The sequence below is a fragment of the Salmo salar genome, chromosome 23, assembly GCF_965601325.2.
Source record: "Salmo salar chromosome 23, fSalSal1, whole genome shotgun sequence".
Taxonomy (NCBI): domain Eukaryota; kingdom Metazoa; phylum Chordata; class Actinopteri; order Salmoniformes; family Salmonidae; genus Salmo; species Salmo salar.
Window position 1 is genome coordinate 36,948,464 of NC_138313.1, and position 71,635 is coordinate 37,020,098.

At 43.4% G+C, this 71,635-nt stretch overlaps 3 protein-coding genes and 2 non-coding genes across 12 annotated transcripts; 4 read left to right on the top strand and 1 right to left on the bottom strand.

The window, feature by feature from the left end:
• The first annotated feature begins 1,872 nt into the window (after positions 1–1,872).
• slc41a2a (solute carrier family 41 member 2a) lies at positions 1,873–14,435 on the top strand. The gene is made up of 11 exons (XM_014169897.3): positions 1,873–2,150; positions 2,888–3,361; positions 3,595–3,702; positions 6,353–6,424; positions 6,647–6,791; positions 12,098–12,244; positions 12,401–12,548; positions 12,633–12,712; positions 12,827–12,958; positions 13,091–13,236; positions 13,654–14,435. Exons 2-11 carry the CDS (start codon positions 2,960–2,962, stop codon positions 13,834–13,836), a joined length of 1,563 nt encoding a protein of 520 aa, XP_014025372.1. The 5' UTR covers positions 1,873–2,150; positions 2,888–2,959; the 3' UTR covers positions 13,837–14,435.
• On the bottom strand, positions 3,834–3,913 carry trnav-uac (transfer RNA valine (anticodon UAC)). The gene has a single exon. It is a non-coding gene; the product is annotated as a tRNA-Val (tRNA).
• Positions 14,436–15,398: 963 nt separating the features above from the next.
• Positions 15,399–58,358, top strand: nfybb (nuclear transcription factor Y, beta b). 8 transcript variants are annotated; one of them, XR_014382330.1, is made up of 11 exons: positions 15,399–15,538; positions 17,614–17,707; positions 26,201–26,334; positions 32,384–32,581; positions 32,806–32,884; positions 35,542–35,576; positions 46,139–46,218; positions 46,751–46,920; positions 51,767–51,970; positions 52,134–52,740; positions 53,718–58,358. XR_014382330.1 is itself a non-coding variant. In XM_045706177.2 (8 exons), exons 2-7 carry the CDS (start codon positions 17,614–17,616, stop codon positions 46,170–46,172), a joined length of 597 nt encoding a protein of 198 aa, XP_045562133.1. In that variant the 5' UTR covers positions 15,399–15,538; the 3' UTR covers positions 46,173–46,218; positions 46,751–48,219. The 8 variants fall into 8 exon arrangements, 3 of the variants coding, with proteins under 3 accessions (XP_045562133.1, XP_014025375.1, XP_014025376.1); XR_014382329.1 differs by lacking the exon at positions 35,542–35,576 and adding an exon at positions 45,666–45,723; XR_006761489.2 differs by lacking the exon at positions 35,542–35,576.
• LOC123729983 (small nucleolar RNA SNORD67) lies at positions 46,275–46,387 on the top strand. The gene has a single exon (XR_006761677.1). It is a non-coding gene; the product is annotated as a small nucleolar RNA SNORD67 (small nucleolar RNA).
• On the top strand, positions 52,702–58,358 carry LOC145863050 (uncharacterized). Its single transcript, XM_082968250.1, has 3 exons — positions 52,702–52,740; positions 53,623–54,223; positions 55,336–58,358. The coding sequence occupies exons 1-3, from the start codon at positions 52,702–52,704 to the stop codon at positions 55,929–55,931; spliced, it is 1,236 nt and encodes a 411-aa protein (XP_082824376.1). The 3' UTR covers positions 55,932–58,358.
• Positions 58,359–71,635: the final 13,277 nt, after the last annotated feature.

Genomic DNA, 71,635 nt, shown 5'->3' on the forward strand with positions numbered 1-71,635 from the left:
ACCTGTGGTGTTCCCGGTCAAAAATGACCGGTCATTAGAAATAAATGGTTGAGACTACAATTAGTGTATACAATTTACACGTGCATGTGTTTGAGCACACACACACACCTCACTCCCCTTCTTGGCTTCCATGGCAACCCCCACGGGAACATTTCCCCAATAGAATCTTTCCCCCACGGGAACCACACCTGTTGGCATTCTCACAAACAATCACAACATTGTTTCAATACTATATAGAACTTTTCTCACAGCTCTGGTAAATTAAGCTTTTTTGAGGCCTTGCTCACAATTCATTCTGTGGCAGCACAATGACCAAACGATATACTGTATGTGAGGCTCTTGATCATATCTTTGATCATGACACTGGTGAGGAGGAGAGAGGCCAGGAACCTGACAGTGAAGATGCTTTTCTCGCAGCTCTGGTATCCTCAAAAACAAGATGTATGAGCTCAGGTGAATGAGTCCTACAGGCCATAAATAGCAAATAGAAGTTCAAAACTTGTAATGTTCACAAGAACTTAAGTTGATAAAAAGATCTAACACAACATTAGGTGATAATATATGTATTATTTTGGATTTATAATCAGCTATAATGGGGCGGTCATTTTGGACCAGGAACACAGAATTAATTAGCATGAAACGAACACAACAGGAGAGTTAAACCCTTATTTTGGCACTAAACTATCTCCATATACACTTCCATTCATTTTTTAAACTGGTATAGGGGAACCTTCAGACGTCTTCTGGGGCATCCTAGAGCAAAACAACCGACACGTAGATGTTCGTGAGAGACTCATCTTTCCAGAGACACGTACAAACTAATAGTTTGTAGGCCAATCTGTTGGGATACTTCAGACGTTTTAGTGAGAAGACCGATTTGATTTTCGGGATGGCTCAAGGTCTGACACTGCTCTAGCTCTGCCACCTTTCACCCCAGGTGTGGAAGTGCAATATCGGCGGATGCGATGGATTGAGACGCATCAATCTCTATTTTAAATTGATGGATTCTGATGTGGATTGTTTTATTATGCTAATTACATTTCTAAGGGGCTGCGGAAATTGACTCTAGGGGGATTTATTATTAACTACCGGTAACTCCTCTCATTACTTTGTCTGTCATAACAGTATTGACCTCACCAGGTGGCATACATTTATTTTGGAACAACATCACCATGTGGAAAGAGAACGTGTGTGTGTGTGTGTGTGTGTGTGTGTGTGTGTGTGTGTGTGTGTGTGTGTGTGTGTGTGTGTGTGTGTGTGTGTCTGTGTGCAAGAATACCCCCTCCTGGACATTATGGGCATGTGCATCTTGGTTGTTTATTTGTTTGGTGGCTCCGAGACGCCTAGCCCTCACCCATCCTCACCTCTCTCCCCCCTCACATCAGAGACCGATAGATTGTGGCCTTAGCCAATAATTTAGTAGCCATGCACCTCACCCTTGTGTGTGCCCTAAGTTCTGTTTCTAGATTCCTATTGGTCAGTTAGCCCGATCCATGCTCTAACGAGGGTATAAATATAGGCCTCAGTTCTCGACATATTTTTGTTTCCTCCTGGTGTTGTACTTGTGATTATTGTCTGCTATAATTAGTCACACTTTTCTAATGCTTATTAATCATCTATTGCGTTCCTAATACCGTCATTTTCTCTCATGTATTACTGTGTTATACAGTCCTATTACTGCGTAATAGTCCACTATTTTCTATACAGTGCTTTACTCCTGCTATTTTTGTTATTGTTGCTTATTATCATTAATCCATTCATACTGTTCTATTCAGTGGTACTCTTCTCTGCTATTAGGTTTGTGATCACATATTCATTCCTATTTCTATTCCTGTGTAGATCATTCCAATCCGCATTATATCAATAAAGTCCCCTGTTTGGAATACTCTGGAGGTTGCATCATCCCTCTGATAGGCGATTGCTGTCAGTGAACCACAGACCAGCTCAATCAGGAGGGATTTCCTCACAGTGTGTCTGTGTGAGTGAGTGAAAGAGAGAGAGCAATGAAATAGCTATGAAGGAGCTTCAGCCATTCAGGGAGGAGGAAAAGAACTCATGGACAGAATAAGCAGAGTGAAGGAGTATCTACTTCTCCAAAATCTATTTCTTCATCTCTCATATCTCTAATATGCTATGGTTTCACACTTTAGGTAAGTCACCTGTTTCTCTTAACGTACTGCCACTTGGAACTTGTGTTTTTCTCTCTACAGTTGGTGTGTTTACATGTTTTCATCTTCAGACCAAATGTGTGGATAACTGCTAATTACTTACAGAATAACAAGCCATTGATTTGGTCAATCTCACTCAATTCCAGATAGACGCAGTCACTTTGAATACTTCCTGGTGAATTGTCTGCGGTTTTCAGATGTACAGTGCTGGATACGACGAGATATTTCTATGCAATTTGGACTTACCAGATAATGAATTAAATGTCTCCCTTAAGTTGTTTGGTAATTGTGTGACTGCTAGCACCATGAGGCCTCACATTGTTTCCATGTCTGACAAGGGGCGGCTTTGTGATGGCATGGAAAACCCCTGAGTATGTGGGAGAATACCTAATGAATTAAACCATACAAGCATCAGATGTTACGCATTTGCCGTGCTATAGCCATGACTCTCTTGTATGCTTGTCTGTCTTATATGCTCACGTGTAGAGATGGCATGTATCTTAGTCATTTATCTGTGTCTGTACGTCACAGGTTTGTTAAATTACACACTAAGCCTACCTTTGCCACACCTCTTACACAGCAACAAGTTAATTTATTATTTTTATTTTTTTGCCAGTAGTTCATGACTAGTACCATGAGTGTTCAGTGATAACATCAATATCAAGGATGATATATACTGTAACTGTCTAATTACCTCCTGCTGGTTTTCTTTGACCCAGTCATATCAACTTACCCTTTCTTCGGAGTAGCAGAAGGAGTGTCTAACTCCCTCAGGACACATCATTGTTCTGATGGCCAACACTGGGCCACAGGATGACCAACTGGCCCAGAGTGACAGCGTGGGTGCAGGAAAACACAACAGGCACCACTATGGGTCCTGCACAGCCCCAGATGCACAACATCCAGGGGGTCACCAACGACTCCCAAATAGAGCTCAGTCCCCATCCAACAGCAACACCTTTAATGAACTCTGTCCATACACCGAGACAGACCCACTTTTACCCAATGTACACATGCCTGGCTCCAAGGTCAATGAAGTTATGGAGAAGGACCCAGAGGATTGTAGTGCTCAGGATGGTGTCAGAGAGATGCCCAGTGAGTCTGTCAGGTCAATGGTTCTGCAGATACTGGTGCCCTTCCTACTGGCTGGACTGGGGACAGTGTCAGCTGGGATGTTACTGGACATAGTTCAGGTGAGGTACTGATAAATTGCACGGTCTCTGTATTTGTTTATCTATTCTTGCATTATGTGTTGGTGTGTCTACTGCATGGTATGTTCATGTATTGTATTGTGTCTGTATGTTGATTCTGTTGCATTGTGTGTTGGTCTGTCTAGTTTTTCAGGTGTTGGTGTGTCCACTGCATCATGCGTCAGTCTATTGCATTATATTTTGGTGTATTATTCCACTGTGTGTTGTTGTGGCAGCATTGGGAGGTGTTCCAGAGAGTCACAGAGATCTTCATCCTGGTGCCTGCTCTACTGGGCCTGAAAGGAAACCTGGAGATGACCCTGGCCTCCAGACTTTCAACAGCAGTGAGTACACACATAAACACACACAATTAATCCATACACCAACACATTTACATTTTAGTCATTTAGCAGACGCTCTTATCCAGAGCGACTTACAGTAGTGAATGCATATATTTCATACATTTTTTTTCCTGTGCTGGGCCCCCGTGGGAATTGAACCCACAACCCTGGCGTTGTAAACACCATGCTCTACCAACTGAGCTACAGGGAAGGCTAACACAGTGGGAAGCCCATTCCTTACATTGTTTCTCTCTTGTATTGTGAGTTCTCTGTCCCTGTGTGAAAGTCCTCACCCGCATGTGAAGAAAATAGCACTGCACAACTCCCTGCAGTACAAGACTGGACTAATCTGACTACAACCTATACTGCATATATGACTCTGAATCTACCCTCCCTAACCGTGTATTGTGCATACAGGATGTGTGGTGTGTTATTGGACTTTTGACCACCGACTTAACAATCTGCTGACTGGCATGAGAGCATTTTCTGCTTCTGATTCTAGAATGCCTGTTACACTCTAGTAACTGACGCTCTCCCACTCATCATTCATACAGTATGAATATGGGTGTTAATAAGTTTATGATGAGCGAGAAAGATCAATCACATTTATTTTTAAACCCCTTTTTATATCAGCAGTTTTCACAAAGTGCTTATGCAGAAACCCAGCCTAAAACTCCAAAGAGCAAGCAATGCAGGTGTAGAAGCATGGTGGCTAGGAAAAAATCCCTAGAAAGGCAGGAACCAAGGAAGAAACCTAGAGAGGAACCAGGCTCTGAGTGGTGGCCAGTCCTCTTCTGCCTGTGCTGGGTGGAGATTATAAGAGTACTTGACCATTAAGGCCAGATCATTATTCAAGATGTTCAAACGTTCATAGATGACCAGCAGGGTCAGAAAGAGAGAGAGAGAATTAGAGGGAGCATACCTACGATCACACAGGACACCAGATAAGACAGGAGAATTACACCAGATAGGACAGACTGACCCTAGCCCCCCGGCACATAAACTATTGCAGCATAATACTGGGAACTGAGACGGGGGGGACACTGTGGCCCTGTTCAAAGTTACCCCCAGACAGGGCCAACCAGGCAGGATATAATCCCACCCACTTTGCCAAAGCACAGCAACCAAAGGGATATCAACAGACCACTAACTGACTACCCTTAGATCGATAGATTGTGACCCTGAGGCTGAGTATAGCTCACAAAGATCTCCCCCACCGCAAGAGCCCAAGGGGGGGGGCGCAAATCCGGACAGGAAGGTCACGTCAGGGACAACCCACTCAAGTCAAGTATAGCGAAAAAAGCTTGGCATGATGTGATGCACCCGTCCTAGGGATGGCATTGGAGAGCACAAGCAAGCCAATGATTCAGGCCCTATAACAGGGTCAGAGGCAGAGAATCCCAGTGGAGAGAGGGTAGCCGGCCAGGCAAAGACAGCGAGGCTGGTTCGTCACTCCAGTGCCTTGCCGTTCACCTTCGTGTCCCTGGGCCAGACTACACTCAATCATAGGACCGACTCAAGAGATGAGTCTTCAGTAAAGACTTAAAGGTTGAGACCGAGTCTATGTCTCTCACATGGATCGGCAGACCATTCCAGAAAAATGTAGCTCTATAGGAAAAAGCCTCCAGCTGTTTGCTTAGAAATTCTAGGAACAATAAGGAGGCCTGCGTCTTGTGACCATAGTGTACGTATGAACGGCAGGACCAAATCATAGAAATAGGTAGGAGCAAGTCCATGTAATTGTAACAAGTGCGCTGAGAGTCGGGAAGCAAGTTCAGGGAGTGAGTGGTTTAATAAATAAATGAAATATGTAACACAAACAACGCACCGACATGAAAACAGAGTCAATAATACCTGAGGAAAGAACCAAGGGGAGTGACAGATATAGGGAAGGTAATCAGGGCGGTGATGGAGTCCAGGTGATTCTGAGGATGCACAGGTGCGCGTAACGATGGTGACAGTTGAGCGCCATAACAAGCAGCCTGGTGACCTAGAGGCCAGAGAGGGAGCACACGTGACAGTAATGCTTTGTAGATTAGCAGTAAAACCTTGAAATCAGCCCTAGCCTTAGCACGAAGCTACTGTAGAGAGACTACCACTGGAGTAATATGATCAAATTTGTGATTTTAGTCAAGACTTTAGCAGCCGTATTTAAAACTATCTGAAGTTTAATAGTGCCTGGGAGTAGAGCATTTCAGTAGTCTAATCTTGAAGTGACAAAAGCATGGATTAGCTTTTCTGCATAATTCAGATTTTTGTAATGTTATAAAGATGGAAAAAATCTGCTCTTGAAATATTTTTTATGTTCGTCAAAAGAGAGATCAGGGTCCAGAGTAACGCCGAGGTCCTTTACATTTTTATTTGCGACGACTGCACAACCATTGAGATTCAGCAGATCTCTTTGTTTCTTGGGACCTAGAACTAGCATCTCTGTTTTGCCCGAGTTTAAAAGTAAATATTTTCTGTCATCCGCTTCTTTATGTCTGAAACACAGGCTTCCAGGAAGCCTGCTTTTCAATGGGCCTGTCCTAGCTGTCAGGCCTAATGAATGGTCATAGTCATGACACAGATATGTCGATGCCTTAGTCAAGACTAAGTAGGGGATTTTTACACTGAGAAAAGATAATAACATTTATGATTTTGTCCTTGTCAGGTGAACGTGGGGGAAATGGAGACAGCCAGAGAGAAATGGAGTTTGATTATTGGGAACCTGGCACTAAAACAGGTAATTTACTTTATGGCTTATACTGTCCAGTGTTCCCAGATTTCTATGAAATATGATCTATTATGAATTACAATATGAGTGAAAAGTATTCCTTTCAAAAAATGTTTATTAGTTATGTTAAAAATAAGCTTTTCTTTAAAGATGTTCCCCAAACCTTTATTTGTACCTCTTCGCCTTAACAAATGCCTAGTGTCTGGCCCAAAGAGTGTTTTCTTTCTCCAGATGCAAGCCACAGTGCTGGGTCTACTGGCTGCCCTGGCAGCGGTGTTCTTGGGCTGGGTACTGGAGGGATATATGCTTCTCAACCATGCTGCTCTCCTCTGCTCAGCCAGCGTAACTACTGCCTTCCTTGCTTCCTTGCTGCAGGGTAAGGAGACCAGCTAGCCCTGTCCAAACCCTTAACCCACATCACACCTACAGTACCCATACAATGGGTTTTAAGTCACTGCTCAAACAGCTAGCTAGGTATTGACAGGAACAGACGAGCTATCCGTTCCTGTCTATCCCCACTGCACCTCTCATTCTCCTACACAGGTTCATGCATGCCAATTCCTCCATGCAAAGAAGCCCTCTTCAATAGCATCTTAGTGTGAGGCGACAGTCTCTTCATTATAGGGAAGCCCACATAAATAAATACTACATTTTACTACAGAATACTATAGAATTCTATATAATGTTGTAGTAAATTGTAGTATACTGTGTAGAATCCTAGACTCCATACTGTGTAGACTGTAGTATCCCTTGATCATGTAGTGCTTAATATAGACTTTTGTTGTATACTGTAGAATACTATACTACACACTGTAGAATCGCTCGATCACATAGTGCTTACTTTAGAATTGACTGCTAGCTGCTAGCTTTGTCAATGCGGTTTTGATTTGAACGTCCTGGCCTTAGGGCGTTCATGCCCTCGATCGTGTAGTGCTTTCTATAGAATTGTGTAGTATACTGTAGAATACTATACTCCACAAGGGTATCCCTTGATTGATATATTTTATTTGACTATTTAAAAACAATATAAGCACAAATGTGGATACAATGCATTTAGAAATTTGATGAGAATAATAGAAAAAAAGGGGTCCTAGTTCAAACATATTACACATTTACAGCTATAGTATACTATGGTCTAAATACAGTAGTATTATATTTATATACTATAGTATTCATTTGCAGACATGAGTGTAGTATACCATAGCATTCACTGTAGTGTTTTTGCGGACATGACTGTAGCATATTGTAGTAACACCTGCCGACTAGGGTTAGCTAAAATGGCACAACTACAAGACTACCCCAGTTACTGTTTAATTAGGGGAACACCTCAACCAGAACATAAGACACACAGGTTCATGACCTATTGAGTCGGGGCAACAGTTCTGAGAAATTGTAACATCTAAACCAGGGGCGAAAATCTGATATCAACTTTGGAGGGGACAATTACATGACATTTTCTCAAGAGCAATTCCTGAGGGGGACACCAAAAGTAGTGCTGTAACACATAGCCTACATTGTAATATGGTAAATGTATATTGAGGAACCAAAGAAATAAGGTGTTTGCCGTACTCCTAACTACCGGTACCCAAAACTACACAACAGCAATACCATTGCCTTTAACAAATCTTAGTTCAGTCACCAGTTTAAGTTGAGAGTGGGGGTATCCATGGCATTTTCCAATTATGTTCCTATTTTACAAGTCAAAAAAATGTAGAACCTTTCATAATGTTGCCAAACAAAGACTCAACAAACTTACCTGAGACTCCCTGTCTCTGCCAGTCTGTCCCTGCATATCTGTCCCCAACTCTGCTGTCTGTGTGCCATCTGTTGCCTGCTCTGCCTAATGACATCATTGTGAAACATTTCCATTAGAATTTCATTTCTTTCTTATGAACATTTTATCAACTAGTCTTTGAGATATTAGGCTACTAGGGTTCTTACTATGCGTTTTGGTGTACTGAAAAATACTCTGATGTCCGTCTTTTATTTTTCTGCCATTTTTCTACCTGGCTGGCTGGCTACACACACACACACAGTGTATAGGTTATTTACAGTAGGAGATGGGCTTCTATCATCTTATCTTTTATCATTCTATTTGGGCTTCGATCTAAAAGGTAGCTAGCAAATGTGAAATGGATTAAAATGACAAGAGTTGACAGCTGTATGAGTTCACCATTTACACAACATATGCTGCAACCTTTTGTAATTTTAATAGTTTGTTTCATATTGGCTGGCTTCCAACAATAGCTGAATTTGCAAAGCTAGCGAGCACCAATTCCGTTTCAGTGGTGTTTGCTATAATCTTTGCTACCCGGGTTAAATAAAGGTGAAATTAAATAAATAAAAGTTCACTTGCGACAATTTAGCTTTTGCAACGAGACCATTAAATATATTTAAGACAATGGTAGAAGAGAGTGTATTTCTGTTCAGTTTGGATTTCAGTTTATCGCTAACCTTATCACAGGGACTTTGAAGCACTAACTTACATCATCTGCATGCTGATTCCATCTTTGACGACGCCACATAAATGGAATAGGTACTAGCTAGCTTAATAGTTAATATTTGCGCGCTAGCTCTGCATATTCAGCTAGTGTGTGTGCGCGATTGACTGGATTAACCTCACGCCAGTTACGTGCATTGAGTGCCTTTCAGACAGTAGATACGACCTCTGTTACCTAGCAAGCTAAGGAACTGGCAGTGGATCAAACCATTGTGAGGCAAAGAGTGGGGAGGTTGCAATCTTTTGAAACTTAAAAACGCACTATTAAGTGTCTATAATCAGCACAATTGCTTTCATTGCGTATTATTAATATTATTTAAATTACATAGTTATGTTTCAGTGATATATTGGGGGGGACAAATCATATTTTTCCCAGGATGGGGGGGTCGTGTCCCCCCCGGGATTTCCGCCCCTGATCTAAACGTTAGACACAGGTTCTAGACCCATTAAAGGAAAGCACTACAGAGGCAGTTAAAGAACAAGCAAAGCTTAGTAAAGCGGAGGATTAGGTTTGCTTGTTTGACACAGACAAATAACACACATTAACAAGAGTACACCAACATGACTTCATAGATCTGTTACTTCCACTAGATAGCTTTCTGAAATACAAGAGCGCTTTCACAGAGATTCAATTGACCAAGTTCACAAGATTACCAAAAACAGTGACAAACAATACTGTACTTCTGATGGTACAAAAAAAAAACAGTTAACCACAGAATTTACATAAACAATAGATATTTTAAAAATACAAATGACTTATTGGAGGGACTGCCAATAAACAGCCTGTACCTCAAACCAGCAACGCTGATCCAAACAAAGCGAAATCAAATAAAAGGCCATTATTGCAGTGGCCTTACATAATGAACATCATAAATATTGTCACACAGGAAAAAACTCACTGATGGTCAAAGTCAACATATACCATTCAGAACAATCGACTACGCCACAAACATTTCTTCAAGACAACATAGTCACAAAATGGTTCCTCACAGAAATAAACCACCAGTAACACCATACAACCTGTACACACAAAGGACATTCACAGTAAAAAGCTCTCACCTGAACATGACCAAGGGGTGCTTTTATACATTTCCTACATGTCCTCCCATAATAAGGGTCCCCAAGGGAAACACTGAGGTTTAGGTGAGGGTTATGGTGATGCCCATCTACTGAGCAGGTGGAGGCAGAGATGCACTTCAGTTTAAAAGTCTTTCTAGATTCAGGTAATGGAGATGATACATGGCAGGGAATGATTGACAGTTGTAGACATGAGACGCTTGTCTTGAATTGAGACTTGGTTGGCGTTGTATGGTTTATCGAAAAGGACACAAAGGTGCAAATAATAACAGGCAATAACAGCAATGAACATACGTAATTAATGGCAATCACTAGTAAATACTATAGTTACTACAGTCATGTCTCCAAAAACACGATATAATATATAGTCCTGTTTCAAATCAAATTATATTTGTCACATGAGCAGAATACAGTGAAATGCTTACTTACAAGCCATTAACCAACAATGCAGTTTTAAGAAAATCCCCCCCCCAAAAAGACTAACAAATAATTAAAGAGCAGCAGTAAATAACAATAGCGGGGCTATATACAGAGGGTACCGGTACAGAGTCAATGTGTCAATGTGTGGGGGCACCGGTGTCGAGGTAATTGAGGTATTTATGTACATGTAGGTAAGATTTTTAAAGTGGCTATGCATAGATAATAGAGTAGCAGCAGTGTAGGGGATGGGGCAATGCAAATAGTCTGTGTAGTCATTTGATTAGCTGTTCAGGAGTCTTATGGCTTGGAAATAGAAGCTGTTTAGAAGCCTCTTGGACCTAGACTTGGCACTCCGGTACCGCTTGCCATGCGGTAGCAGAGAGAACAGTCTATGACTAGGGTGGCTGGAGTCTTTGAGAATCTTTAGGGCCTTCCTCTGACACCGCCTGGTATAGAGGTCCTGGATGGCAGGAAGCTTGGCCCCGGTGATGTACTGGTCCGTACACACTACCCTCTGTAGTGCCTTGCGGTCGGAGGCCGAGCAGTTGCCATACCAGGCAGTGATGCAACCCGTCAGGATGCTCTTGATGGTGCAGCTGTAAAACCTTTTGAGGATCTGAGGACCAATGCCAAATCTTTTCAGTCTCCTGAGGGGGAATAGGTTTTGCCGTGCCCTCTTCACTTTTCACTGTATGTATAAGTGGGTAACCTGTACAGATGTGAGGTGTAATATGGAAATGTGTTTGTTTTTTTGCATAACTCACTCCCCCTGAGAGAGTGGGGTCACGGACGATCAGCCATTATTGACGGCGACCCTGGAGAAATTAGGGTTAATTGCCTTTCTCAAGGGCAAGTGGCCCAACACTCCTTACCGCCAGGCTACCTGCTGTCCTACAGTGAACACTACAGTAAAGTCTGCAAAAACCGTACAGTGAATACTATAGTATATAAATATAGTAATATTACAGTATTTAGACCATAGTATACCCTAGTATTTTTTTTCTACATACACTACCATAACCTCTCTCTGAGGCACCTTATCTCTTACTCATCCATTTACATGTACAATTATTCCAACTTAATTGCAATAGTGTACACTTCTGCTGTATTCCTGGAAAAGCCTGAAAGTTCTTTCTATTTGAGACGTACAGAATATAATCATCAGAGACCAGGAAGCTTCGCTACAACTGACATTGTAGGTTTCTTCCGTATCAGACCTTTTTGTTGCAAAACCATTTTGTTATGACTCAAATAAAACCAATGCTTGGGATCTGAAAGGCAGACCTGGCTCTGTAAGGCAGAGCTTGTGATCTAGCTAGGACACCCAAATTAATTATTCATGTGGTTCATTTTCATTGGAATGATGGGTACTGATCAGTCCACAGAATAACATGCTATTTTATCTGCCTTGGAATGTAAATATGTATCAACTAATTCAACTTGACCATCTGTGTTTACAGATACTTGATTTGCATTTACCACTTGATAAAAGCAGAAGTGAATAATACCACTGTAGGCCATTACAGTCCCTTGTCCCTTCCCCCAGTCTGACGCTTCTCCCAGCTGTCACCACATTGCTTTCATCTGTGCAACTCTTGGCTGCTCAATTCATCCACCTTGGTTGGAGAGTTGTGCAACTCTGAACAGTAGCCTGAATCTGACTCGACTGTGTTGTTTTCTCCCAGGGATCATCATGGTGGGAGTGATCATCGGCTCCAAGAGGATTGGCATCAACCCAGACAACGTGGCCACGCCTATCGCTGCCAGCTTCGGTGACCTCATCACCCTGGCCATCCTGGCCTGCCTGAGCCAGGGGCTCTATGAATGCATAGGTATAAATCAAGAGGTTTAGCTTTAGGCCACTAGGGGGCAGTCTGGGCCCATTTACTGGAATGTCATAGCTTGACAGATGAGTCAACTGTAAATGTAGCTATCAACTGTATTTGTTTAGCTAGTGTGTGTCTGCTCCTTTCCCTGTCTCCACACAGAGTTGTATCCCTATGTGTCGTACCTGGTGTGTCTGTTCTTCCTCGGACTGACCCCTCTGTGGGTGGTCGTCTCCTCCAGAAACCCAGCAAGTCGCATTCTACTCTACACAGGCTGGGAACCAATCATCACTGCCATGGTCATCAGCAGGTCTGCTTCCCTGTTCCGTGCCCCTGAAGTCCAGTCACAGCATTCAAATAGAAATACCATCCTTTAATAAGTATTTTTCTCTAGTATCGGAGGACTCATCTTGGACACAACTGTATCAGACCCGAACATGGTGGGAATGATAGTCTACACGCCAGTTATGAATGGTGAGACAAGGATCTGGATTTTTAGAAGCATACATTTAGGAACCTTCAAGAAAATGGTAAGTCACAAGATCTCTCCAAATGTATGATCATTGTGTATTCTTCATCTCAATCTAGGTATTGGGGGGAACCTGGCTGCCATCCAGTCCAGTCGTATAGCCACTGATCTGTACCACCACTGCCCACCGAGGCAGGTGCCTGAGGATCGCAGGAGCTGCTACAACCCCTGCAGGACCTTCTGTGGCTCAGGTAATGACACACACATGTAGACAGGCTCATGCACATGACCAGTCCCTTTAACATACCTGTGAACACAAAAGGAATTAAATGTTGTTGTCAGGTGTATTCTATCTGTCAGTTAACCATATCTACCTCTGACAGGAGCCAATCATCGCTCTTCCCAGGTGCTGCTCCTGTTGGTCGTACCGGGTCACCTGATCTTCCTGTACACAATCCACTTGATGAAGGGCAGCACGTCTCCCACACCTGTCTTCATCACCTTCTTCCTAGCTGTAGCCCTCCTACAGGTAAATCAGGAAGCAAGAGAGATCAGTTAGGTCAATGTCTGTGTCTCAGTAGTCATAAGGTGATTCTTTCTCCTCTGCTCCTTCATTAACACTGATACTATAATTAAACAATAAGGGCCAAGGGGGTGTGGTATACGGCCAATATACCATGACTAAAGGCTGTTCTTATGCACGACGTGACACGGAGTGCATGGACACAGCCTTTAGCCATGGTATATTGGCCATATATCACACCTCCGAGGTGCCTTATTGCTATTATAAACTGGTTACCAACGTAATTAAAGCAGTAAAAATAAATGTTTTGTCATAACCATGGTTTTGTTCTCATATACCACTACTAACAGCCAATCAGCATTCAGGGCTCGAACCACCCAGTTTATAATAAAGGGCTGAATCTTTCTCTCTCCCTTCTATTAGGTCTTCACACTGCTATGTATTGCTGACTGGATGATCCCTTGTCTGTGGCGGATGGGCAAAGACCCTGACAGTTACTCCATCCCCTACCTCACTGCTCTGGCGGATCTATTGGGCACAGCCCTCCTGGTTCTGGCCTTCTTCCTGCTCTGGCTCGTAGGGGAGAAAGTTCCCACTGGAGACTGACACCCTGGGTGCTTCATATTCTCCCATTCTCCTTTCATTATGCCTGGGTGAAAGCAGGCATTTAAACTGCTTTCACCAATCCAGCCCTATTGGATCTGTGATTGTTTTAAAGTAAGGTTGGATGCATTCAAGCAAGGCCCGAGATAACGCAAGGCCTTGGGAAAAAGCAGGTGGCTCTACTAAAATCTTTCAGCAAAATTATTTTAATTTCAGGGTTTCTTTCTCAAAGGGGATCTGTGTCTGACGCCGTTTGGAATTTTTCTGCTGAATTTCCTCACCAGCTGAGGTACTTCAAAAGGCATTTTGGATATTGTGTCAAGAAATTCTGTGCCAACGAAAATGAGGGTGATGTACATTTGGTTCAATATTGTGGGCAGGCAGCATTTTAATTGTAACATAATGTAATATACAAATATGTTTTCTAAAATGTCTGTTATAGAATATAATTTCCTTTAAACTACATACATGGGTGAGTTTTCACAATGTGAATCAATAATATTGCAGTGTTACTTATTGTGTGACTGTTGTTGTATGTTATTACATTGTTTTGTGAGAGTTGAGAATGAGTCCAACCTGTCTAATAAAGAAAAATGATTTCATTTTGTTGATATTTAATAGGTCATTTCCTCTCTCCTGCATATAGTTTAACATACAATAGTTGTTTCTGTCCCTGCAGGTGCATCTGTCTGAGTAGTCTACCTTTCAGGTACAAGTGGAGACAGTACTCTATTGTCACCAACAAACTAGAATGGTCCAAACACACAAAGACAGTCGTGAAGAGGGCACGACATAGCCTATTCCCCCTCAGGAAACTAAAAAGATTTGTCATTGGTCCTGAGATCCTCAAAAGGTTCCACAGCTGCAACATCGAGAGCATCCTGACTGGTTGCATCACTGCCTGGTACGGCAATTGCTCGGCCTCTGACCGCAAGGCACTACAGAGGGTAGTGCTTTCGGCCCAGCACATCACTGGGGCTAAGCTGTCTGCCATGCAGGACCTCTACACCAGGCGGTGTCAGAGGAAGGCCCTAAAAATTGTCAAAGACCCCAGCCACCCCAGTCATAGACTGTTCTCTCTACTACCGCATGGCAAGCGGTACCGGAGTGCCAAGTCTAGGACAAAAAGGCGTCAACAGTTTCCCCCCCTCAAGCCATAAGACTCCTGAAAAGGTCATTAAATGGCTACCCGGACTATTTGTATTGTGTGCAAATAGCCGGACCAACCAGTGCTCCCGCACATTAGCTAACCGGGCTATCTACATTGTGTCCCGCCACCCGTCAACCCCTCTTTACGCTACTGCTACTCTCTGTTCATCATATATGCATAGTCACTTTAACCATACCTACATGTACATACTACCTCAAATCAGCCTGACTAACCTGTGTCTATATGTAGCCTCGCTACTGTTTTCCACTGTCTTTCTACTGTTGTTTTTATTTCTTTACTTACCTATTGTTCACCTAATACCTTTTTGCACTAGTGGTTAGAGCCTGCAGTTAGCATTTCACTAAGGTCTACACCTGTTGTATTCGGCGCACGTGACAAATAAACTTTGATTTGATAACATTGCTCCCCTAGCGGCAAAGTGAGAGGGTGCTTTTGGGACGCAGAGCTTCGAGCTGGGACTGGTTCCTTCGCAGCCATTTTCTGTCCAACCACACGGCCGTTTTGAGAAGCTAACCAACCAGGGCAGTATCGGAGGTTTGTGCCTGGCTCTGGCCAATGATTGCTATCCGATTTCTCGTTACCTCGAATCGAAATCTTTGATGGTAGCGTGAGAGGGAATTAGCAGCGGGAAAGTAGAAATTAAGCCTGCGAGTTGAGGAACTCTATCTAGGACTCGCTAGTAAATGGTCTCCCCGTATGGGTTCTCAGTCACACACCAGGCCCTCCACATAGACTAAAATGCATCTAATGTTAACATCTGTCAAATGTAACAGGCTATGTTTGCCACGGGGGTGCTCAAATCAGACTGGTGAAGTCGACGGGATGTCTTGAATGTTGTGTAAACATGACGAATTTGCGAAATCGTGAGTTACTCATCGATTCAGTCTGTTTGCTTTGTATGTGAGTTGGTTAGCTAGCTATTAAGGTTAATAACTAAAATTAGGTACCGCACATTGCTATCGCTAACTACAGTAGCTTGTTAGCATAGCTGACGTTAGCTAGGTAGCTATTGCAACTAGCTAAAGTTGTGTCCGGGTTTTTGTCTTTAGCTAGCTACTGTAGCCATTTCTTCTTAGGTAAAAATAACTGTTTCCCCCCGCTTATCTGGTACAACATTAGCCAGCTACGCTAACTAGTAGTACTAACTAGCCAGTTGGCTAGCTAACGTTAGCTTTTTTGTTTGCCCGCTGGCTAGTTGTCAATCAACGCGGGAACAAAAGGGAATGTTGCAGTTTGCTAGAAAAAGTCAAAGCAGAGCCATGCTGACTCGGTAAAACCCAACTAGACGTTATTAACTGGGTAGCAATCGGCTCATCGATTCATGACCATCCACGGCTGAACTAGTAACAGAATCACTGCGCATGTAGTTTTTATGCAACTGGAAGATTTCTAATGACAATGTACAGTAACGGTTAAGCTGCACAAAAGAACGAATCAGAATTCAACCAAGGCTGAAAATGGCAGAACGTTGGCTAAGCTGGAACACTAGCGCGAGCCCATGGCAAACGAATGGAATCAAACGTTCTCAGAGCCTGTTTTGACTGGAGTGACGCTTAGAATTCCAGTTCGACAAATGGCACCAAAAAAATGTATCCCTATTTATTTTACCACTACAATCTGTTCTTAGGACGAAACTGAGAAATAACTCGTGTAGAAAGTAAACACCCGCACCTCGATGGTGCCAAGTGTGAAAAAATTGCAACTTATAACTATTTCTGGTCTAGCGTTTGGTGACAACGAGATACACTGCCCAGCCTCACATAATTAGAAAGATGAGATTCTCATGATTTAAAATTATGTCCGTCTGGATTTTTTTTTTAATCACACATTGCGAGATATTTGGCGAAATATACCAGCTTGCCTCTCCATAGAAAAACAATGGGGGGAACTCAGCGTTCCAAGGGCAAAAGGCATTTCGGGGCTAGCGTTTGATGACAACGAAATACACAGTCCAGCATTACATAATTAGAAAGAGGGGATTCTCATGATTAAAATGGTATCCAATAAACAAAATACACATTGCGAGATATTTGGTGAAATAGACACACACCTATATTTCCCTATAGTAAACAATGGAACGACCTCAGAGTTCCATGAGTAATTTTTTGTGGTTTACATTTGAACTATGAACAACGTGGGCAGGTCTCCATAGCCAACAATAGCAAAGCAGGCAATGGTAAAACAATAAGCTGGGAATAGAAGTTGGGAAGACGAGTTGGTGCCATGATGCTCAATAGAACTAATAGGAGCTGGCAGGGTGAAAAATGCCCTAAAATAAGGCCTGTTTTTTGTGATTACTTCAGAACTATGGCAGGCAGCTGGAATATATGGTATTATAATGAAACTGGGCTCCACGGCAGATGCAATGAGCTAGTTTTAACAGAAAAATCATTGTTAAAAATGTCACCTGTCTAGCCTACAGTGTGGTGCACATGGCTAATGTTAGTTAGATACAACCTCTGCGTTCAGTTTTTGATTGACTATTTGGATAGTTCATCCAGACAGTGTTTAGTTAATGTAGCTAAAACTGAAACAGTTTAGCATACAGTCAGTCCTTCTGTATTTGAAAAGAACAGGGTTATAAGTTCTGTCTTTGTCTGTGTTTATAGATGGAGGGAGACGGTTCAACCACAGATGCCTCTCAGTTGGGCATGCCAGGGGAGTACATGGCAGGAAGCCACTACGTTCTCCAGTCACAGGATGGTAAGTGGTGGAACTCCCTTCACAGACCAAGCACCATAATCAATAGTTACTGGAGTTGTAACTCCAGTTCTATGAGTGGAGCGGAGCCCCATAGAGGAGCTCTGCTCCTAGTGGTTTACCCCGCTGCCTAGGCAGTGAACAGCCTGAGAGAGAATTATGCACACACCTGCAGCCAATAGGAGTACAGGTGTCCCAATGTAAGGGGATGCTTCCCCACAATCAGCCTCCCGGAAAAAAATATTCAGCGAGTCTGGGGGTTGGCAGGGCCTAAAGTCCTATGGGGCTTCGCTCCACTCATAGAACTGGAGTTACAACTCCAGTAACTATCGTTCTATATATCGTGGAGCTCTGCCCCGTAGGGGAGATCTGCTCCTAGCGATTTAAGGCGGAGCGCAACGCTCCAAAATGTACTCCTTGCCGAGCCTAACACTTAATGAAGAGGTCGGGCCCGGCAGTGGCTGCGACCAAATCCCGCAGTACTGTAACACACTGTGAAAACAGACTGTGTCACAATGTACTGTGTCCTTGGTCTAATCCTACCTACTCAGTCGAGAGGCATAGCCGATGACTAGTGGGCAGATGAATATAAGCCATACTAATCTGTACAAGCAGATAGATGAACTCATAAAGCTGTCAATATTAAAAGATTGGTCTAATAGTACTGTAACACCAGTTAAGCCAATGATTCGTGGGCAGATAACTGTATTTGGGCCAACTACTCTGCCTCAGCAGGTGGATGATACCTCAATATTCTATCAAATTCATTGACCGGTTTAACCTCTCTGGGCTAGGCGGAACGAAATCGTCCCACCTATGCAACAGCCAGTGTAATCCCGTGGCGCGATATTCAAATACCTTAGAAATGCTATTACTTCAATTTCTCAAACATATTTTACACCATTTTAAAGACAAAACTCTCGTTAATGTAACCACACTGTCCGATTTCAAAAAGGCTTTACAACGAAAGCAAAACATTAGATTATGTCAGCAGAGTACCAAGCCAGAAATAATCAGACACCCATTTTTCAAGCTAGCATATAATGTCACATAAACCCAAACCACAGCTAAATGCAGCACTAACCTTTGATGATCTTCATCAGATGACAATCCTAGGACATTATGTTATACAATACATGCATGTTTTGTTCAATCAAGTTCATATTTATATCAAAAACCAGCTTTTTACATTAGCATGTGACGTTCAGAACTAGCATACCCCCCGCAAACTTCCGGTGAATTTACTAAATTACTCACGATAAACGTTCACAAAAAACATAACAATTATTTTAAGAATTATAGATACAGAACTCCTTTATGCACTCGCTATGTCCGATTTTAAAATAGCTTTTCGGTGAAAGAATATTGCAAAATGTGCTGAGTAGATAGCCCGGCATCACAGGGCTAGCTATTTAGACACCCACCAAGTTTAGCCCTCACCAAAGTCAGATTTACTATAAGAAAAATGTTATTACCTTTGCTGTTCTTCGTCAGAATGCACTCCCAGGACTTCTACTTCAATAACAAATGTTGGTTTGGTTCAAAATAATCCATAGCTATGTTCAAATATCCTCTGTTTTGTTCGTGCGTTCAAGACAGTATCCGAAAGGGTAAAGAAGGGTGACGCGCCCGACGCGTTTCGTGACAAAACATTTCTAAATATTCCATTACCGTACTTCGAAGCATGTCAACCGCTGTTTAAAATAAATTTTTATGCCATTTTTCTCGTAAAAAAGCAATAATATTCCGACCGGGAAACCGTGTTTTAGTTCAAAGAGACACAAAATAAAAACATGGGGTCGTCTCGTGCACGCGCCTCAGTCTCATTGTACTCTGATCGACCACTTACCAAAGGCGCTAATGTTTTTCAGCCAGGGGCTGCAAAGACGTCATTCAGCTTTTTCCCGGGTTCTGAGAGCCTGTGGGAGTCGTAGGAAGTGTCACGTTACAGCAAAGATCCTACATTTTCAATAAAGAGAGTCAAGAAGCCCAAGGAATGGTCAGAGAGGGCACTACCTGTACAGAATCTTCTCAGGTTTTTGCCTGCCGTATGAGTTCTGTTATACTCACAGACACCATTCAAACAGTTTTAGAAACTTTAGGGTGTTTTCTATCCAAAGCCAATAATTATATGCATATTCTAGTTTCTGGGCAGTAGTAATAACCAGATTAAATCGGGTACGTTTTTTATCCGGCCGTGTAAATACTGCCCCCTAGCCCTAACAGGTTAATAGTGAAGTAATACTAGGTACAGTACTATTTGCCTCATCACTCCTCCCCAAAACAGTGATACACTGGTGGGCAGTCTAGATATTCCCAGCTGTACTGACAGTGTCAGACAAAGGTCATGTCGCACATGTCTCTCTCCTTGACAGAAAGAGTGGACCTAATGGGAACCATGCCCAGTCGTTCTGCATCTTTTCTTAACTCAAGTTCTCCCTTCAGCCACGCTGAGTACAGAACGAGCTAGAGAGTTAGAAGACATGTCTAACAGGTAGAATCGGATAAAAGGAGACGGTGACGACCACAACGCCGCTGCACAAATATCCTGTACCCAGGTTCCTCTGAAAAGGGCCGTAGACGCCACTACTCTTACGCCCTGAGGCAGTGGTCGCCCTGAGGCAATGGTCGCACTGGCGCCTCATAAGCCGTCTCAATGCTTTTGCGAAGCCAATGAGACAGACGCTTTTTTGAAAGTGGTCTACCAAGTGTACTTGCACAGTGACACACAAACAGTTGAGGCGATGACCTAATCATCACTGTGTGCTGCATGTAGCACGCCAAGGCGCGTACCGGGCACAGGCAATGAAGCCTCTCCTCTCTGGTCCGCATGGGGAGGGGGGAGAATGCCGACAGCTCAACGGTCTGTGACCTTTGAGCTCTTAATAACCTTCGGCATAAATGCCGGCTTGGGACGTAACACCGCTCTGCTCAAATCGCAAGGCAGTCGGGTCTCGTCGAAAGAGCACACAAATCATTGACGCGCTTGGCTGTAGTCAAAGCAAGCGACAGTGCCGTCTTCAGAGATAACATCTTGAGGAGGATTTGATGCAATGGCTCAAACGGCGTCTCACAGAGTGCCTCAAGTACCAAAGTTAAATCCCACTGGGGCAGCGTGGCTCTAGATGTTGGCCTAAGTCGCGGCGTTCCCAATAGAAACCGTTTCACTAGAGGGTGGCTGAAGATGGTGTCTCTGCCAAACCCCTCATGACAAGCTGAACTCGCTGCCGCAAACACCTTAATGGCAGCGGGTGAGCGCTGCTTGTCAAACATGAACTGTAGGAAAGAGAGCATGCTCTCGACCTGACAGCATAGGGGGTCCACATTCTCTGGCGCACCATCTGCTGGCATATATCCTGGATGTGGAACTGGCACGCAAGCCCTGTTTGGTTCTGATTACTGAATCAGATGACCCACAGCGCTCTAACCTGTCCCTCTCAGGGGCCAGACCCTCAGTGGTTGGCCGATTTAGAGGCAATTTCTCTATCATGCCTCTCGCCTGAGACATCGCATCCTCTCGGTGGAATTGGCCATGATGGCGCAATCAACATTTGAGTCATCTCCGTGTATCACGAAGCCCCTGGACGATCGGGGGCTATCAATATGATTGACAGCCCTCCTGTTCTCACGCGGGCTTGCAGTGGGAGAATGCAGGACAGTGGTGGAAATGCGTACAGGAGAACATCTGGCCACGATTGGTGCGCAAAGGCGTCTATCTCTAGTGGCGGTTCGTCCTGGGCTCGTAGGGATAACCATAGGGGACACCGCGCGTTCACACGTGACGCGAACAGATCCACCTTGGCGCTCCCGAACCGTTCCCATATTTGGAGAACAATGTCGGGGTGCAGCTCACTCGTCGTCTCTGGGAACCCCTCGACATGAGGTCTGCTCCTACGTTCTGATAGCCTGGAATGTGTGCTGCTGTCAACGAGCAAAGGTGCTCGTGAGCCCACAGCCGCAATTCCTCCGCCAGCTGGTGGAGTGCAGGAGACCTGACTCGTCCTTGGCAATTTATGAAGGCTACTGTGGTTCGGTTGTCCGACCAGACCAACACGTCTGGTAGGGTGGACACGAAGTGGGTCAGAACCAGTAGAACTGTGTCCAACTCCAGAAGGTTGATGTGGCGTCCCGAGGGAGGGGACACACCTCCGACTGCCCGAGTCTGACATGTCCCTCCCCATCCAGTCAGACAAGCCTTTGTAAACACTGGAATGTAGGAGGACACTGCCCATTGAGACCCCTTGCATCGGGACGCATAGGTCTCTCCAATAGTTCAGGTCGGCTCTGAGCGAGAAGGGAACTACCAACTACTGACGTTGGTGCCTCACTGGGTCCAGTCGTAGTTGGGCAAACCATCGCTGTGTTCCGTGCATGTGCAGAAGTCCCAGCGGAACCACGGAGTGGTCAGACGACATGAGACCCAAGTGTCATGACGGAATGCGCCGTCACCGTGCGGTTCAGATCAAACGTTTGTAGAGCTAGCAATAAGGCAGCCCGTCGAGGATCTGAAATTCGAGCCTTCATGGTCAGTGTCTAGCTGTAACCCCAGGTAGACAATCCGATGACTGGGCCAAGGCGCGCTCTTCTCCCAATTCACAGCGAACCCCAGATGTGTGAGATGAATCACTGTCTGTCGTGTGTGCGATCGCCAGCTCTGCTGACGGGGCGAGAACCAATAGGTCGTCTAGGTAGACTAGTAGCCTTATCCTTGAACGACGCAACGGTTCCAATGCCGCCTCCATGCATTTGGAAAAGGTGCGATGTGTCAGGGTGTACCCGAATGGCATCCTTGCATACTCGTATGCCACACCTTGGAAGGCAAAATGCAGAAACTTCCTGTGACGCGGATGCACTGGCATATGAAAGTATGCGTCCTTTAGGTCTACGCTTATACAAAAGTCCTTGTGGATACATTCCAGCAGATGTTTTGTCGTAAGCATTCTTACTCTCGTTGAGAGTGCGTAAATCCAATATTGGCCTCATTCCTCCCGTCTTCTTTGTCACTAGTAAGTAGAGCGACTATAGCCCGCTGTTCCTTTGCTCTTGGGGAACTACTGTGACCACCTCCTTTGCCAAAAGTTCCGTAATGTCTTTCACAAGAGTGACTACTTTCTCTGGCGTCTTCATCACTGTCTCCACCGCGCCCGAAAAAGGGGGTGGAGTTCTGTAGAATTGGATGGCATAACCCTTCTCCAGCGTCCGGCTTAGCCAGGGGGAGAGGGTGCTGCTTTGCTGCCACTCCAAGTGATGCTCTGAGAGCGGGAGAGCGCGAAGCTTTGGTACAGACAGTAGGATGGACTTGTATTAATCTACGGCCCCAGCCGCTGCTGTCCCTCGACACCGAAGTGGTGGGACAGCCCAAGGTGGGCCCCTCTCGAAAATGGGAGGAAATATTAGCGCGTTCTGTGAGAAATGGGGGGGGGGGGCAACACTTTGGTTATACACCTTGTGGTTCCAGCCCTCCGTGAACGCAGCACGGGTCTGAGCTACACTGAGGCATCTGCCTGAGTTAGTGCGCCGTCCCCCAACAGCGATTGCGTCATCGGCCCAACATGGGGCTGTGTACGCAAGCTGTTCCTCAAACCCTTATCCGCATTACTCCTGAGTGTGTGGTATAGGGTTTTCATGAGGTATAGCTTGGCGGCTCATCAAGAGCGTCCGTTTTGCTGCCCTCATGTCATTTCATACTGTGAACCATCAGATCCTCCTCTCCACCCTCTCCGAGTTGGGCATCTCCGGCGCGGCCCACGCTTGGATTGCGTCCTACCTGACAGGTCGCTCCTACCAGGTGGCGTGGCGAGAATCTGTCTCCGCACCATGTGCTCTCACCACTGGTGTCCCCCAGGGCTCTGTTCTAGGCCCTCTCCTATTCTCGCTATACACCAAGTCACTTGGCTCTGTCATATCCTCACATGGTCTCTCCTATCATTGCTATGCAGACGACACACAATTCATCTTCTCCTTTCCCCCTTCTGATAACCAGGCGGCGAATCGCATCTCTGCATGTCTGTCAGACATATCAGTGTGGATGACGGATCACCAGCTCAAGCTGAACCTCGGCAAGACGGAGCTGCTCTTCCTCCCGGGGAAGGACTGCCCGTTCCATGATCTCGCCATCACGGTTGACAACTCCCTTGTGTCCTCCTCCCAGAGTGCTAAGAACCTTGGCGTGATCCTGGACAACACCCTGTCGTTCTCCACTAACATCAAGGCGGTGACCCGATCCTGTAGGTTCATGCTCTACAACATTCGCAGAGTACGACCCTGCCTCACACAGGAAGCGGCGCAGGTCCTAATCCAGGCACTTGTCATCTCCCGTCTGGATTACTGCAACTCGCTGTTGGCTGGGCTCCCTGCCTGTGCCATTAAACCCCTACAACTCATCCAGAACGCCGCAGCCCGTCTGGTGTTCAACCTTCCCAAGTTCTCTCACGTCACCCCGCTCCTCCGCTCTCTCCACTGGCTTCCAGTTTAAGCTCGCATCCGCTACAAGACCATGGTTCTTGCCTACGGAGCTGTGAGGGGAACGGCACCTCCATACCTTCAGGCTCTGATCAGGCCCTACACCCAAACAAGGGCACTGCGTTCATCCACCTCTGGCCTGCTCGCCTCCCTACCTCTGAGGAAGCACAGTTCCCGCTCAGCCCAGTCAAAACTGTTCCCTGCTCTGGCACCCCAATGGTGGAACAAGCTCCCTCACGACGCCAGGACAGCGGAGTCAATCACCACCTTCCGGAGACACCTGAAACCCCACCTCTTTAAGGAATACCTAGGATAGGATAAAGTAATCCTTCTAACCCCCCCCCTTAAAAGATTTAGATGCACTATTGTAAAGTGGTTGTTCCACTGGATATCATAAGGTGAATGCACCAATTTGTAAGTCGCTCTGGATAAGAGCGTCTTCTAAATGACTTAAATGTAAATGTAATTTCCACTCACAACGTCCTTGTGTGTGTGCTCAGCTACGCGCTCATGGTGGGCTGTGCTACACACAGAGTGATGTGAGAGAGAGAAGGAACCTGAACGGTCTCAAGTTTATGGGAAAGAGGTTCTCTTGTGACAAAGTCAGATGGAACACCATTCTTTATTAATAATTTCAGCCTCGGTCAGTAGGGTGCCTTTTTTCAGAACCTGAGGCTAGCACAGACATGGCGTCCTCCAGAGGGAGATCTACCCTGAAAAACGCCCACTGCTGCTTCCTCACCTTTAAAGAAAGGAGGGCATTCTGGGCGATCTGTGAGGCCGCCCCTAGCGTGCTGTCAACCCAAGCACACAAAACAAAACATAAGTTGTGTGGGTCTGTAGCTGCCGTAGTGGAGCAGCGACACTGAGCTCCTAAAATAGCTTTTGGGGGTGGAAACGGCTTGCTCATAAAGGACGACGTCGAGACCAGGATATCGACAGCGGGTTTGTCCTGAGACTTCTTTCTTCTCGTCTCGGCTTCTTCAGTCCTGTTGCTGAAGATTATGGGAGGCTGATTGTGGGGAAGCATCCCCTTATATAGGGACACCTGTACTCCTATTGGCTGCAGGTGTGTGCATAATCTTCTCTCAGGCTGTTCGCTGCCTAGGCAGCAGGGTAAACCACTAGGAGCAGAGCTCCCCTATGGGGCGGAGGCACCCTCTTCTCTAGCTGAGTCTCTCAACTCCACATTAATGGAATTTAGTGGAGACGAGTGTGTGGACTGTATCTCCGACTACATAGTCGCTGTCAGGCTATACTTCTAAAAATTGAAATTCTTAAACCCTTACGGTGTACCACAGGACGTTGGTGGCACCTTAATTGGAGAGGACGGGCTCGTGGTAATGGCTGGAGCGGAATCAAACATGGTTTGATGCCATTCCATTCACTCCATTCCATGCCATTATGAGCCGTCCTTCCTCAGCAGCCTCCACTGCCGTGTTCCTTTGTTTGTCCACTGTGTGCCTTTTTTCTGTTCTCTGCATGCCTGTTTTTTTTTAATTTAACCTTTATTTAACTAGGCAAGTCAGTTAAGAACAAATTCTTATTTACGATGATGGCCTACACCGGCCAAACCTGGACGACGCTGGGCCAATTGTGCGCCGCCCTATGGGACTCCCAATCACTGCCTGTTTGCTGGAATCCCTTACTTTTTAATAAAACGTTAATCAAATACAACCACTGACTGTAGTCGGAGGTACACTCCGCCCACAGTCGTCTCAACCCAACTCCACCGAGATGTACATGGCATTGATTTGAGAAACCCAGCTACCTATTCTCTGACGTGCACAGTCCCTAATCCCTTTTTCAGAATAACATGGTATCCCAATGATACAGGACACCATCAGAGCACCCCATATAGAGATACGGACATGGGTACTCCCACCTTTCAAAGGCGCTTCACAAATGTTTGACATGGACCAAGTCACATGTAGACTTGATCTCAATCAGACTAAACTTGCTTGGTGAATAGAAGTAGAGAAGATTTTTATAGGCAAAATATGTAGATGTAACATGCCCCTCTCCCTGACACAGATGACTGTGATGAAAGCCTGCATGACCATGAGGAAGGCAACGGCAGCAAGGAAAACTTCCGTGAGCAGGACATCTACCTCCCCATCGCTAACGTGGCTCGCATCATGAAGAACGCTGTTCCACAGACAGGAAAGGTATGGAGCATGACTCTTAGAAGTTATTTGCTTTGCTTGTTTTTTGCTTTTTATTTATTTATTTTTGCTTTTTATTTTACTTTTAACAGGTATTTGCATTCTGAGTCCATAAATCAAGTTTGAAACAGCAACAAAGCCAGATACATAGACCACAGAATCATCTAGGGCTACCAACACCCCTAAACAATTATTAGGGATGCAAATTTCGTATACTTTTGCTGCCAACTGACCCTCATTAAACAGTCCAAAAAATATATATTTTTAAACAGCCAAGTGACGTGACCAACAAAGAATACTATCGGAGATCTGTATATAATGACGAGATGCTTATGTTTCCGCCCTAACAATAGGGGGAGTCCCAAGGCAGGTGAAGCTTAGGCCCAAAATATAGAAACGCATTGGGCTTATTTTGGACAGATTTTGGCAAGAGTAAAACCTTTTCGCTTGGCTTCTTCCTCTCTGATACTATGCATGCATACAAGGACCGGACATTTTTCATTAAGAGCTTAATGGAAACATCAACAATAGCATGCCTATTGTCAAAAAAGTATATAAAATTATGTTGGTGGTGGCTTATGGTAGTGAAACTAACATTCAATTATCTGGCAACAGCTCTGGTGGACATGTCATGGAAATTCTAACCAAAAGGAAGAGGGAGACTAGATTCCTCAAACAGCAACTTTATTATAAGATTAGCAAAAATGGAGCAATCACTCAATAGTGCAGAGTTAAAAGCCCAACTAACAGAGTTTGCTCTCGGCTTTTATAGGAAGTACAACCTCTTTGTCTTCGTGGCAGTTTAGCAGATGTGTGGAAACGGGCAGAACATAGTGTGTAAAAAGCGATTGGTTTGTCTGCAGATTAAGATGGCACGAGGGCTCAACTGGCTCAACTGCATTTGCCACAGCTCACACTATAATGTGCTCCTTTCTGCAAGTTTCCCTTACAGCTGACTTCCTGCAGATAGTAAAAACACAGGATCTGTCACCTGCTGCGGTCGCACCCAAACGGATCTTAGCTATACACCCAGTTTTATGCTTAAGTCACACAGACAAGTTTGTATCAGGTTAGAAAAAAACACTAGCATATAATGAGAATATTCTATAAGTTATAAAACACGGGATAGCATGACTAATTATCCACCACAGACATCCCTGCAATCAGCATGCCAATTGCACGGTCCCTCAACTTGAGACATCTGTGGCATTGTGTTGACAGCTGCCCATTTTAGTGTTCTTTCATTGTCCCCAGCACAAGGTGCACCTGTGTAATGACCGTCCTGTTTAATCAGCTTCTTGATATGCCACAGTTGTCAGGTGGATGGATTATCTTGGCAAATGAGAAATGCTCACTAAAAGGGATGTAAAAAAAAAAATGTGTGCTCAACATTTGAGAGAAATAAGCTTTTTGTGCTTATGGAACTTTTGGGATCTTTTGTCAGCTCATGAAACATGGGACCAACACTTTACATGTTGCATTTATATTTTAGTTCCGTGTAGAAAGAGGGGAATCTAATAGCAACTACTATGATGGGTTGCTAATATGTCTAGGATTGTGCCTTTTAGCTTCTGGACAACAAAAGAAAGTCAATAGAACAGAAGAGAAATTCTGGTTAATGGCATGAGGAAGTCTTTATAAAATAATTGCCTCCACGTTTCTATGGATGGATTTTCACAAAGCTACTTTGAAGCAAGGTAAGACATGCTTCATTATTTTAAGTAAAGTAAATTCAGGTTTCAAACAATTATACTGCCTTAAACTCCTCACATTGCGAAGTGGTGGGTGACGTGCTGAAAGTCAACGGTAGGCAGGCTATAGCCTATGCATCCGAATAGCGAATGGAAGGAGCGCTTTAATTACGAGTTGAGATTGAGAAATAAAAATAGCTTCTTGTAATTGTGTTTTTAACACCCGATTGCATTTAGTATTGTTATTTGTTGCGCAATGACTGGGATTGCAAAAGGTTTCACTCCAGTAGCCTACAGGCTTTTTGAGGAGCTACTCTCGCGCTGTCTGACAGGTAGTAGACTATTCTACTCCTCAAACTAGGCTCTGTATGCTGTGCGCGTGTGATAAATAAAATGCATGATGACTAACAAAAATACAGGTGCTAATTTAATTCCACAAAATGATGCAAATTAACCTAAGCATGATTGGTCATGTATTTCGGCGGCTAACCGTTAACATATTTATTTACTATCATAACCAAATTGAGGCTATCTATTTTGAAGTGAGAGGGACTCATCTGACCTATGCAATGGTAGAGGAAACACTTAGACTGAGTACACTGTTGCTGCTTTTTGACTGTTACACCAGTGTAAACACCCTTATGTTATACTAGTGAAATTGTGTTTCCATAGATGGGGCTGAAAGTGAGGACTTGTGAAGTGTATTGGTAATTTTCTAGTACATGTGTGCACATTATACATCTTAGAGTAGTAAGTTGAATCAATGCAAGCTTAACCATTAAGTGTGTGTGGGTCAATAGGCTAAGGGAAGCCATATGTGTCTGGGTCAGTAGACGTGCACTCTGAAGCCATTAATCAATAGTTCATTAGGCTAAGGAAAGCCATATGTGTCTGGGTCATTAGGCTAAGGGAAACCATTAACAGAAAATTACAAAAGTGAAAGTCACCCAGTAAAGTACTACTTGAGTAAAAGTCTAAAAGTATTTGGTTTTAAATATACTTAAGTATCAAAAGTATATGTAACTGATAAAATGTACTTAAGTATCAAAAGTAAAAGTATAAATCATTTCAAATTCCTTATATTAAGCAAACCAGATGGCACCATTTTTTTTCTTTTTATTTACAGATAGCCAGGGGCACACTCCAACACTCAGACATAATTTACAAACAAAACATTTGTGTTTAGGGAGTCCTCCAGATCAGAGGCAGTAGATGACCAGGGATGTTCTCTTGACTAGTGAGTGAATTGAACTGTTTTCCTGTCCTGCTAAGCATTCAAAATGTAACGAGTACTTTTAGGTGTCAGGGAAAATGTATGGAGTAAAAAGTACATTATTTTCATTAGGAATGTAGTGAAGTAAAGTTGTCAAATAGTAAAGTACAGATACCCCAAAAAATGACTTAAGTAGTACTTGAATGTTTTTTTACTTAAGTACTTTACACCACTGCTCAATTGAGAATTTCCACACTGCCAAGTAGGGCTGCACGATATGGGCAAATAATCTTGGACTTATTTTTAACCAAATGTTGCAATTGCGATTTGACTTGTGAATTAGAGCAAAACTGTTGGAATCATGGAAATAGATTGACTATTCTAATTCTATAGTTAGAATATAATAGTGGGCACTTTGAATACATTGTTTGAGATGACAACAAATTAAAATGCCAGGGAGGAGTTATTGTGATAAGTGTTTCCTAAGGGACCCTATAAACTTTGGCTAGATTGCATGTTTTCTCTTAGCTACTTCATGTAGCTAACATATTCTTGCTTTGCATATTCCTCTTTGATTTAGAAGATACTGTTGCACAAACAACGTGCTGATTTAGGTCTACACCATCACTGGTATTATCAGGCTGTATTAGCTAGCTACGTTTGCTCTTACTCAGTACATTTATTAGCTAGCTAGATATTAGCATTAGCGGCTAACAATTAGCGTCTCACAAGATTCTAGGGCAACTTGCTAAGAAAAGACAAACTAGCTGTTTGCTGATGTAAGAAACACTAAGTGTCATTATAGAACGCTAGTGGATTTATATTAGGAAGCAAAGTGAAAACAGCATTGTTGTCATCAACATTGTTGCATGTGCTGCATTGCGTTCAGTCTACATGGTCAAGTGTCTCGTGGTTGAGGAACATCAAATGCGCTCCTTGAGTGACAAGGGGCGTGGCTAGGTCTGTGTGGAGAGTGGCGATGAGAGAGATGACTCAAGTAGCAAAGTAAACTATAAAAATTGACATTACTTATGGCGTATCACATTTAACCTCTCTCGGGTACGTGGGACGAAATCGTCCCACCTAGTCAACAGCCAGTGGAATCGAGTGGCGCGAAATTCAAAAACCTTAAAAATGCTATAACTTCAATTTCTCAAACATATGACTATTTTACACCATTTTAAAGACAAGACTCTCCTTTATCTAACCACATTGTCCGATTTCAAAAAGGCTTTACAACGAAAGCAAAACATTAAATTATGTCAGGAGAGTACCCAGCCAGAAATAATCACACACCCATTTTTCAAGCTAGCATATAATGTCACAAAAACCAAAACCACAGCTAAATGCAGCACTAACCTTTGATCTTCATCAGATGACACTCCTAGGACATTATGTTATACAATACATGCATGTTTTGTTCAATCAAGTTCATATTTATATCAAAAACAGCTTTTTACATTAGCATGTGACGTTCAGAACTAGCAAACATACCGAAAACTTCCGGTGAATTTACTAAATTACTCTTGATAAACATTTACAAAATACATAATTATTTAAAGAATTATAGATACATAACTCCTTTGTGCAATCGGTGTCCGATTTTAAAATAGCTTTTCGGTGAAAGCACATTTTGCAATATTCTGAGTACATAGCCCAGCCATCACGGCTAGCTATTTAGACACCCACCAAGTTTAGCCCTGACCAAACTTCGATTTACTATTACAAAAGTTTGATTACCTTTGATGTTCTTCGTCAGAATGCACTCCCAGGACTGCTACTTCAATAACAAATGTTGGTTTGGTCCAAAATAATCCATCGTTATATCCTCTGTTTTGTCCGTGCGTTCCAGACACTATCCGAAGTGTAAATAAGGGTCACGAGCATGGCGCAATTCGTGACCAAAAAATTCTAAATATTCCATTACCGTACTTCGAAGCATGTCAACCGCTGTTTAAAATCAATTTTTTTGCCATTTTTCTCGTAAAAAAGCGATAATATTCTGACCGGGAATCTGCGTTTAGGTAAACAGAGGAAAGAAAACAAAGCATTCGGTCGACGCGGGCACGCGCCTAAGTCTCACAGTACTGTAACCAGCCACTACCCAAACGCGCTACTTTTTTTCAGCCAGAGCCTGCAAAGCCACGATTCAGCTTTTTCCCGGGCTCTGAGAGCCTATGGGAGCCGTAGGAAGTGTCACGTTACAGCTAAGATCCTCACTCTTCAATAAACAGAGACAAGAAGAACGACACCTTGTCAGACAGGCCACTTCCTGCATGAAGTCTTCTCAGGTTTTTGCCTGCCATATGAGTTCTGTTGTACTCACAGACACCATTCAAACAGTTTTAGAAACTTTAGGGTATTTTCTATCCAAAGCCAATAATTATATGCATATTCTAGTTACTGGGCAGGAGTAGTAACCAGATTAAATCGGGTACGTTTTTTTATCCAGCCGTGTCAGTACTGCCCCCTAGCCCTAACAGGTCTAGGGGGCAGAAGCGCCTTTCAGGTCACAAAGGACACACTGCATTTGTATCATCTTTCAAGACTAAATATTTGCCAGTGTTGCTGTATTTCTCCTCTGCCTTAGCCCAAACACAAAGGGTTTATTGCTGTGTCCATTTCTTGGCCATCAACCAGTCACACTGATAATACTCACCCTTCCAGTTACTGTGGATTCTACTTCATACAGTAGGCTACATGTCCTTGAGACTCTTGGTACTCCCTAGTTCCAGGTGGTAAACATCTCAAAGGTTTGCTGCCAACTTTAGTTCAGTGTTTTCCCACCCAAAGCACAGCTTCGATGCCGGATAATTTGCACAGGTCGGGGTGACCGGGCCATCTGTTTTTTACCAAATCCCAACAAAGATCCTTACTTGTTGTTTATTTACCTTTTTTGGTCATTTTAAATAGATATTTTTTTTAATGAGTCTTTTTGTAAATTATTGTAAAGCCTAATATGGATTTTTATGTGAACACTGAGTTAGATTTCCCAGACACTCTTTCCAGAGATTCTCCAATGACCATGCTTTTTAGTTCAGGACTGGGCTTAATCTGTGTCCAGGAAACCGGCCCTGAATGTAGTTTCCACATCAACCTTTAGCTGCATGCTGACCTAAATCCCCCTTCCCCTATTAATTCTGTCCAGATAGCGAAAGATGCTAAGGAGTGTGTTCAGGAGTGTGTGAGCGAGTTCATCAGCTTCATCACGTCGGAGGCCAGCGAGCGCTGTCACCAAGAGAAAAGGAAGACCATCAACGGAGAGGACATCCTGTTTGCCATGTCCACCCTGGGCTTCGACATGTACGTGGAGCCACTCAAACTCTACCTACAGAAGTTCCGAGAGGTGAGAGGAAGTGTGTGTGCGCCAAGTGCCATAACTCATGCCATGCTCTCCAGACTGGTGTGTATGAGTTCTTATGCTGTTCACTATCCTTGGGTCTTGGCTCAAACACAAAGGTCTTGTTATCGCAGTGTCCCTTTCTAGGCATCACACCATTGATGCAGTGGAACTACAGCTCAATTCATAACCCTAACAAGTTCTCAATGTGTCTCTCTCTCTATCCGTAGGCGATGAAAGGGGAGAAGGGAATCGGCGGCATATCTGTAACAGAGGGACTCGGAGAAGAACTCACAGACGACAGCTTTGGTAAGTGGGGTCTCAATCCCAATAGAAATCATTAACATTTGCTGTTGTCCTCCAACACTGTTAAAAGCTCTAGGATTAGGCCTAGATGAGAGGTGCTGAATGCTAGTTTATGGTCTAGTTGCAATGATGGCCTTATTTACTGCAGTTCTCCACCACTGGGCCCCAGGCAATTTCTTCCCCTGAGGATTGTTAGGTTTTCAACAAACAGTAAAAACTCATGGACGAATAAAAAAAAAAGAAGCTCAAACCAAGTTTATTCAACCACTGTGTCATACAGCTGCAAAGACAACATACAAGTCACACAAACACATCTTTATACCTTCCGACTAGGCGGAGACACCTCCTTGCATGTCTAAGAGAACCCATCCTTCTTTGGTGTTAGGTAGAACCACAGTAGGTTCCTCTTACTGGTGGTGTTATGGCCCTGCCTAACTCGAGGACCTTCATGGGTGTGGAAGTGAGTATGTATTTGTGCGATAGGACTGTAATCAGATGTTCTTCGATGTGGGCCCCCTTCCAGCAGTATCTTCTCTCCTCAACTGTTGACCTTCGATCGAGTTGAGGATGCTGATTGACTTCGAATAACAGACTGGAAGCGTCAAAAGGAGGGTGGTGCTTGGAATCATTGTTCTTCCTCTGTCAACCATGGTTACCTGCAAGGAAACACGTGCCTTCATCATTGCTTTGCACAAAAAGGGCTTCACAGGCAAGGATATTGCTGCCAGTAAGATTGCACCTAAATCAACCATTTATCAGATCATCATGAACTTCAAGGAGAGCGGTTCAATTGTTGTGAAGAAGGCTTCAGGCTGCCTGAAGTCCAGCAAGCGCCAGGACTGTCTCCTAAAGTTGATTCAGCTGCGGGATCGGGGCACCACCAGTACAGAGCTTGCTCAGGAATGGCAGCAGGCAGGTGTGAGTGCATCTGCACGGACAGTGAGGCGAAGACTTTTGGAAGATGGCCTGGTGTCAAGAAGGACGGCAAAGAAGCCACTTCTCTCCAGGAAAAACATCAGGGACAGACTGATATTCTCCAAAAGGTACAGGGATTGGACTGCTGAGGACTGGGGTAGTATCATTTTCTCTGATGAATCCCCTTTCCAATTGTTTGGGGCATCCGGAAAAAAGCTTGTCCGGAGAAGACAAGGTGAGTGCTACCATCAGTCCTGTGTCATGCCAACAGTAAAGCATCCTGAGACCATTCATGTGTGGGGTTGCTTCTCAGCCAAGGAAGTGGGCTCACTCACAATTTTGCCTAAGAACACAGCCATGAATAAAGAATGGTACCAACACATCCTCCGAGAGCAACTTCTCCCAACCATCCAGGAACAGTTTGATGACGAACAATGCCTTTTCCAGCATGATGGAGCACCTTGCCGTAAGGCAAAGTGATAACTAAGTGGCTCGGGGAACAAAACATCGATATTTTGGGTCCATAGCCAGGAAACTCCCCAGACCTTAATCCCATTGAGAACTTGTGGTCAATCCTCAAGAGGCGGGTGGACAAACAAAAACACACAAATTCTGACAAACTCCAAGCATTGATTATGCAAGAATGGGCTGCCATCAGTCAGGATGTGGCCCAGAAGTTAATTGACAGCATGCCAGGGTGGATTGCAGAGGTCTTGAAAAAGAAGGGTCAACACTGCAAATATTGACTCTTTGCATCAACTTAATGTAATTGTCAATAAAAGCCTTTGACACTTATTCAATTCTTGTAATTATACTTCAGTATTCCATAGTAAAATCTGACAAAAATATCTGAAGACACTGAAGCAGCAAACTTTGTGGAAATTAATATTTGTCCTTCTCAAAAACTTTGGCCACTTCTGTAGACTAGAAGGACAACCATCTCTGCAGCACCCCACCAATCAGGCTTTTATGGTAGTGGCCAGACGGAAGCCACTCCTCAGTAAAAGGCACATGACAGCCCGCTTGGAGTTTGCCAAAAGGCACCTAAAGGATTTCTCAGACCAGAGAAATGTTGTTGAACGGAGCAAAGTACAGAGATCCCTGATGAAAACCTGCTCCAGAACGCTCATTACTTCAAACTGGGGCAAAGGTTCACCTTCCAACAGGACAACAAGCACACAGCCAAGACAACACAGGAGTGGCTTCGGGACAGCGACGCTCCCCATCCAACCTGACAGAGCATGAGAGGATCTGCAGAGAAGAATGGGAGAAACTCCCCAAATACAAGTGTGCCAACTTGTGTAGTCAGATACAGGAAGACTCGAGGCTGTAATCGCTGCCAAAGGTGCTTCAACAAAGTACTGAGTAAAGGGTCTGAATACTTATGTAAGTGTGATATTTCTATATATATTATTATTTGTAATTTATTTTTTTATTTGGAAAGCCTGTTCTAAAAGCCTGTTTTTTGCTTTGTCATATGTAGATTAAGGACATTAAAAAAATTAAATAAGGCTGTAACATAACAAATTAGGAAAAAGTCAAGGGGTCTGAATACTTCCTGACTGCACTGTATATTTGAACTGAATATGAACTTTCTGCACTTTTCTTGCACAATAACTTTTGTCATGGCCCCTCTGCAGTGCAGGGGCGGTTCCTCCTGCAGGCAGAGGAGGGCCGTTAGTGATTGGGGCCACCTTTGTGATTGGCCTATACCTGTTGTTCGTGTTCCCTCATTTTTGCCACAGGCTATGAGCCGGCCTGGACAAGTGGGGGCTCGTCCGTAAGTTAAAGTTAATTGTACTTTAGTCTTACTTTAGTATTTTAGTTTACTTTAACATTTTGTTATAGTTGGTTAAGGTTTTGTCTAGATTGTCTTTGCTTTATTATTGATACGTTTGTTTATTTGTAATTTGGCTTATTTGACTATTGTTTTATAGTTAACTTGGGTTATTTTAGTTCAGATTGCCAAATGTTTTGTTTGAGTGGATGTTTTGGTTGGGCCAATATTGTTGAAGAGATCATTGAGAGCCATGTGTTCTTTTGGTTCAGTTAGCTTGGTAGCTAAATTTGGTTAGCAATTCACTCTGGGTTTTTCTGGGTTTTTGTTCAAGAGGGAGTCCTCTCCTGTTCAGGCTCATCAGCGAGTGTCAATAGGAGGCTCGTGGTGTTTTTGTTTTAGGTGGCAGTGAACGTGGGTAGAGCTTCCCTTTTCCTTTTCTCTTACATTGGCTCGGGAGCACCTCCGTGGTTATGGGGGGGCCGCCAGTTCTGGTTGTCTTTTCCACTCCACTGGTTTTGTGTGCATAAAACCCCACCACATGTGACTGCACGAAGACCAGGGCCAGTTAGTTAGTTGTCTTTGGAGGATAGTGGGGTGTGGCTCCTGTCCTTGAACCCAGACTGACAGCAGGTGAGTTGTGCATTTTATTTTTTGGAGCATTTGTAATAGTTGTATTGGTTGAGGAAAATGTCTTCCATTCTGAGTAGTTTTGTTCAAGCTCCTTCAGAGGTAGCCTTAGAGTTGTGTACTAAGGAGCAGTTAATTGAAATTGCTGAACATTATCAGATTGAGATTGTTGATAAAAAAAATTAAAGAGACTGTTAAAGCTAAATTAAAGCAGGGTCTTAGGGAAATAGGTGTTTTTGGGGTCAGTCTGCTAGTAGTGAGGGTACAAGTTTTCAGTCTAGCCCTGTTGCAAATGCAGTTGGGGAGAGCGCAATTGAGAAATGCTAATAGACCAGAAGGACTACCACAGTTTGATGTTTCACAGAATCTTCGTTTGTTGCCTAAATTTGATGAGTCAGATCCAGACACATACTTTGCTTTATTTGAGCGTATTGCGGAAGCTAGAGCTTGGTCAGATTTGGACATGACTATGTTGTTGCAATGTGTACTTACAGGTAAAGCACGTGAGGCTTTTGCAGCACTGAGTGTAGCTGACAGTAAAGTGTATGCTAAAGTTAAATCAGCAGTTCTGAAGGTCTACTAACTTGTGCCAGAGGCATATCGTCAACGTTTTCGTTACAGGAAAAAGTTAGATTCACAAACCTATTCTGAGTTTGTTCGTGATTTGACTTCTGCATTTAATCATTGGTGTACAGTTTCTGAAGTTAGTACTTTTGAAGGTCTGTCTAATTTGATTGTGTTAGAACGGTTCAAAAAGTCTGTGCAACCAGGTTGCTACATACATAGATGAACGTAAAGTTAAGTCTCCAAGTGATGCAGCAGTCCTTGCAGATGAGTACAGGCTAACGCATAAAAGCCATTTTGAGTCAAACAGTGACATGTACCATGAAAATAACTTTACTTCTAGGAATAGGTCACCTTTTTTTGGAGCTTCTTTCCAAAGGCCTCAGCAGAAGTTTGGGTCTGGAGGACTTAAAGCACCGGTTAATGCTAATACCTGTCTCTACTGTTTAGTTGAAGGACATTGGAAGAAAGATTGTCCTCTACTTAAATAAAAAAAAAGTCAGGTCAAGTTAAACCTGCTGTGATGGCAGCTCCTGTTTCAGCCTCTGACCACCAGGGTGAGCTTTTTCAGCCACTAGTTGAGTTTGATTCTCAGTCTTCCCACTGAGTTTTTTCAGCCTTTATTTCAGATGGTGTAGTGTCCCTGGTAGATGGAAACCAAAATGTTTCGATCAAGATCTTAACCTCTATGGGACCGGCGGGACGAATTCGTCCCACCTACGTAACAGCCACTGCCAGCCTGTGGCGCGATTTTCAAAATCTTCAAAATCCTATTACTTCAATTTCTCAAACATATGACTATTTTACAGCCATTTAAAGATAAGACTCTCGTTAATCTAACCACACTGTCCGATTTCAAAAAGGCTTTACAACGAAAGCAAAACATTAGATTATGTCAGCAGAGTACCAAGCCAGAAATAATCAGACACCCATTTTTCAAGCCAGCATATAATGTCACCAAAACCCAGAAGACAGCTAAATGCAGCACTCACCTTTGATGATCTTCATCAGATGACAACCCTAGGACATTATGTTATACAATACATGCATGTTTTGTTCAATCAAGTTCATATTTATATCAAAAACCAGCTTTTTACATTAGCATGTGACGTTCAGAACTAGCATACCCCCCGCAAACTTCCGGGTCGCACATTTACTAAATTACTCACGATAAACGTTCACAAAAAACATAACAATTATTTTAAGAATTATAGATACAGAACTCCTCTATGGACTCGATATGTCCGATTTTAAAATAGCTTTTTGGTGAAAGCACATTTTGCAATATTCTAAGTACATAGCCCAGGCATCACGGGCTCGCTATTTAGACACCCGGCAAGTTTAGCACTCACCATAATCATATTTACTATTATAAAAATGTCATTACCTTTTGTTGTCTTCGTCAGAATGCACACCCAGGACGTCTACTTCAATAACAAATGTTGGTTTGGTCCAAAATAATCCATCGTTATATCCGAATAGCGGCGTTTTGTTCGTGCGTTCCAGACACTATCCGAAATAGTAAAGAAGTGTCGCGCGCTTGGCGCAATTCCTGACAATAAAATTCAAAGTATTCCATTGCCGTACGTCGAAGCATGTCAACCGCTGTTTAAAATCAATTTTTACGTCATTTTTCTCGTAGAAAAGCGATAATATTCCGACAGGGAATCTCCTTTTCGGCAAACAGAGGAAAAAATCCCAAAGGCGGGGGCGGTCGGGGTCACGCGCATAAGCTAGTGTCTCTTGATGGGCCACTTGAGAAAGGCGATAATGTGTTTCAGCCTGGGGCTGGAATGACGACATTCTCTTTTTTCCCGGGCTCTGAGAGCCTATGGACGACGTGGGAAGTGTCACGTTAGAGCAGAGATCCTTAGTAAATGATAGAGATGGCAAAGAAGTTCCAGAAATGGTCAGACAGGCCACTTCCTGTAAAGGAATCTCTCAGGTTTTGACCTGCCATTTGAGTTCTGTTATACTCACAGACACCATTCAAACAGTTTTAGAAAATTTAGGGTGTTTTCTATCCATATGTAATAAGTATATGCATATTCTAGTTACTGAGTAGGAGTGGTAACCAGATTAAATCGGGTATGTTTTTTATCCAGCCGTGTCAATGCTGCCCCCTAGCCCTAACAGGTTAAGAGACACTGGAGCTTTAGATTATTTTATTCTGGAATCTGTTTTGCTGTTCTCTAAGGAGTCTGATACTGGCAGATGTGTAATGGTACGTGGTATGGGTTTAGTTCCATTCTCTTCTCCTTTAAATGAAGTTACCCTAAAATGTGGTCTGGTAGAGGGTGATGTAGATGTTGGGGTTAGACCCCAGTTGCCAGTAGAGGGAGTTCACATGATTTTGGGGAATGACTTGGCAGGTAGTAAGGTGTGGGCAGATGGCAAACTAAACATCTTTACGAAGCAACCTTCAGTGTCTCCAGCAAGGGTATCTCCAGATCGCAACTGTGTGTCTCCTGAGGTATTTCCAGTTTGTGCTGTTACCCGCACTGCCTCTCGTAATAAGGTTGAGAGTAAGCCAGAAAGTCTTGAGTTGCCAGTCAAACTCCAGACAGAACAGTTGACTAGTTCTAGAGATTCATTGATGGCTGAGCAGAAGGCCGATACTACCTTGGCTGATCTGTTTGATAAAGTTGTTCCTGATTCAGTGGTGAGGAATAGTGCTCAGTGTTATTTTCTTCTTGATGGGCTGTTGGTTAGGAAATGGGTTCCACACTATGATCAGAGTCTAGGAGAACCAGTCTTTCAAATAGTTGTACCTACTACTTTGCGAAATAAAGTGTTGCAAACTTCACATGGTGATGTGGCAGGTCATATGGGTGTTCGTAAAACTTATGATCGCATACTCCGTTATTTTTTTCTGGCCACGTTTAAAGCGGGATGTAGCTCAGTTTTTTTTAAACTTGTCATACGTGTCAGCGCACAAGCAAGCCAAACCAGGTTGTAAAGCCAGCACCTATGTATCCAATTTCAGCCGTAGGGCAACCTTTTGAGCATCTTATTATCGATTGTGTTGGGCCTTTACCACGGTCCGAGTCAGGTCATAGCTACTTATTAACTGTTATGTGTCAAGCAACTAGATATCCGGCAGCTTTTTCCTTGCGTACCATAACTTCAAAATCAGTAGTTGAAGCGTTAACCTGTTAGGGCTAGGGGGCAGTATTGACACGGCCGGATAAAAAACGTACCCGATTTAATCTGGTTACTACTCCTGCCCAGTAACTAGAATATGCATATAATTATTGGCTTTGGATAGAAAACACCCTAAAGTTTCTAAAACTGTTTGAATGGTGTCTGTGAGTATAACAGAACTCAAATGGCAGGCCAAAACCTGAGAAGATTCCATGCAGGAAGTGGCCTGTCTGACAAGTTGTGTTTCATCTTGGCTCTTTTTATTGAAGACTGAGGATCTTTGCAATAACGTGACACTTCCTACGGCTCCCATAGGCTCTCAGAGCCCGGGAAAAAGCTGAACGATATCGAGGCAGCCTCTGGCTGAAACACATTATCGCTTTTGGCAAGTGGCCGATCAGAGTACTATGGGCTTAGGCGCGTGCCCGAGTCGACCGACTGCTTTATTTTCTTTCGTCTGTTTACCTAAACGCAGATTCCCGGTCGGAATATTATCGCTTTTTTATGAGAAAAATGGCATAAAAAATGATTTTAAACAGCGGTTGACATGCTTCGAAGTACGGTAATGGAATATTTAGAATTTTTTTGTCACGAATTGCGCCATGCTCGTCACCCTTATTTACCCTTTCGGATAGTGTCTTGAACGCACGAACAAAAACGCCGCTGTTTGGATATAACTATGGATTATTTTGAACCAAACCAACATTTGTTATTGAAGTAGAAGTCCTGGGAGTGCATTCTGAAGAAGACAGCAAAGGTAATAACATTTTTCTTATAGTAAATCTGACTTTGGTGAGTGCTAAACTTGCTGGGTGTCTAAATAGCTAGCCATGTGATGCCGGGCTATCTACTGAGAATATTGCAAAATGTGCTTTCACCGAAAAGCTATTTTAAAATCGGACATATCGAGTCCATAGAGGAGTTCTGTATCTATAATTCTTAAAATAATTGTTATGCTTTTTGTGAACGTTTATCGTGAGTAATTTAGTAAATTCACCGGCAGTGTTCGGTGGGAATGCTAGTCACATGCTAGTCACATGCTAATGTAAAAAGCTGGTTTTTGATATAAATATGAACTTGATTGAACAAAACATGCATGTATTGTATAACATAATGTCCTAGGGTTGTCATCTGATGAAGATCATCAAAGGTTAGTGCTGCATTTAGCTGTGGTTTGGGTTTATGTGACATTGTATGCTAGCTTGAAAAATGGGTGTCTGATTATTTCTGGCTTGGTACTCTGCTGACATAATCTAATGTTTTGCTTTCGTTGTAAAGCCTTTTTGAAATCGGACAGTGTGGTTAGATTAACGAGAGTCTTGTCTTTAAAATGGTGTAAAATAGTCATATGTTTGAAAAATTGAAGTTTTTGCATTTTTGAGGTTTTTGAATAACGCGCCACGGGATTACACTGGCTGTTACGTAGGTGGGACGATTTGGTGCCACCTACCCTAGAGAGGTTAACTCAATTTATTTCAACATTTGGGATTCCAAAAATCATCCAGTCAGATCAGGGGTCTAACTTTACCTCCCATTTATTTGCTCAGGTTCTCAAACAGCTTAAAGTTAAACACAATAAGTCTACTGCATTCCATGCCCAGAGTCAGGGAGCTTTGGAACGGTTTCATCAAACTTTAAAATCCTTACATTTACATTTTAGTCATTTAGCAGACGCTCTTATCCAGAGCGTACTGGTCCCCCGTGGGAATCGAACCCACAACCCTGGCGTTGCAAACACCATGCTCTACCAACTGAGCCCCACGGGATCCCTTGCGTCGTGCATACTGTATAGAACTGTCAGCAGATTGGGAGGAGGGGTTACCTTGGCTGTTACTAGCTGCTCGTGAAGTAGTGCAGGAAAGCACAGGGTTTAGCCCAAATGACTTAGTGTTTGGTCATAAGGTGCGTGGGCCTTTAGCAGTGCTGCAGGATGGTTGTTTGCCTGAGGAACCACCTCGGAACCTTATTGACTATGTAAATGGTTTTAGGCTGAAGTTGTATAGGGCTGGTGAACTGGCGAAAGAAAAACTAAAATGTTCTCAACAGAAAATGAAACTGAAATATGACGGACAGGCTGAGCTGCGTGAGTTTAGTCCCGGTGATCGTGTTCTTGCTCTTCTGCCTGTTGTAAGTTCACCTTTTCAGGCAAAATACTGTGGTCCTTTCACTGTGTTGCGCAAAGTGTCAGATGTGAACTGTCTTATTGAAACCCCTGGTCATAGGAAGTCTTCTAAATTATGCCATGTGAACCTGTTAAAATGTGATCACTCCCGTGATCTAAGCAAAGTGGAAGGCACTCCAGCGGTGAGATCAGCGTTGACTGCTGCTCCAGTCACTGCATCTTGTGGCTTTAACTTTGTGGAGGGGGGAGGAGGTAGTTAGGGTTTCGGATGAGGTCTTACAAGGTCGGTTGAAAAACTCCCAGACTTTGCAAAACCTTGGGGTTTTGGTAGATAATTTAGACTCTGAGAAACGTGATAAATTGGTAGCTCTTATTAGAAACTACCCTGTTTTGTTTTCTGACACTATCGCAAACCCACTTAATTGAGCATGACATAGACATCGGAGATGCTAAGCCTGTCAAACAGAGATTTTATCGTGTATCAGAGGAGAAGAGACTGCAATTGGAAACAGAGGTGCAGTATATGTTGGACAATGGTATTGCGGAGCCATGTTGTTCAAATTGGGCTTCACTCTGTCTTCTGGTCAAAAAGTCTGATTCCACTTTCAGACCTTGCACTGATTATAGAAAAGTTAACAATGTTGCTAAAGCAGACCTTTACCCTCTTCCTAGGATGGAGGACTGTAGATGAAGTTGGGTCAGCAAAGTAAGTTAGCAAATTTGATCTTTTAAAGGGATATTTGCAAGTACCCCTTACCAAAAGAGCTTGTGAGATTGCTGCCTTTATAACTCCATCTGGTTTGTTCTCTTATACAGTGATGCCTTTTGGCTTGCGGAATGCTCCAGCCACCTTCCAGAGGCTGATGAATCGGGTGGTCTCAGATCTGGAAGGGTGTGCCGTGTATTTGGACGACGTGGTCGTCTACTCAGACTCCTGGGAGGAGCATGTCTGGAGAGTGCAAGCCCTGTTCGAAAGACTGGTGTGGGCCAGGTTGACTATCAATTTGGCAAAGTGTGAGTTTGCCAAAGCTACAGTCACATACATAGGCAAGGTTGTTGGTCAGGGTGTTGTCTGTCCCGTGGAAGCCAAGGTCCAGGCTGTGAAGCAGTTCCCACAGCCCTCCACAAAGAAAGATCTGATGCGCTTCCTGGGAATGGCGGGGTCCTACAGTGCTTTCTGTAACTCGTTTTCGGTAGTAGTGTCCCCACTGACCAATCTGTTGAAGGCCAAGGCTGAATTTATCTGGTCCACCCAGTGTCAAGAGGCATTGGATGCAGTTACGGCTCTTTTGTGTTTGGCACCCGTGTTGGCAGCACCAAATTCTGGGAAACCTTTCAAATTGCAGGTAGACGCCAGTCAAATCGGTGCTGGGGCTGTGCTTCTCCAGGAAAATGATGACAATGTTGAGTGTCCAGTCAGTTTCTTTTCCTGGAAATGTAATAAGTATCAGCAGAACTATTCTGTAATTGAAAAGGAGGCTTTAGGTCTCATTTGGGCTTTACAGTACTTCGAAGTCTATGTTGGTTTTGGTTTGACCCCTTTAACTGTGTTCACTGACCACAACCCACTTATTTTTCTGAAGTCCCTGCAAAATCCCAACCAGCGCCTGATGCGTTGGGCTTTGTTCTTGCAACCATTTAACCTTGATATTAGACACATTAGGGGTAAGGATAATATCATTGCTGATGCTCTGTCCCGTGCTCCTTTAACCTAGTTTGTATTTTCTCTCTGCTGACCCCTGCTGGCTGTCTGCGCCTCTTTCCTCTTAAATTGCTCCCCAGGTACCAGAGCTGCCGAGTTTGAGGGGCGGACAGTCAGTTAGGGGACACGGGGCTACTACTAGGAGCCGGGACTGGTATCCGTTTTTTTTGGGGGGGGGGGGGGGGGACTTTGGATTGTTTTAAATATGTTGGGTCGAAATTTGGGTTGAGGGTGGGACCCTCATTTTAAGGAGGGGGGTGTCACAGCCCCTCTGCACTGCAGGGGTGGTTCCTCCTGCAGGCAGAGGAGGGTCGTTAGTGATTGGAGCCACCTGGGCTCAGGGTATTTTAACTGCTTCACTAACCACTCCTCTCTCTCTCTGCTCCTCCAGGTATGATCCTGTTTTGTTTGTTCCTTTGTAGTTTTATGGAGTTTCCACTCAGTCATATTCACACACACACACAGATTCATGCATCCCTGCACTTTACATACACCCTACATTATGACATTTCCACACCTCATTCCTTTTTCTTTGTTTAAAGTTAATAGTTTTTGGTTTATAATAAATAACCTTTTTGATTGGCCTATACCTGTTGTTCGTGTCCCCTCATTTTTGCCACAGGCTATGAGCCGGCCTGTGACACTTTCCACACACCAAGTTCCTCTTTACCCTTCCTTGACCCCTACAGTACCAGTCAAAAGTTTGGACACCTACTCATTCAAGGGTTTTTCTTTATTTTTACTTCTACATTGTAAAATAATAGTAAAGACATCAAAACTATGAAATAACACACATGGAATCATGTAGTAACCAAAAAAGTGTTAAATACATTCTTCAGAGTAGCCACACTTTGACTTGATGACAGCTTTGTGCGCACTTGGCATTCTCTCAACCAGCTAAATGAGGAATGCTTTTCCAACAGTCTTGAAGGAGTTCACACACATACTTAACACTTGTTGGCTGGTTTTCCTTTACTCTGTTTCAACTCATCCCAAACCATCTCAATTGGGTTTAGGTTGGGTGATTGTGGAGGCCAGGTCATCTGATGCAGCACTCCATCATTCTCCTCCTTGGTCAAAAGCCCATACACAGCCTGGAGGTGTTGGGTCATTTTCCTGTTGAAATCGAATTATAATCCCACAAAGCGCCAACCAGATGGGATGGCGTTTCGCTGTATAATGCTGTGGTAGCCATGCTGGATAAGTGTGCCTTGAATTCTAAATAAATCACTTGACACCAGCAAAGCACCATCACACTTCCTCCTCCATGCTTCATGGTGGGAACTACACATGCGGAGATCATACGTTCACCTACTCTGCGTCTCACAAAGACACGTTGGTTGGAACCAAAAATCGAAAATTTGGACTCATCAAACCAAAGGACAGATTTCCACCAGTCTAATGTCCATTGCTCATGTTTGGCCCAAGCAAGTCTCTTCTTATTATTGGTGTCCTTTAGTCGTGTTTTCTTTGCAGCAATTCGACCATGAAGGCCTGATTCACGCATTCTCCTCTAAAGAGTTGATGTTGAGATGTATCTGTAACTTGAACTCTGTAGCATTTATTTGGGCTGCAATCTGAGGCTGGTAACTCTAATGAACGTATCCTCTGCAGCAGAGGTAACTCGGGGTCTTGCTTTCCTGTGGCGGTCCTCATGCGAGCCAGTTTCATCATAGCACTTGATGGTTCTTGACATTTTCCGTATTGACTGACCTTCATGTCTTATTGTAATGGACTGTTGTTTCTCTTTGCTTATTTGAGCTCTTCTTGCCATAATATGGACCTGGTCTTTTACCAAATAGGGCTATCTTCTGTATACCACCCCTACCTTGTCACAACACAACTGATTGGCTCAAAAGCATTAAGAAGGAAAGAAATTTCACAAATGAACTTTTAACAAGGCACTCCTGTTAATTGGAATGCATTCCAGGTGACTACCTCATGAAGCTGGTTGAATGGCAAGAGTCTGCGAAGTTGTCAAGGCAAAGGTTGGCTACTTTGAAGAATCTCATATAAAATCCGTTTTGATTTAACATTTTTGTGTTACTACATAATTCCATGTGTTACTTCATAGTTTTGATATCTTCGCTATTCTACAATGTAGAAAATAGTAAAAAATAAATTAAAACCCTTGAATGAGTAGGTGTCAACTTTTGATTGGTACTGTACGTTTCTTATACATGTAAAGCACTGCATAAATTCTGATATGATAACATGAATAAGTATATTTCAAGCTAGAATCCAACCCTACACTCCTGTTGGATTCTAGCTTGAAATATACTTATTCATGTTATCATATCAGAATTTATGCAGTACTTTACACTCGGTGTCTGTGATTGACAGAACATTGCTTCATGGAAATCATAACTGTATAATCTGAAGTATAAATCTGTCCGTTTGCAGCGAACCAGTTGCCTGCTGGAATAATAACTGCTGATGGACAACAACAGAATGTCATGGTTTACACCACCTCGTACCAACAGGTAAGCGTGCTCCTGAGTCTACTCTCCACGCTTCATGTACTCATTAAGACCAAACACGTGAGAGTGATGAGTTGCACCATCAGTCGGGCGCTGGTTGCAGTGGCACAGGCATCCCGTCCCGCACCTCTCTGGGGACACAACCATGTGCACAGGGGCCATCTGACTCACCCACCACCACAAGTACACACAACTGTGCACCCCGGGACTCGTTAAACCATGATTAATGAATAAATCTTATCATACATGTCTAAACATGGCTTGCAGCTGACAAAGAAGTGAGAAACAAAGATCTCTACATGTTAGTTCTGCTCTCTCTCTCTGGGCGGCAGGTAGCCTAGCGCTTAAGAGTGTTGGGCCAGTAACCGAAAGGTTGAAACCCCGAGCCGGCAAGGCAGTTAACCCCAAACAATAACACTATCGTTGATGTTAAGGCAACCCCCCCTGACCCCTCTGGGTTAAATGCAGAATAAACATTTCGGTTGAAAGCATTCAGCTGTGCAATTGACTAGGTATCCGTCTTTCCCTCTTCCAGATTCCCGGAGTGCAGCAGATCCAGTTCTCTTGAGTAGGTTCCGGAATTCCCCATTTGCAATCGGAACACGTTTGAAATGGGGAAGAGATTACAGCATTACTGAACACTCAGGTCAAAAGATAGTGGTGGGAAGATGGAAAGAGAGGGGAGAGTATGCAGAACTTGCAGAGGTGGGTTTGAATCAGAATCAGATTTATGTTCTGGTCATGATAAAGAACCGGATAGGAGCCGATCTGGAGACAGTTATTTGGCTTTTTTTGTTAATTGAAGATTTTCAGTCACTTTATTTGGATAGTCTGTATTGTCCATCTGCATATGCTCTACAGCAGGGAAGGCATTTTAAATTATTTCAGTTTTCGAATAATATACGGACTATTTCGGATATCCGGATAGTCTAAATAAATGTGCTTAAAGAAAAATATATCTTTAAACTTCAATGGAGACTTACTCACGCGACTCGAGAGAGAGCCTGTTGGGGCGGCAGGGGCCGGTGTGTGTGTGTGGCACGGCGGGAGAGCAAGAGTAGCCAAACAGACTCACACAGGTTAGATAGACAAGCATGTTGCTGCCATAGGTTATCATACCATCTGGTAGTGCCTGTCTTGACTCCATAAAATCGATGTAAAGAAGCTAGCTAAAGTAGCAAAGCTAATTTTCGACAACTCCGTTCAGATTAAACAGCCTTACCTGATGGTTGCTCGTTGTAGCGGACTCCTCATTTAGCCAACTTAATTCCGTAATGTTAATTCCATTTTGCATTGATCATAAATCTCCCACTTCTCTTGCTATACAGAGCCTCTGACTGTAGCACTGCTTTGCTTGACCAACAATAACAAGCTTCACGTTGGCTACCAGTGTCTTGTTTATGGGGCGCACTATTAAATGTCATAAAACCTGTTTATTAAAATCCTTGTCACAATGTTCATTTTAGACCAAGCCTTTAAAAACATTTGTTGTGCCTATTTTCTTTATCAAAAATGAATACTCTCAAAGTATCGAATACTAACGTCCATTCAGTTATTGGAATGACCGTGCCTATCCCTACACTACAGATGGTCATACTATCAACAAACATGGTTGATAATTAACAGCTTGCAAAGGTAAGGGTTAAGATTAGGGTTAGTAGATAGTTGAAATGTTACTGATAGTCCATCTGTAGTTGCTCTAGAGACTATCTTATTTGGATCTTACCCTTTTTTCCCCCTCCATGTTGTCTATCACTACAAGTTTTATCTTTGTTTATGAGGGGGAAGGAATGGGGGGGATGAACATAAGTTGAAATGTCTGTCTAGGGAATTGGTGACCTCTTTGACGACCTTGTAAAGCAATAAAAACAAAAGTAGTTGGATGTTGACATCTGCACTCTAAACTCCGTTGTTAACAATTGTAAGTGGCGTGCAATTATTTAACTATTTTATCATTTCTGTAAAGTTATTCTGTTGGTCCTTTTAATAAAAATGTAAGCGTGATGCCAGTCTCCATTTTGTTTATTCTAAAGTTTTTACTCTAATCTCTCCACCCTTGTAATACTACAGCACCACTTAAGACACTGCCCTAGTGTCATGACTTGCCAGTCCTAAAATGGAGATCGGGGGTGCCCGCTAGGCAAAGATCTGAAGACCCCCTCCTGGGTCTGTTGGCCAGTTTTATGATGATCATAAATACCTTCCCTTGCCAAGCTGTATGGAGGGAAAGATCTTAGTAGAACAAAGGGTCTTTTCCTACCAAAATTGGAGAATGTGGAAATGGTCAGTAGAGACTAAAAGACCCTCATCAGGGTTCCCACAGGTCCTTGACATCCTTGAATGTTTGTGAATTTGAGAGAAAAAAATCAAGGCCTTGAAGGTTTTTGAAAATAAACATGGGCCATTGAAAGGGCTTTAATTAAAATATTTTGTGCAAGAATAGAAATTGAAGTTCTTTTAGATAAAAAAAAAAAAAAAAAAACTTAATGTCAGTAATAGGCTACGTTCCGCTGTCTGCATGTGTCTCCCGCCGTCTGTGGGTCCTTGTTTCACGCGCCACCTGCCTCGAAAGTGTGACAGTCGCATGCATGAGTGATTGAAGTTGAATGATCCAGGTTAACCTGTCTGGGAAACGTGGGACGTTTGCGTCCCACCCTAGTCAACAGCCAGTGGAATCGCATCGCGTGAAATACAAATACCTCATAAATGCTATAACTTCAATTTCTCAAACATATGACTATTTTACATCATTTTATAGATACACCTCTCCTGAATCGAACCACGTTGTCCGATTTCAAAAGGCTTTACAGCAAAAGCAAAACATTAGATTATGTTAGGAGAGTACCCTGCCAAAAATAATCACACTGCCATTTTCAAAGCAACTAGCATGCATCACAAATACCCAAAACACAGCTAAATGCAGCACTATCCTTTGACAATCTTCATCAGATGACACTCCTAGGACATCATGTTACACAATACATGCATTTTTTGTTCGATAAAGTTCATATTTATATATAAAAACAGCATTTTACATCGGCGCGTGATGTTCAGAAAATATTTTCCCTCAAATGCTTCCGGTGAAGCAGCGCTACAATTTACAAAATTACTATTCGAAAACATTGGTCAAATATAATATTGTCATTCAAAGAATTATAGATTAACATCTTGTGAATGCAACCGCATTTCCAGATTTAAAAAGAACTTTACTGGGAAATCAGCCTTTGCAATAAACGAGGTGCTATGCTCAGAAAAATAGGCTAGGCGATACAGGTTAGCGCCATCTTGGACTCATCTAAAATCAAATATACTATTGTAAATATTCACTTACCTTTGATTATCTTCATCAGAAGGCACTGCCAGGAATCCCAGGTCCACGAGAAATGTATTTTTGTTTGAAAAAGTAAATGATTTATGTCCCAATAGCTCCTTCTTGTTAGCGCATTCCGAAGGCTACTCAATGTACGAAGCGCGCGGGACTTGTCCTCACGAATGTGCAAAAAAAATGTATTTACGTTCGTTCAAACATGTCAAACGTTGTATAACATAAATCTTTAGGGCCTTTTTCAATCAGAACTTCAATAATATTCAAGGCGGATGATTGCATTGTCTTACTAAACGTTTCGGAACGAGAGAGTACCCACGGGCACGCGCATCATAGTAGTAATGGCCCTCCCTCTATGACAAACTTCCCAGGCCTCTCGTTCGGTCAGTTTTTACCGGAGAAGACTCAAACCACTTTGTAAAGACTGTTGACATCTAGTGGAAGCCTTAGGAAGTGCTAAATGAATCCTAACTCGCAGTGTGTTTCATAGGCAAAGGGTTGAAAGTAATTCCACAAATCAGATTTCCACTTCCTGTTAGGATTTGTCTCAGGGTTTTGACTGCCATATGAGTTCTGTTATACTCACAGACACCATTTTAGAAACTTCAGAGTGTTTTCTATCCAAATCTACTAATTATATGCATATTCTCGTTTCTGGGTAAGAGTAGTAACCAGTTTAAATCTGGTACGTTTTTTATCCGGCCGTGAAAATACTGCCCCCTATCCCCAACAAGCAAGCGAGAAATCATTAAGTGAACCTTCAGCTATGCCTTGAAAATGTAAATTCCAGGACTCGTGGCTCACCAAAGACTGGCTTGTTAAAGATCCGCGGGACATCCATATGGCCCGATGCAGAGCCTGCAGCAAATTAATAAAAGTTCATGCTATGGGCGAAAGCAGCTTTGACGAGCCATGCTGCTAGAGCATCACACAGGATGGCACTCGAAGTTAAAAGCAGGTAGTTCCTACCCCTGGTAACATGTGGAAAGGAATACAACAACCATACTTAGTTTGTAACTAACGTTAATTAGTTAGCTAGATTATTCCGTCTCTTCGTGGTTGGGTAAATTAACTTTAAAGTTACAGTATTATTTGGTCAAATAATGTTTTATGTTGTTAGCTAACGTTATCTAGATGTCTCAGTCAGTTCCCCCATCGAATCACACCTGTCAATATAGTGCTAACGTAAACTCACTCACTTTTGTACATCGCCTTGGTCCGTACAATTGACCTTATTTTAGCGCCCAAAAACGTAATACTTCCAGATCAACTGTAATGTCAATACCATTGTAAAGCACAATTTCTCCGCTTTCCAACAGAATCAATTACATGAACTCCACGCTGCCTGTTTCTGCATGATTCAAGAAGGCAATTTGCTCCGTCGGGTCTTTTTAAAAATGGCGGATGGGGAAGTGAAACTAATGCGTGGTAGTGAGAAGGAGAGATGTGTGTGGCAAAACTGCTTTTTTTCACTCGATCTGTCCAACTTATCGCCTCTAAAATGTAAATAAAACACTATATAAAGAGTTTATATAATGTGTCATTACATACCTATTTGAAGGTTTGTGTCGAATTTGAATCTGGTTTTTAGGGCGGTGCTAAAGTGATCTTCAGAAGTAAACAGCGGCTTTGAGAGTCATGGTGCTTGTAGTGATGACGCAAAAAATGACTAGGTATCCCCCCCTTACCCCCGTCACTGTCCATTTCTTGTTTTTAAACGATGAGAGAAGTGCTACACCTGGTGGAGAGAGATTGTAAGACAGAAATAGTTGCTTTATGCTTGCTGTACGTTATGGCATGACACGTCACGATGTAACGGAGGGTCAGTTTTTTTCAACTTTTCTCCAATACTATAGAGCCATTACCATGTCGATCAACGCTTGAATAGAAACGTAGTTCACACCCCAGATTTTGAAGTCGACACAGTCGCTATAGTCCCATTAGTTTTCTTTGCAGCCTCGTTTGAATGCCGCGGTTGCACACATTTGTACAGAATGTGGTGAGTTTACGTTAGCTAGCTAACATTAGCTAAGTTAACATTACGTTAGCCAACTTGCGATAAGCAGAGCTGGACAGTGAACATTTCAAATGAATGACAGTTTGCTAACGTTAGCTGAATGTTTACATTTAGTTAAAGGACGTTAACTAGAATTGTTAGTGACACGTTTCATGACTAATGCCAGCGAGTTAGTCATTCATCAGACTTGGACACTAATTTTCTTACAGCTCCCACTCTATTGAACTATGTGGGAAAGTCATCATCTACATCACCACCTAGACAATCTTCTACAACTACTACCACATTCCCCACCACCTCAAGACACTCTGTCATAACTGGCATTCCCAAAGAGGACACATTGTGGGCTGAGACATTGTGGTGTCTGAATATGATGGAGTTTCACTACTCTTTCCACTGTAGTGAACACACGGGTGAGTGGCATGGTTTATAAACTGTCACCTGTAACATGAAATTATTTTTATGGGCATGTTATGTTTGTTTTTATATTTCATATTCTCTCTGTGACACACACACACATGCTAGAAACATAAATAAATGTTTGATTTAAATTATTATAATTTTTTTTACTGTTAGGTGTGCTGTTCTCAGCGACGTTCCCAGACAGTGCAATAGCCAAGACCTTCACATGCAGGGCAACAAAGACCAGCTATGTGTGCACACATGGCTTGGCTCCTCTTTTCAAGCACTTGTTGTCTAAAAAAACTGGGGAGGAGGACTATGTACTTCTCTTTGATGAGAGCCTTAACAGGAAAACAGTCAAAGCGGTGTGACTTCCACGTCCGTTTATGGGATGAGGACAAGGTTGTGACGAGTTTTTATGATTCTAAATTTATGGGATATGCGACTGCATTGGACCTTTAAAGCTGTCTGAGAAGAGCACCGAATATCTACCAAAGAAAAACAAGGTTCAGGTCTCCATGGATGGACCAAATATAAATTGGTCATTTTACTCATAGTCCCACCTAGATTTTGTTGTACACCTTATAAAATTTGCCGTTGCAGTCTCCATATTGTACATGGAGCATTTCAGAAGGGAGTGGAAAGTCGACAGTGTACTGCATGCTATGTACCAACTTCTGAAGGATACTCCAGCCCACAGTGAGGACTACTTTAACATCATTGGATCGTCATTTGATTCCGGATGCTGGAGTGCGTGGTCGTGCTGCACCTCGCTCCGCGGGTAATATTACATTTCATTTCATTACATTACATTGGAACGATTTGATTAGTGTATTGTTAGCTAGCTACATAGTTGTATCTGCTGTCTTTGTATCAAGGATAAAGGTGTAGCTCTGAGGAACTAACAAGGTTAGCTAGCCAGCTGTATTCGTTCGTTCGCGCCGTTTTCGAAACGGCGTCAACACCATAACACCACAGCTAGCTAGCCAACTTTACCAATTAGCAGTACTGTAGAAACTATATACATTACAACGGAACGATTTGACTAGTGTAATGTTAGCTAGCTACATAGTTGTCTTTGTATCAAGATAAAGGCGTAGTACAGAGTAACTTTCGAGGTTAGCTAGCCAGCTAAATTTTCTAACATAGTCAACAACGCGCCCAGTGCTAGCTAGCTAACCCTACCAGCTAGCTGTATCATTTTTAGTCAATAAGATTTTTGCAACGTAAGCTTAACTTTCTGAACATTCGAGATGTGTAGTCCACTTGTGTAGCTAGCAGGACTGTCTTTGTGTTAGCTAGCCAAAGTTTAATTACTTCTGCGTTACGAACTAGACACGGACACGAATGATCCATTGGTAGCTTGTTGTTACCAAGTATTGGTGCTAACCGTCAGTTATAGGATGCTAGCATGCTAGTTAGCTAGTTAGCTATGGCGTCATAGGACACGGTGCACTTGGTGGGTTTTCACGGAAGAATACTGTACCAAGTTATCTAGCGGAATAAACAAAGTTTGAGCCTATTCCTGGAAACATTGAACCACTGTAGTTTACATCAATTTTAATTTCTAGTGGTAGCTAGAAAAGTTATATTTTTGCGTTTTAGTGTTTCAGTGAATTGTTAGTGAGGGAGGCCCTGCTCTCTCGCTTCCCCAGTTGTTTAGTTAATTTTTCATGCCAATCTCCTTTGCATTAGCGTAGCCTCTCCTGTAGCCTATCAACTATGTTGGTCTATCCCTGTTCTCTCCTCTCTGCACAGGCCATACAAATGCTTCACATCGCGTGGCCGCTGCCACTCTAACCTGGTGGTCCCAGCGCGCACGACCCACGTGGAGTTCCAGGTCTCCGGCAGCCTCTGGAATTGCCGGTCTGTGGCCAACAAGGCAGAGTTCATCTCAGCCTATGCTACCCTCCAGTCCCTCAACTTCTTGGCGCTGACGGAAACATGGATTACCACAGAAAACACTGCTACTCCTACTGCTCTCTCCTCGTCTGACCACGTGTTCTCGCACACCCCGAGAGCATCTGGTCAGCGGGGTGGTGGCTCTGGAATCCTCATCTCTCCCAAGTGGACATTCTCTCTTTCTCCCCTGACCCATCTGTCTATCTCCTCCTTTGAATTCCATGCTGTCACAATCACTAGCCCATTCAAGCTTAACATCCTTACCATTTATCGCCCTCCAGGTCCCCTTGGAGAGTTCATCAATGAGCTTGACACCTTGATAAGTTCCTTTCCTGAGGATGGCTCACCCCTCACAATTCTGGGTGACTTTAACCTCCCTACGTCTACCTTTGACTCATTTCTCTCTGCCTCCTTCTTTCCACTCCTCTCCTCTTTTGACCTCACCCTCTCACCGTCCCCCCCTACTCACAAGGCAGGCAATACGCTTGACCTCATCTTCACTAGATGCTGTTCTTCTACTGATCTCACTGCAACTCCCCTCCAAGTCTCCGATCACTACCTTGTATCCTTTTCCCTCTCGCTCTCCTCCAACACTACTCACTCTGCCCCTACTCAGATGGTATTGCGCCGTCGCAACCTTCGCTCTCTCTCCTGCTACTCTCTCCTCTTCCATCCTATCATCTCTTCCCTCTGCTCAAACCTTCTCCAACCAATCTCCTGATTCTGCCTCCTCAACCCTCCTCTCCTCCCTTTCTGCATCCTTTGACTCTCTATGTCCCCTATCCTCCCGACCGGCTCGGTCCTCCCCTCCTGCTCCGTGGCTTGACGACTCATTGCGAGCTCACAGAACAGGGCTCCGGGCAGCCGAGCGGAAATGGAGTAAAACTAGCCTCCCTGCGGACCTGGCATCTTTTCACTCCCTCCTCTCTACATTTTCCTCCTCTGTTTCTGCTGCTAAAGCCACTTTCTACCACTCTAACTTCCAAGCATCTGCCTCTAACCCTAGGAAGCTCTTTGCCACCTTCTCCTCCCTCCTGAATCCTCCTCCCCCCCCTCCCTCTCTGCGGATGATCCTCGTTTGTTAAGTCAAACGACACCGCTGGTCCTGCTCACATTGCCCTACCCTATGCTTTAACCTCTTTCTCCCCTCTCTCTCCAGATGAAATCTTGCCTCTTGGCTACGACCCTTCCGTCTTCAAGAGAGCGAGAGTTGCACCCCTTCTCAAAAAACCTACACTTGATCCCTCTGATGTCAACAACTACAGACCAGTATCCCTTCTTTCTTTTCTCTCCAAAACTCTTGAACGTGCCGTCCTTGGCCAGCTCTCCTGCTATCTCTCTCAGAATGACCTTCTCGATCCAAATCAGTCAGGTTTCAAGGCTGGTCATTCAACTGAGACTGCTCTTCTCTTTGTCACGGAGGCTCTCCGCACTGCTAAAGCTAACTCTCTCTCCTCTGCTCTCATCCTTCTAGACCTATCTGCTGCCTTTGTTACTGTGAACGATCAGATCCTCCTCTCCACCCTCTCCGAGTTGGGTATCTCCGGCGTGGCTCACTCTTGGATTGCGTCCTACCTGACAGGTCGCTCCTACCAGGTGGCGTGGCGAGAATCCGTCTCCGCACCACGTGCTCTCACCACTGGTGTCCCCCAGGGCTCAGTTCTAGGCCCTCTCCTATTCTCGCTATACACCAAGTCACTTGGCTCTGTCATATCCTCACATGGTCGCTCCTATCATTGCTACGCAGACGACACACAATTAATCTTCTCCTTTCCCCCTTCTGATAACCAGGTGGCGAATCGCATCTCTGCATGTCTGGCAGACATATCAGTGTGGATGACGGATCACCACCTCAAGCTGAACCTCGGCAAGACGGAGCTGCTCTTCCTCCCGGGGAAGGACTGCCCTTTCCATGATCTCGCCATCACGGTGGACAACTCCATTGTGTCCTCCTCTCAGAGTGCTAAGAGCCTCGGCGTGACCCTGGACAACACCCTGTCGTTCTCCGCTAACATCAAGGCGGTGACCCGATCCTGTGGGTTCATGCTATACAACATCCGCAGAGTATGACCCTGCCTTACACAGGAAGCGGCGCAGGTCCTAATCCAGGCACTTGTCATCTCCCGTCTGGATTACTGCAAATCCCTGTTGGCGGGGCTCCCTGCCTGTGCCATTAAACCCCTACAACTCATCCAGAACGCCGCACCCTGTCTGTTGTTCAACCTTCCCAAGTTCTCTCACGTCACCCCGCTCCTCCGCACACTCCACTGGCTTCCTGTTGAAGCTCGCATCTGCTACAAGACCATGGTGCTTGCCTACGGAGCTGTGAGGGGAACGGCACCTCCGTACCTTCAGGCTCTGATCAGGCCCTACACCCAAACAAGGGCACTGCGTTCATCCACCTCTGGCCTGCTGGCCCCCCTACCTCTGCGGAAGCACAGTTCCCGCTCAGCCCAGTCAAAACTGTTAGCTACTCTGGCACCCCAATGGTGGCACAAGCTCCCTCACGACGCCAGGACAGCGGAGTCAATCACCACCTTCTGTAGACACCTGAAACCCCACCTCTTTAAGGAATACCTGGGATAGGATATAGTAATCCTTCTAACCCCCCCCCCCCCCCCCAAAAAAAAAGTTATAGATATACTATTGTAAAGTGGTTGTTCCACTGGATATCATAAGGTGAATGCACCAATTCGTAAGTCGCTCTGGATAAGAGCGTCTGCTAAATGACGTAAATGTGAATGTCAGATCCCCCATGCCACTTAAGTTTTGCAAGACACGGTGTGTTGAAAATGCGCCCATGCTTGAAAGAGCTTTAGAGTTTTTACCCCATAAGGCAACATATGTGAAGGCTGTAGAGATGTCCAAATCCAGGCACAAAGTCCTTTGAGGTGATTCAGGAGGCCGTTAAGGACCCTCTCATGACAGCAAAACTGAATTTCATCTTTTCAGTGAGCAAAGAAGTGACACCATTCCTCACACGCTACTAGACCGATAAGCCCATGGTGCCATTTCTCTCTACAGACTTGTTCAAGCTGCTTAAGAGCTTGATGAGCAGATTCATAAAGCTAGACCTCATGAAAGAAGCGAAGACCCCTCAAAAACTTCTTGATGTTGAGGTGAGCCAGTCATTCAATCACATCGACTCCTCACAGGTTGACTTGGGCTTTGTTACTCGAAGAATTGTGAGACTTGAACGCAGGGAAGAAAATTGGACAGAAACATTGATGGACTTCAAAATCGTTTGCAAGAAGTGTATGCTCACAACTGTTAACAAACTCATTGAGAAATCTCCATTGAAGTACTCTCTGGTCTCGCATCTTTCTTGGATCCAAGGGAAATGACAGGAACAAATGGAAAGATGCTGTGTACAGCAAAATTGAAGAAGGCCTTCACCTACCTTGTAAGTAGTCATCGGGTGCAGGAAGAAGATTGTGATGACATCATTCGACCATACTCACATTTTATTGATGACATTGTCCAGGCCCAACACTCAGTTTGTAAACTTTGAACCTGTCCAAGACAGCGTGGACACATTTTTAGATGAGTATATGTCAAAGGACAAAGAGCTCAGAAATCTATGTAGACTTTGCCTCTAACTCCTCTTACTGTCACATGGGCAAGCCTCAGTAGAGCACGAATTCTCCATCAATCGGCAGATTGAAGTGGAGAACTTGAAGGAAGATTCATATGTAGCACAGAGATGTATATTTGTAAGTCGCTCTGGATAAGAGCGTCTGCTAAATGACTTAAATGTAAATGTATAGTTGACCACATAAGAGCTGTGGGTGGCATACATAATGTGTGCATTGACAGACCGCTGCTGATATCAGTGGCATCTGCAAGGCAGAGGTACGTGTCACATCAATAAGAACAGAGACAGAAGAATGGATGAGCAAAAAAACTGAAGGAGAAAAGACCTTATAGATGAACTTAAAGGGAAGAAAAGAAGACTGACATAAATGCTCTCGACCTCAGCAGACAAATTTGCACTCGAAAGTGGAGAGCACAGGCAACCTCACTCTTATTGCCAAGTCCAATAGCCTGAGAAAGGGTGGGAAAGATAAGAGCACAAATAGCTGAAATAGAAACACTACTCAACGAAAAAGTGAATGACCTGAAAAGAAAATTAAGGGGCATAGCAGCAAAAAGCAAGGGTTGGGCACTGTTTTAACTGTTTGAGAAAGGGCAAAATACTACTCAATGAGTAAGTGATACATTCTTTTTTTTGTTGAAAAGCTAATGAACCAAAAAGGCCAACAACCCCAGAACACAATGGTTGGGGAAATGTTTTATTCATTTTGATCCAATTTATTTTCATCTAATCTTTTATTGTTGCAAAACATTTTATTTCTGGTCATGTGTTTTTGTTTATTTATCCATTTGGTCATGTTCATGAAAAAAAAGTTAATGTTTTTCCTCTGCGACATGTTTTGTGGTTTTAAGAAGGTGCTAATGAAATAAACAAAGTTACTTAACTCTTCAACTCGTAAATAAGTCTGTCAGTGTTGTAACAGTACATTAATTAACCTTGATCTGTGTCTCAAACTATGCCATGTTGGGTTTTGGGGGAATTGGGCCTGGAAAGTCCTTGAATTTGATGTTTAAGAAGGTGTGGGAACCCTGCCTCAGTCAAATTCATTTTTATGTTGTGACATCATGAAAGACTGTAGAACCACAACTATCTCTGTCTACACTTCTCAATTATGAGGTTTGCATCTGAATTATGGATGCAAAATATATCGGTGAACATATCGGAATCGGACGATATTAGCTAAAAATGCCAACATCAGTATCGGTCCGATTTCTAATTTAATGGTGATGTGCAAAACTGATGTCAAAGCTGACGTGCATACCTATATAACGTAGGTACATGAGGTGATGACGCCACATAAAATGTTGCGCTACACGTGCAACACAGCATTCCTAACCTCACCCAAAATGTCTGCTCTGTGGATCGAGCAGTCAACAAGTCGAGCAGTCATATGAAAGAGTAAGAACATTTCATCGAGATACCTCAAAGGGCGAAACCCATTAACGCCAAGATAATGGAATTCATTGCCCTTGACAATCAACTGTTCTCTGTCGTGGGTGATGTATGCTTTCGCGACTGGTCGAGCACCGGTGCACACTACCAAGTGTGCTATTTTTCAGATGTTGCCCTGAGTTACTAGAGTTACACAGTAATAGCGTTACTGCTATTAGCTTCACGGAATACTATGGAACGCCGTTTTGGGTCTTTGCGTGTCAAAAAAGATACACGTCAAATAACACTTTGACAATAACACTATTTGACGCGTTAAATAAGCTTTTAATTTGGCACGTCAAATAACACAGTTCTATTATAGAATGTTGTCTGTTCTGAATTTGCACGTGCAAGCAGAGCGCCACCACTACTATCAGTAGCACTGTCAAACCTGTACAAAAAAGTCTGCAAACACCGGCCACGAACGATGTGTTTACCATACCGCGTTGGTAATAAAGCATTATTTGTTTGACCGCAACTTCTGGGGGTAGCCAGCTTTAGCTTGGTACCTAGCTAGCACCAATACAACCAGCCTGAAAACAATTACCAGTAGAAACTGCAGTCATTTTTATTATTCTTAGCAATGATTTAGGATTCCTTGTGAGTAAGTATTAGCTAGGTAGCCACTTGCTGTTCGCCTATTGAAATTGAACTTCAGTTCATAAAAATAAATAGCTAGCCAGCTACTTAATCCTGTTGCCCAAAGCTAACGTTATAAGCAGCCAGCTAGCTTCATCTGGCTAGTGAGGCTCGACCGGACCGGGTTATGTGTTGTGAAGCTAGCCATAATAAGGATTAGGCACAATAGTGGAATTTGCTGTTTGACTTCAAAATAAAGGTACTTCTTTGAAAGTGATGCAGAAGGTTATAATTGGTGGAATCATGCCATATTTAGACTAGATAATGTTAAATAAGGTTGGAATGTGAAGCAATGAAATGGGGTATCAGTCTACTCGGTGACACCCACAGAACACAACTGTGAAGAGTTTACGCAAATTTTAGCGTGTAGCTCTTATCGCGGGACTATGACTGTGTGAAATCATCTCCCCAATCAACCTATTGTGTGTATTGACATTCATATTGCACTGTCCAGCTTTACCTAAGGGTTGGGGATCAATGAAATGCGGTACTCAATACCCAATATATTTTTTCCCAACGTCTTCCTCAGAGTTATCAGACTCAAACATCGACGCAGTATTGTTTTTCCTCGGGAATAGTGTTCAATACACATAGGTTGACAATAAATGTTGCTCAATTCAGTTGTTTCAGAGTCCCGGCAATAAGAGCTACGATGCTAATGTTCTCTGGGTGTCACTGAGTAGACTGATAATGTTGGAGAATTTCCATGATATGTATTTTCCAGTATCTATCCTGGTTTCTTAGAAGTAGTGAACCTAATCAATATGGGGTTAATCATTAGACATGTGTAAGCATAATGTAAGTAGACTATGAGAATATCCCAAGCTGGAACAACATAGACTTGAGTGTCTTGGGCCATGTCTGATCTTGCGAAGGCTACTGGACTAGAAGAAGTGTTACTAGGTGAAAAGTCATTGCTTAAACCCAAGAGCCCATTCACTTGTGCTTGGGAGCCATTGACCAACACTATGGGCACAAGTAGACACACCCACATTAGGAATTATTTATTTCAGCTTTTATTTCTTTCATCACATTCCCAGTGGGTCAGAAGTGTACATACACTCAAATAGTATTTGGTAGCATTGCCTTAAACAATTTAAACTTGGGTCAAATGTTTCGGGTAGCCTTCCACAAGCTTCCCACAATAAGTTGGGTGAATTTTGGCCCATTCCTCCTGACAGAGATGGTGTAACTGAGTCAGGCTTGTAGGCCTCCTTGCTTGCACACGCTTTTTCAGTTCTGCTCACACATTTTCTATGGGATTTGTGATGGCCACTCCAATACCTTGACTTTGTTGTCCTTAAGCCATTTTGCCACAACTTTGGAAGTATGCTTGGGGTCATTGTCCATTTGGAAGACCCATTTGCGACCAAGCTTAAACTTCCTGACTGATGTCTTGAGATGTTGCTTCAATGTGTCCACATAATTTTCCTACCTCATGATGCCATCTATTTTGTGAAGTGCACCAGTCCCTCCTGCAGCAAAGCACACCCCACAACAGGATGCTGCCACCCCTGTGCTTCACGGTTGGGATGGTGTTCTTCGGCTTGCAATCCTCCCCCTTTTTCCTCCAAACATAATGATGGTCATTATGGCCAAACAGTTCTATTTTTGTTTCATCAGACCAGAGGACATTTTTCCAAAAAGTACGATCTTTGTCCCCATGTGCAGTTGCAAACCATAGTCTGGCTTTTTTTATGGCGGTTTTGGAGCAGTGGCTTCTTCCTTGCTGAGCGGCCTTTCAGGTTATGTCGATATAGGACTCGTTTTACTGTGGATATAGATACTTTTGTACCTGTTTCCTCCAGCATCTTCACAAGGTCCTTTGCTTTTGTTCTGGGATTGATTTGCCCTTTTCTCACCAAAGTACGTTCATCTCTAGGAGACAGAACGCGTCTCCTTCCTGAGTGGTATGACGGCGGTGTGGTCCCATGGTGTTTATACTTGTGTACTATTGTTTTGTACAGATGAATGTGGTATCTTTAGGCATTTGGAAATTGCTCCCAAGGATGAACCAGACTTGTGGAGGTCTACAATTTTTTTTCTGAGGTCTTGGCTGATTTCTTTTGATTGTCCCATGATGTCAAGCAACGAGGCACTGAGTTTGAAGGTAGTACATCCACAGGTACACCTCCAATTGACTCAAATGATGTCAATTAGCCTATCAGAAGCTTCTAAAGCCATGACCTTTTCTGGATTTTCCCAAGCTGTTTAAAGGCACAGTCAACTTAGTGTATGTAAACTTCTGACCTACTGGAATTGTGATACAGTTTATTAATCTATCTGTAAACAATTGTTGGAAAAATTACGTGTCATGCCCAGAGTAGATGTCGTAACCGACTTACAAAAACTTCCGACGTCAACTGTACATAAAGAGGAGTGACTATGTATGTGATGTAAGGATGAAACTGTATAGAAGGAGTGTGCTGAGACTGGGGAAGGCAGTTGCTCCATGGACCAGCTTGGCTTGTTACTTTGTAATAAAGTCTATACTGAACTCACAAGCTCCGGTATCTGAGAAATATTATTGGACCAATATTTCTACAACACCAGTTGGGGAACCCTATACTACACCATCTGTCTACACCTGCTAAGGCTGAAGAAGAGGACACGAGTGTGTAGGTGAGCTGAACCTGAGTACAGTTTCCAGTTGAAGAGCGCTACACTTCTTCCTGAGTTTTACCACACCTTCTTGATGCTGAACGTTGCTTGGAGACTGAACCAAAAGTGAAATTTGACCGAGATTAACAGATGCCTTGTCACTTACAGTATACTTGTCAGATCGTTGCATATTTTCTGTACAAGTGTCTGTAGCACATCTGAGCCACTGCTAATTGCGTTTATTAGTTCAGGTTTTATTTTTGTTTGGCATGATGACCTCAGCCTATTGCTTTGAAAAGATTTGAGCATGTACTTTTTATTACTTTAACCACAGCCAATCGCTTCAGAATAAGGTGACTCAATTGAGGGTGGTTGAGGAGTAACCACACTTGATCGCTTCAAAGTAAGGTAACTCGATATAGTGCAGTTATTACAATGGGGGTTGCCATAGAAGATAGCGACTTGATTATGAAAGGGAAGAGTAGAGTGTATTAAATACACGATGAGTAACGATAACTTGGCTATATACATGGGATACTAGTACCAAGTCGATGTGCAGGTGTACAAGCTAGTTGAGGTAGATATGTACATATAGGACATATAGGCCATCCATATATGACAACCCACACAGTGTGGAATAGAGGAGGATGGATACCCCAGCTGCCTGTTAGTTCAGCAGTGGTCAAAACAAGCACAAAATAGGAACTGTTTTCACTTTCCTTGGGAGTCATCACTGTTCCAACATGATATGACAGTTGAAATCAGGGCCCCACAACATAGCGTTCACATCTCTGGTCATATCAGGGCCCATATCCACAAAGCGCCACCGACTAGATCAGCACTCCTACTCTAAGATGCAATGTGGATACGGGCCCAGATCTGAATATTCAAGGGAGGGAGGATGCGTTTGCAAATTGTCTAGACTCTAGTCTAGAGGGTCAGTCAACCTATTTTCTGTGTCGAGTGAGAAGGATGATGGTTGAGGTGTGAATGATAGGAGAGATGAAATGAGGAAGCTGAGTGGTGAAACAATAGTGAATGGTTAGGTGTGAATGTGACTGGTTACATGACAATGGAGAGCAGTGAAGACGTGTGAATGCTATCTATAGATGAAAGTTGAGGGGTTCAATGGAAGTGAAGGGAGAATGGTGAGGAGGGTATATTCAGTACTTGCTGTAGCACTGTATGAGATTGAGTGTTAATTTAATCCCAAGGGAAGATATGGCGATCATCACATTACATAACTATATCCCCATCTCTCCAGTATGCTATTGTGAATGTGGTGATATATGTCTGTGTGATTTTAATGATAATTCTAATTATAAACTGAGTGATTCGAGCCCTCGATGCTGATTGGCTGACAGCCGTGGTATATCAGACCGTATACCACAGGTATGACAAAACATTTTATTTTTACTTCTCTAATTACATTGGTAACCAGTTTATAATAGCAATAAGGCACCTTGGGGGTGTGTGGTAAATGCCCAATATACCACGGTTGAGGGCTGTGTCCAGGCACTACGCGATGTGTCGTGCATAAGAACAGCCCTTTACCGTGGTATATTGGCAATATACCACACCCCCTCGTGCATTATGGCTTAAATATATAACTGCATTTCATCGTATCCGGAGCTGTCTTCAACAACAGAATCATATCACGAACTCCAGCTATGTTGGAACTTTTCCTATTGAAAAACAACATCCCACGTATAAATATAGTAATGTAGACACGCTTAAGGGTTTTGAGCAAAATAGTTTTTTTTAGACACAACTGCAAACTTTAAGGAGTAGGCCATTTAAGGAGTTGGTCCGATGGTGCCCTCTGATGTCACCTGCCTCCCCCCTTGCTTAAGGGAACAACAGAGGAGACATAGAGAACAAAAGAGGAAAAGGCCAATTGTGCCATGTCATGCGGATACCTGGACCACCTATGGAGATGTGCCTTTTGTTAAGTCAATCAGGTGATAAATTAAGTGAAAAGGAGACTGGAGTAGGACTTTTAACACCCACAATCGCACCTATTGTAACAAACATTTACAGTCGTATGAAAAAGTTTGGGCACCCCTCTGAGGCTGCATAATAATTTACTCTGTCGTCACAGAAAATGATCACAGTGGCATGCCATTCATTTTCTAATAAAAGCTAAGTACTGGGGTATTGTCCAGACAAAGATTTTTAGTGTAGCAATATTAAGTTGTATGAAATTAAATCAGATGTGAAAAATAGGCTATGCAAAAATTTGGGCACCCTTGTCATTCTGTTGATTTGAATACCTGTAACTACTTAGCACTGATGAATTGGTACACACAATTGGTTTGGTGAGCTCATTAAGCCTTGAACTTCATAGACAAGTGCATCCAATCACGAGAAAAGGTATTTAAGGTGGCCAATTGCAAGTTGTTGTTCTCTTTGACTCTCCTCTGAAGAGTGGCAACATGGGGGCCTCAAAACAACTCTCAAATGACCTGAAAACAAAGATTGTTCAACATTATGGTTTAGAGGAAGGCTACAAAAAGCTATCGCAGAGATGTAAGCTGTCAGTGTCCACTGTGAGGAACATAGTGAGGAAATGGAAGACCACAGGCACAGTTCTTGTTAAGGCCAGAAGTGGCAGGCCAAGTAAAATATCGGAGAGGCAAAGGCGAAGGATGGTGAGAACGGTCAAAAACAGCCCACAGACCACCTCCAAAGACCTACAACATCATCTTGCTGCAGATGGTGTCACTGTGCATCGTTCAACAATTCAGCGCACTTTGCACAAGGAGAAGCTGTATGGGAGAGTGATGCGGAAGAAGCCTTTTCTGCACACACGCCACAAACAGAGTTGCTTGAGGTATGCAAACGCACATTTGGACAAGCCAGCTTCATTTTGGAATAAGGTGCTGTGGACTGATGAAACAAAGATTGAGTCATTTGGTCATAACAAGGGACGTTATGCATGGCAGCAAAAGAACACAGCGTTCCAAGAAAAACACTTGCTACCCACAGTAAAATTTGGTGGTGGTTCCATAATGCTGTGGGGCTGTGTGGCCAGTGCCGGTACTGGGAATCTTGTTAAAGTTGAGGGTCGCATGGATTCCACTCAATATCAGTAGATTCTTGGGAATAATGTTGAAGAATCAGTCACAAAGTTGAAGTTACGCCGGGGCTGGATATTTCAACAAGACAACAACCCAAAACACTGCTCAAAATATACCCGGGCATTTATGCAGAGGAACAAAGTACAATGTTCTGGAATGGCCATCCCAGTCCCCAGACCTGAATATCATTGAGAATCTGTGGGATGATTTGAAGCGGGCTGTCCATGCTCGGCAACCATCAAACCTAACTGAACTGGAGATGTTTTGTAAGGAGGAATGGTCCAAAATACCTTCATCCAGAATCCAGACACTCATTAGAGGCTATAGGAAGTGTCTAGAGGCTGTTATTTTAGCAAAAGGAGGCTCTACTAAATATTGATGTGATTTTTCTATTGGGGTGCCCAAATTTATGCACCTGTCTAATTTTGTTTTGATGCATATTGCACATTCTCTGTTAATCCAATAAACCTAATTTCACTACTGAAATATTACTGTGTCCATCAGTTATTAGATAGATCAAAATGAAATTGCTGATCCAAACACCCAATTATTTATAAATGGAAATCATGGAAATTGTCAGGGGTGCCCAAACTTTTTCATACGACTGTATTTGTTACCAACGTGGCAAAAAAAGTCAATCTTTCCTAGATTTCTGAAGGGTATTCAGCTCATTGTTAATAAAACTCTTCTTCATAGTACAATAATAATAATGTATAACATTCAGCAGATGCTTTTATCCAAAGCAAGTTAGTCATGTGTGCATACATTTTACATATCGGTGGTCCCAGCAGTACTCGAAGTATGGAACCCACCATGGCATTTCCAGTACCATGCGTTTGTCTAGATCTACTGATTGAGCCACACAGGACTTTCACTGCTCAAGAACACAAAGGCTATTTAATTGACAGCAGGGTTGTTTGCAGTTCATGAAGAATATAGGCCAAAGCTCAACAGGAGCCTCCTGTTGTCTTGCCAAACTCACACCTGTCCTTTGTGATTAGTGAGCTAGCCTAGGTTTCACCTGCTTCATGCCTCTTACCTACGGCTGTTGCCTTTCCATCCCTTGTTCCGATCCTTGTGCCTTACTGAATCCAGCTGTTGAGCAAGCATCACACTTGGCGGCTGCCAGCCAGGGTGGGAGAAAACTTTAACAGAAAACACTCAACACACTCAGAAAACACTCAACAGGACAACCAACCCAGGGGACAGTCAGTTGATCATCTGGTTGTGGAGGAGAGGCAAAACGCTAACTTGCGGGGGAAGAGGGGTCATGACCCCCCCAATATTAGAGACATGACCCCCTCAATAATATACCATGATGAAGTTGATTGTTAGGAAGTAATTTTCCCACCGTAAAGCGGCATACTGGCTTTCTGGGTGTTTACATAACACAGTGCTACTGAATTTCAAATTTTAGGATTGGATCCCCCCCATAGCCAATTATGCTTTTGGTTTGGCCCGGTCCCTAGAGGCCGTGGTTTGAAAAAAAGCTGAATAACGCACATCTCTTCTCTTTCTCTCTCCTCTCTCTTAAACCCCCCCCCCCCCCCCATCTGTAAGCTAACTTGGAGCAAATAAAATAGTGCATGGTCAATTCATGAGCACAAATAAGAATGATATTTTAAAAATTATTTGAGAAAGAAATTGAGAAAGTTTATATTATGAAATACGCATCTCATGGGTGAGCACTATTTCTCAAAACTAGTGATAATTGGTAATGGGAATAATGGGCTCATTTTAGAGAGTTCAAAGACAACTTTGGTAGTATTATAAACCTTAACATATTTAGTTTCAAGTAGGCTACAGCATTAGAGAAGGGCTGTTTCTATGAACCTTAGGGCACTAGGCTGCAAGCAAGCCTGTTTCTCTCACCAGTCAGAGCCAGTCCGCCTGTGTCCCACACTCTGAACATTGACCAACAGCAGCAATCTTTCCTCCTTAATTATTCAAATTTGAAGGCCAAAATTGTGGGGGGAAAGCACTAGTCATGTTTATGCAACCTAATAATCACCATTAGAATATTTCCAGAATCAACTTTGTTTTTATTTCAATTCGAGTATCTACAATAGAAATTGTCCCACCCTAATTAATTTATAGGGATGCATGTGACATTGCACACAGTGGCGGTTCTAGACCATTTCAACTGGGGGGGCCAAGCTGGAGCCAGTTGTACTGTTAGAGGGGCCAGTTACATTAGACGTTATTGTTGTCATATCGTTTTCTTCACTGCATTGCAGGCGTTAGCAGGCAAAAGACCATGTTCATAATCATTCAACAATTTATTTGCATTTCCATTATAATTTTCATTTGCATTACATATTCAAAATCAGGTCACATCAACTGTATTCTCCGGTTTTTGTGTTTTTGTGTCTCTATTACAGAGGCGCTTGGTTGGCTATTACCTTTGTATAAATGTGACCAAGAGAGCTCACTGGAAACCTAACACTCTCTTAGATCCTTAGGATCCCATAGCAGTACAGATTATCAACACACAGTTGACTAGAGCCATGACTCACACAACCACAAGTCATGAATGTGATCCAGCCAAGCGTACTGTCTATGAAGGCTCAGTGTCCATGGCCGTGCTGCTCGGCAACATGAACAACAAGGAGGGTTCGGTGGTGTCAGAGTTGAACGAGAATATGAAAATCGAAGGTAGTCTCACAAATGTAATCCATGCAAACCTGCACAAAACACAACACTACCAGTGTACCCCAGATGACCAGATGGAATCATCCAGCACGGATGTGGTCATATCCAGAGATGGCACCAGTGTTCACTTCAGGGAGTATGAACATGTAACATCAAAGGGCAGAGTGCTCATTTCCAGGGGAGTATTGGCAAAATTTGACGAAGACATCGGAGAGGGCCTGGGTTTACACTATGACACAGAGGCTAATGGCGCCGTAGTCGTTTATACGGAGAAAGATGACCCTGGCGTCAGCTCCCACGGTGTACTGGTCCTGGCTCCTAATTTTATACTGGCCTAAGAGAAAAAAGACACGGAAGACCTGACTATGAACAGAGTCGGTTATAACCAAGATCGAACCTGATGTCGACGGGGGTATACGCAACATACATGTCAAGGGTTCCATGATCATTGACCTCTACATTCGCTTGAACAAATGCATGACACTCTCCCCCGGGGACGGTTCTTTCGGCAACACTCGGGTGAGTGGTTCCAGCCACCCAAGGAGATGGTGATCCCTGAGAAGCAACCAGAACTGGCGATTGTTGAACCTGCCGACTTGGTTATCTCGAGGGGAGACGCATCCGTGGTGTTGCGCTCAGGCGGAGGAGTTGTCGCTTCCAGGACTCTGGCAGTGTTACTGATGCTAGTTAGTTACGGACGATCAGGAGATAGGCATGATATGTACACCAAGATTGTTGTCGTCTTTCAATGACTGTCTGAGCTGAATACAGATCACCTGTGACCACATGTGAGCTTTACAGAAACAAAGTGTATAATAAAAATGTATTGGTCTGATTGTATAAACCAATGTTTGACCTTGAAACATCTCTGTCCATTGTGTACAGTGACATAAATAAAGTTGTGTAACTACAGAAGCCTGTTGGAAATCAGTGTGCTTGTTACCCTAACCGTGTTTCCTCTCCCCCCATCCTACTTTCATATCATAAAAGACACAATCACAAGAACACAGAGTCTTTGACATGTAGGACATTTATTCAAGCATCCATAGGCAAAGGGATATAAAGTTTGTACACAGAATTACAAGGGTGTTGGTGTCTATAATATTTTATACCGCATCTTTGTAAGGTTCGTTAACCTTTTAAGGTATAGAAGGCAGTATTTTCATTTTCGGATGAAAAGCGTGCCCAGAGTAAACTGCCTAATACTCGGGCCCAGAGTCAAATATTTGCATATTATTAGTAGATTTGGATAGAAAACACTCTGAAGTTTCTAAAACTGTTTGAATGATGTCTGTGAGTATAACAGAACTCATATGGCAGGCAAAAACCTGAGAAAAATCCAACCAGGAAGTGGGAAATCTGAGAATTGTAGTTCTTCTTTTGAATCCCTATCGAAACTACAGTGTCTGTGGGGTCACGTTGCACTTCCTAAAGCTTCCATTGGCTGTCAACAGCCTTTAGAAACATGTTTCATCCTTCTCCTGTTACTGGCCAGAAAATAGGAGCTCGGTCAATGAGTGGACTGCCTGGGACCAGTGAGTTGTTTACTGCGCGGGCACGTTTGGCTCGCCGCTCCTTCTTTTTCCTCTGTAATGAATACGCTATTGTGCGCGGGCACGTTTGGCGCACCGCTCCTTCTTTTTCCTCTGTAATGAATACGCTATTGTCCGGTTGGAATATTATCGACGTTTTATGTTAAAAAGACCCTAAGGATTGATTGTAAACAACGTTTGACATGTTTCTACGAACGGTAATGGAACTATTTGACTTTACGTGTCTGGATTTACGCTCGCGCATTATGCCTTTGGATAGTGATCTGAACGCATGAACAAAACGGAGGTATTTGGACATAAATATGGAGTATTTCGAACAAAAATAACATTTCTTGTGGAAGTAGGAGTCCTGGGAGTGCATTCTGACAAAGATCAGCAAAGGTAAGAGAATACTTATAATACTAATTCTGAGTTTAGTTGACCCCAGAAGTTGGCGGGTATCTGTATAGCTTGCTTTGATGGTTGAGCTATGTACTCAGAATATTGAAAAATGTGCTTTCTCCGTAAAGCTATTTTAAAATCTGACACAGCGGTTGCATTAAGGAGAAGTATATCTATAATTCTTTCAATAACTGTTGTAAATTTTATCAACGTTTATGATGAGTATTTTGTAAATTGATGTGCTCATTCACTGAAAGTTTTGGTGGGAATACATTTTCTGAACATCACGCGCCAATGTAAAATGGGGTTTTTGGATATAAATATGAACTTTATCGAGCAAAACATACATGTATTGTGTAACATGAAGTCCTATGAGTGCCATCTGATGAAGATCATCAATGGTTAGTGAATATTTTAGCTGTATTTTTGGTTTTTGTGATGCATGTCCTTGCTTGGAAAATGGCTGTGTGGTTTTTCTTGTGAAGTTTATGTCCAAACATAATCTAATTTTATGCTTTCGCCGTAAAGCCTTTTTGAAATCGGACAATGTGGTTAGATTAACGAGAAGTTTATCTTTAAAATGGTGTAAAATAGTTGATTGTTTGAGAAAATGAAATTATGCGATTTTTGCTGTTTTGTATTTCACGCCATGCTATTTCACTGGCTGTTGATAGTGTGTCCCACGTAGCCCATAGAAGCTAACGCACCAGCACCCCCAACACCACCACCTCCAAATAAAAACATGTACCCGATCCCAAATGATAGCACCGTGGACCAAGCCATGAGAATAGCTACAGATGTCCGTAGGGCCGCATCACTGGCCAATCCTGAAAGCCACCCTCCGAACGTTACCCTGCTAGCCGTAATCTCATCGTGCCGCTTGTCTAACTCTTGTAGGTTTCTTGTGATATTCACCAGGTCTTCTCTCACGTCCATGAGCTTTATGCTGGTGTTTATGGCATGCAGCAACTCAAGTTCTGACATGTCCGGGATGCTGTCTTTCACTAGATCTGAGAAAGACATGGGTCCGTCTGATATGGAGAAGGGTTTTAGCGGAGGAGACTCGATCTCTACGGAGGCCGAACCCTCCATCCAACTGACTTTCTTATCCTGGTAGCAAATACCTCGGTGACAAGGGGAGCATACTGTTTTGCACTCGCTGGGTTCCTTCGTACATCTGAGGTACCTCTCGTGACGCTCGGGTTTGTGACAGTACTTGCCGTAACAGTTGGACGGTTCGTAATACCTGCCATCTATCAACCACACTTTGTAGTCGGGCCAGCAAGGGACTCCGTCCGTGCTCATCTTTGGCATGGGTATGCTCCCTCTTACTACGGTCTTCTCAACGGTCCCTGGGATAGAGTGTGCTATGAATAGCTTTCTGTCTTTGTACAGGGCCGTGCTGACGGTTGGAAACTCGGAGAGTCCGGGGTGATCCTGCATGACTGACATGCCACTGGGGCAGCTCCCTGAGCGCTTTGACGCTATCTGCCTCAGACAATTTTCCACTCCTCTGGTCATGAACTTGGTGTGCATAGCGGCATGCATCATCTGATGGGTGACACTCTGCATCTGAGCATACCACATTTGATAACTGGCCATGACTGAGAACTTGACGTTGGTGTCACTCAAGGCGGCCTTATTCTTCTGTATCTTCTTCTCCTGGTCATCGATCCTACCATTGACTAGGGCTATGTTGGCGTCGAGCTTGCGTTAGCAATGTGTATGTTATAACCCCCCTGACATTGTCTCGGCCGGCTCAGAGTGACCCCCTGGGAGCTGCGGTGCGTCAGTGTGCAAGAGGGCAGCAGCCGTTCACGTGGCCACTATCGGCCGGCCGTA

Bases quoted from the DNA above. Each gene is read 5' to 3' on its own strand.
- slc41a2a (XM_014169897.3), top strand. From the start codon at position 2,960: ATGGCCAACACTGGGCCACAGGATGACCAACTGGCCCAGAGTGACAGC. The intron at 6,425-6,646 runs GTAATTTACTTT...TTCTTTCTCCAG, and splicing joins GGAACCTGGCACTAAAACAG to ATGCAAGCCACAGTGCTGGG. The intron at 12,245-12,400 runs GTATAAATCAAG...GTCTCCACACAG, and splicing joins GGGGCTCTATGAATGCATAG to AGTTGTATCCCTATGTGTCG.
- nfybb (XM_014169900.3), top strand. From the start codon at position 17,614: ATGGAGGGAGACGGTTCAACCACAGATGCCTCTCAGTTGGGCATGCCA. The intron at 26,335-32,383 runs GTATGGAGCATG...AATTCTGTCCAG, and splicing joins CTGTTCCACAGACAGGAAAG to ATAGCGAAAGATGCTAAGGA. The intron at 46,219-46,750 runs GTAAGCGTGCTC...TCCCTCTTCCAG, and splicing joins ACACCACCTCGTACCAACAG to ATTCCCGGAGTGCAGCAGAT.
- LOC145863050 (XM_082968250.1), top strand. From the start codon at position 52,702: ATGCTGGAGTGCGTGGTCGTGCTGCACCTCGCTCCGCGG. The intron at 52,741-53,622 runs GTAATATTACAT...CCAGTTGTTTAG, and splicing joins TGCTGCACCTCGCTCCGCGG to TTAATTTTTCATGCCAATCT. The intron at 54,224-55,335 runs GTGACTTTAACC...TCATCCTTCTAG, and splicing joins CTCACCCCTCACAATTCTGG to ACCTATCTGCTGCCTTTGTT.